Source organism: Dermacentor andersoni, chromosome 6 (genome assembly GCF_023375885.2).
Source record: "Dermacentor andersoni chromosome 6, qqDerAnde1_hic_scaffold, whole genome shotgun sequence".
Taxonomy (NCBI): Eukaryota; Metazoa; Arthropoda; class Arachnida; order Ixodida; family Ixodidae; genus Dermacentor; species Dermacentor andersoni.
The window spans coordinates 30,485,212-30,557,300 of NC_092819.1; the positions used below are offsets into that span (position 1 = coordinate 30,485,212).

General features: G+C 46.8%; 3 protein-coding genes and 1 non-coding gene across 4 annotated transcripts in view; 3 read left to right on the plus strand and 1 right to left on the minus strand.

Annotated features, from left to right (window-relative positions):
- Positions 1 to 11,765: 11,765 nt before the first annotated feature.
- On the minus strand, positions 11,766 to 11,840 carry TRNAP-CGG (transfer RNA proline (anticodon CGG)). The gene has a single exon. It is a non-coding gene; the product is annotated as a tRNA-Pro (tRNA).
- Positions 11,841 to 26,570: 14,730 nt separating this feature from the next.
- Positions 26,571 to 32,300, plus strand: LOC126521472 (cuticle protein 10.9-like). Its single transcript, XM_050170178.3, has 3 exons — positions 26,571 to 26,820; positions 28,059 to 28,091; positions 31,125 to 32,300. Exons 1-3 carry the CDS (start codon positions 26,812 to 26,814, stop codon positions 31,479 to 31,481), a joined length of 399 nt encoding a protein of 132 aa, XP_050026135.1. The 5' UTR covers positions 26,571 to 26,811; the 3' UTR covers positions 31,482 to 32,300.
- A 13,728-nt stretch (positions 32,301 to 46,028) lies between these two features.
- LOC126521474 (cuticle protein 10.9-like) lies at positions 46,029 to 51,173 on the plus strand. Its single transcript, XM_050170180.3, has 3 exons — positions 46,029 to 46,282; positions 47,848 to 47,880; positions 50,062 to 51,173. Exons 1-3 carry the CDS (start codon positions 46,274 to 46,276, stop codon positions 50,389 to 50,391), a joined length of 372 nt encoding a protein of 123 aa, XP_050026137.1. The 5' UTR covers positions 46,029 to 46,273; the 3' UTR covers positions 50,392 to 51,173.
- A 19,493-nt stretch (positions 51,174 to 70,666) lies between these two features.
- The window catches only part of LOC126521475 (cuticle protein 10.9-like), a 5,782-nt gene continuing 4,359 nt past the window's right edge, over positions 70,667 to 72,089 (plus strand). Inside the window, exon 1 of the mRNA XM_050170181.3 lies at positions 70,667 to 70,817. Coding sequence (XP_050026138.1) covers positions 70,809 to 70,817 — 9 coding nt within the window. The 5' untranslated portion in view covers positions 70,667 to 70,808. The remainder of the gene's footprint in view (positions 70,818 to 72,089) is intronic.

Genomic DNA, 72,089 nt, shown 5'->3' on the forward strand with positions numbered 1-72,089 from the left:
CGTGTCTCGCCTCTATGTAAATATTAAGCATTGTGCATGCACGCAGCAATGGAGACGAGTAAGCAGGAACAAAAAGCTCGTAGGTCCGACGAATATATTGATCGCCGCTCACTACGAGGCTTTAGGAACGAGTGGCTGTGAAATCTGCTATAGCACCACATTCCGATGCCTGCCTAAGCTGACCGAAGAGCGCGTCACGCTCTGCACAAGTGGTATTTGCAGACACTAAAAACAAAGCTGTCCCCATTCCAGTAAAACAAAGTCAAGTAATTGCCCCAAACAACTTTCGTGGCCAAGGCTTGTCATCAGGCTTGTCGTCAGGTTCAGGCTTGACGTCAAGGCATATTTCGAGCGTACGTCAGCTCTTTTGTGTACCCACTACATTGCGGCAAACGCAACACTGCCCCGCCAGTGGCGCTTGGGTGCGTATCAACATCCCGCTCGTCGTTTGCCCATCGCTCGCGCAGCTGTGGGAATCGGAGCCGCCAAAGGAAGGCGCGCGAGATCCGATCAGGGTCACTTCGCGGGCGACAATGACCCCGGGGTCGAGCTTGCAAAGGACTCGCCTTCCTCTTCTTCAGTGGTGCGTTTGCATCTCTCCTGTAATGCGGCGCCTGCTTTTAATTGCCTCGCCTCATCGCTTTTCCACCTACACTGGCGGCGCTGACCGAGTCGGCTGGACTTGTTGCAGTGAGGGGAACGGAAAGCGGCGGCCGATCTTTACTGCTCGGACAGAGCTCGCTTTAGGCTGTAGGAAGGGCTGCTCGGCAACTTCTTTTCACCTTGCGATGTGCGCGTGTGTGCACGAGCGAGAGCTTTAAAAAAGCGCACGCGGGCATAGGTGATGCGGACGCATCCTTGAGTGACGCGACTTCTGCCCTCCGGCAGGCAGGGGCAAAAGCCACGTGGATTGCGAGCTTGTTTTGGCCCCAGTTCAAAGCGGACGCAAAACGATCTGGTCACTGATAAATCGTTGACACGGGCCGATGCAGAAACGTCGTCGACTTTAATGCGACCTTTTTAGGCATGCTAATGAGGACATAACACGGTTGCGGTCCGTTGGCAATGAGAAATAAAAAGCAGGCAGGCTTGTTTTTGTCGTGAGTTGCATAACAGAGCGGGGCTATCGAGCAACCGGATCAATGGTGTTAGAGAGACATGCATCGTAGCAGGTGTTGTGTTTACCTTGCGCGCCTTTCCAGCTCGTTTGCACTGTAACAAGATTAATTTGTGCTACGACGGTGTTTCTAGTGGTCTCGTCCTGCGCAGTTTAGAAACAATGAGCTGTCTCACTGTGGACGCCAAGGCGAAGTGTGAACGGCTAGAATAATTCATATCTCCGCCTTTTCGTGGTCAGCCACACCTAAGCGATGAAGGTTCTGTATTGTAGACGTATTATGAAGCGTCTTAAGTGGTCATGATTGTCGTTCCCGTTACTCAAACATTTAGTTATTAATTTGTGGGGTTTAAGGTACCAAAACACTCAAATATTGCGTTTACCATACAACACCTCTCTTAACGAGCAGTCAAACGATGTTGTAGGTGCCAAAGTATTGCCGAGGAAAAGTTTCCGTTAGCTACAATAAAATCAAAGAAATAAAATGCCATTGTTTCACGTGAAACGAAAGACAATCCTTGTCGGCTCGTCAAATGTACGTATTGGTCACATTGGTTCTAGCAACAATGTGACGACGGAGCGCGCAATGTCTTGTCGGCGAAGATACGCAATATCGTAGGTGAGAATGCTTGTTGGAGGCTGCGTATCATCAGGAAAGGACGGGAGCGTCCTGATGAACGTCTACTGCAAGGTGCTTTGAGCGAGATGAATATAATTAGGATTGTTTCACGCATCAATCTCACACATCCGCAATCAAACACCCGCTTTTGACTGTTGCTCATTTGAATACAGTTCTCGATATCCTTAATACTTACGACCCCATTTTCTACTCATCCTAATGCAAGGTAGCTAACTTGAGATAATTTTTCGTTGAACTCCGTTCACCTTATCGTTGCATTCGACGAATGCAAAGACAAGCTATCAAAAATAAAGGAGTGCTAGAACACGAATGAGAAACAAGGAACGGTAGGTGCTCAATTAGCAGGGGAAGCTGATTGATTGATTGATTGATTGATTGATTGATTGATTGATTGATTGATTGATTGATTGATTGATTGATTGATTGATTGATTGATTGATTGATTGATTGATTGATTGATTGATTGATTGATTGATTGATTGATTGATTGATAAGTTTGACGTCCAAAAGCAACACGGACTATGGGGAACGCCGTTGTGAAAGGCTGCGGATCATTTTTGACCACTTTGGATTTGACCACCTCTGGCCCCGTTGGAAAGCGACCGAAGCAACGAGGAACCACACTCGCGACCTCGCGCTTAGCCGCGAAACGCCATACGTTCTGAGCCAGCGTGGTATTTAGGGAGAGACTACGACAACGATGAAAAAACTCGAATGGAGAGCCATGTGGGGCCGATAGCCGCCAGCCAAAAGGTGATGAAAGTTGGCTGGCTGGCACAGTATTTCACAACATGCTACACGTTATATTTAGCGCGACATATATGCTCGGATTTCTGTTCGCTGCAGGCTCGCGTACGAGTTTGTTTGTGTATAAGGAATAGCTATCCCTTGGAATGAACTTGAAATCCTACAGCCTTTAACTTATAAACATGGAATTTTAATACTTTGCTGCTGGTTCATCTTTCGAACGGCATCTGAATCCGCACTAAGACAGGCAAGGAGCTTTCACCTCCCTACAAATTACTTTCTGTGTGTCGTTCCTGCCAATTAGCATGTGTCTGCTGCTATGGTCTCCTTGGTCTAAAATTGGGCTTTACCATTACTATGTCTAGCTTACTTTTAAGCTGCACTCTCTTCCTGCTATGGCGACGCCAAACTAAATACTTGGTGCCACTGAAAGGTACTATAAATCATGGCTAAATGAGGAACAAATGTTGCATGTAGAAATGCAAGACGGAATAGAGTAGCAGAGTAAAAGAAAAACACCAACGGTGTGGGGGCCTTGGATCTTTAAACTCAAGGTCTCGTTTACTTTCACCACTCTCCTGAAGTAGCCCTCATCAACTACACTCTCGTCGGAGCGAATCCATCGTGACGACGGGCCACACTGGTTAGCCATAGGTTGGCGGTGTCGTGCCAAGCGACGCCCCCCAAACTTCTTTTCCTCAGCCGCCGGTGCACCATTGGTTACACCACGAAGGCGTCTTTGTGTTTGGCCAAAAGGAAAGAAACATGAGAACGACGGGTGATTTCTCAAACGGATGTAGGTGTGCGCATGATCTCGTGGTTTCCATAAACGGTTGCTCGCTGCTGCGCAATATCGGATTCGAAGAGCTGTTTTACGAGTATACTTATAGCCTATAGTGTCGCTTCGGCTTAAGTACGGCGTGGCGAGGTTGGCTTTTGTTTTGATCGATATACCATCTCGGTTGCCACTCGCACTTATGTCTCCGAAATTATTTACATCTTTGACATTCTCATCGAGGTTTCGGGACCTGACGTCAGCCAAGACACCGTCCACATGACTGGGTTACGCCTTTTTTTCTTATTCTTCTTTCATTGGTATGCAGCCCATCCTTCACGCTAGAGAAGCCACGTGAGTTGCACAACAATCGTTCAATTACGAAAGCATACAGCTTTCGACTCGAGCAGGAAAAAAAAAGCATAATGCACGCAATGTCGAATCGAGTGGGTGGGCGGACGCTTCCTCATTCAAGGTTGTCCTCCCCGCTGCTTTGAATACAGCACGCTGGCGGCAATGGCCCATGGGAACCCTGTCCCGCAGACGAGTTGTTCTGCAGTGTGCAATGAATGAGATATCTTCTTAATTACTCTTTATATCTTTTCATGAGCGAGAGAACCCTCGTCATCCAGCATCGTTTGGGCAGTCCTTAATTGGTTTCGTTTACGTGCTCGTTTTTTCTCAGACAATGGACGATGCCCCGTTGGCAGCGTCGTCTCGGCTTGAACAAAAGAAGATGCTGTCTTATGTTTAATTGTAATGGGCAAGCGCGTTGTTGAGGATCATGTAGGCATAATTATGTCTTAGGATCCGGCTGTCTAACAGAATGGTGGTGCCATTTGCTAAACAGCTCGTTCTACAGATCTCGGATGCATAAAGCCTCGGGCAATTTCATGACGGTATTGAGATACAACTAAAAGATTTCGAGGTTTTGCGAAACAGGACCCATGTTCACAAAAAACCTTTTACGCGAGAATTGTTCGTAAGAGCAAGCACTAGCCAGTCCTGATGCAGGATATATATTATCGAAGGCGGCCAGCCAGTGGCAAACAGTACTTACGATTGTGAAATTCAGCCCCTGAATCTTTATTTGCTCTTATTATAGGACTGCGAAAGCATTTGTTTTTTTTCTAGGAAAAATACTGCGAAGTAGTTTTCTTACCTCATGTTATCCCTGGAGGCGATGATTCCCGATGGCGGTGTCTTCGTGTGAGCCTGGCTTGTACGGCTGGTAAATCTAGTGCTTTCAGGGCGTGCGTTATCTGAGAACTCAGCACAACCTTCTCTGCGAGCATTCGTTGCCGATGCATGTTTCGTCCCGCTGAGCCGCGTTCTCGATCCTTACGATATGCAGGTTCAAATAAACGTTGTTTCCTCGTTTCGACCGACACTGCACTTGCGTCCAACGCCACATTAGCGTCCCTTACTTGTTGTTGAGTAACATCCCACTAGTGGCTACAGCTGTGAGTTACCCAACAGCAAGTTAATGGTTAGCTTTTTATAAACGCACGTGCGTGACGCAATATGCGCTGAAAATCGCAAAACCCATCGTCAGTCAACAGATGCTGCCGAGGATAACTCACTTCCTTCTGCGTTTCTGCGCTTGCATTCCCCGCTGCTGAGCGCAAGTCATTTGCCCATTCTTTACGCTGACCGAGCACCTCTTAGCCTAACGTCAGGCGGGTTGCACGCAACGTTTGGATTGGCTCCGCCGCCTAGCACAATCAATATTTGAACTGAATTGCCCGGCGTAAAGGAGACGGCGTGTGGCATTGACCCGCTACCAAACAAGGTCGCGAGCATCGTTTCAGCAGCCACTTTGTGGTTGATTCTTGCGCACTAATGCCTGGCCCTTAGCACAGATAACTCTGTGCCTTCTTCTGCTTCAGAGGAAACGGATTGTCGAGGATGTTCGAAATTATTTCAGCCGCGTCTCGGGCACGAGATGATCGCATTAGGAATGCATGAATCACAGCACCGCTTTGCAGGGTGTTGAAAGAGCCTATTGACGTATTTCGCAAACAGGAATTCATTGATCTTCATGGGTCAGGCGGCAGCAGCGGAGTTCGTGATGCGGAAATCCTCCGTACTCCCTGGGATCCTCGTGGTCTTGTGCCCTCTGCCGTTAACCTCGATACGTTACTGCCTATTCTACTTTACAAGCGCGTACCTAGCTTTCGGCTTGCCTGCAATGCTGCCAGCCTGAATGTTATATAATCACAGGCTTTGCATAACAATCATGCGGGCTTGACTCAATTATCTAAAACAATGACTTAGCGCGGAATTCCAGCGTCATTGACGAAATAAAACTGCCTTGCGGCATAAGCATTAGACGGCGTGTCGTGAGTGTTAACGTGATTGTTTACCGCTTATCAGACGTGCGTAAATATAATTTGCACTTTTGAGCAAGCAGCACTGATATTGTACGAATGTACGGAACATATTATGAACATGTTCTTCTATGTTGTGCGCTCTTTTTGCGAGAGAAGCTGAGAAAAGGACTTGAACCTAATGCAATGCGTTGCTGAAAAAAAGATATTTATAATATATAATTGGCAGCAGCGCTCATAGTTTTTTTTTTTTTTCAATATTATGACTTAAGGTAGCTCCGTACTACGATATAACACTCGTTGTCCCCCTACTCCTTACCCCGTGCAGGGTAGCCAACCGGAACTACCTCTGGTTAACCTCCCTGCCTTTCTATGCATCCTTTCTCTCTCTCTATCTCGTTATCAATGTATGTATGTATGTATGTATGTATGTATGTATGTATGTATGTATGTATGTATGTATGTATGTATGTATGTATGTTTGTATGCATGCATGCATGTATGTTTGTATGCATGCATGCATGTATGTATGTATGATGTATGTATGTATGTATGTATGTATGTATGTATGTATGTATGTATGTATGTATGTATGTATGTATGTATGTATGTATGTATGTATGTATGTTCGTGCATACGCTCGTACGTACGTACGTTCCTCGTTATGATTCAAGGGAGAGTGGAACAAATTTTTGTCTGGTTCTAATAAACTCAAGAACATGCTCACGAACATGTCGGTCACAACGCTCGTGCACTGCACACGCACGCTCACACGCAAGCGTGACACCTAATATAAAAGATTATTTTTATCAATGAGCTTATCTGTCACGGTTGCCAATCTCATAATCGCTTACCTCGTAGTCAGACAGCAACAACAACTACAAAAACAGATCACCTTGCACTCCCCGAAGCCAGTTCTAGAAAAAGTACAGGCCGGGTGCAGGGTGCACATTGCGACAGTTCGCCGCCCAAGGACTTCGGGGTGAACATGGCGGCTTGACGAGACGCCGCTGTAATCGTATCGGCAGGTACAAGAACGTGTGGCCATCCCTCTCACCCCTTTCGCTTTAATTTCAGGCGGCGTGCCTCAGTATCCTTTGATCCCGGTGCTAAGTCGAATCATTTATCACGAACATCCTCGGCGTCCTTATGCAAATGGCGGCTCCGGTGTATATAGGTCCAGGCCAGCCGCCTCGCAAAGCCGGCTCGCTCGTGCTGACGCAGTATTAATGAAGAGGGGACTACGGTGAAAGAGAACGTGCCCTCACACCGCTGGACCGTTGGCGCCGTTAATGTCCTGGCTTCGACCGTTCGCTTAATCTCGATTTCGGCTAGAGACGACGAGAACCTGAGCAAGGACAAAGGTCGTGCTGATACGACCCTGATAGAGGTTGAGACCCGAACGAAGGCAATAATAAAAAAGCGAAGTCATATCAAAATTAATTCCTCAATAAGCCAGCAGTTTTACGTTAAGTGAAGTTGCAGAAGTTGAAGTACTCTGTTTGGACCTCTTGAGCCCATCAATCATCGATCAGTTTGGCTTGATTTGTATCGAGAGGCGCTAAGACTAAATAATTGTTGCGTAAACCCCTAATTGATGCGGAAGCTATAACTGATGCGGAAACTAGCCCATACTGCAAGCCTTCTTTCCATATTTTTACATAAACTTCCACACCTACTACACACCTCCAAATAATTTCATCTTTATCACCTTGTAAGTGACCTGAACTACGTGATAACTTAGCTCGAATATGGGAAATTCGTGTTTCGAATATGAAACCTTGTTGGCTCTTATTCTTCATGCAGGAGCCCACTTTGTGACCAGCCTGCAGATTAACTCAGGCACGACGATATTAGTGTTCGAATATTGAAAAGAAAATTTAGTGGTAGCCCGTGACCCAGTGCCTTAACCTGAAGAGGCTTTCCCCGCTCCGGGCGATGACTGCACTTCATGAGAAACTTTGTCGGCAGTTCAGTGATGGCCAAGGGAACACTCCACAATCAATACTTTCCTTTACCTCATTGTCATTGAGGCCTCCGAAATGGGTGTGGTGTAGCCGGTGTTACAACCGACCAACCGACCGACCGACTGACTGCTGACAGACTGCTGACTGAGTGGCAGACAGGCAGAGACACAAGCTGATTGAATGCAAGAAGATGGATATACTCTGCGACAGAGTAAAATCGCTGTGTTACAATCAAATTCGTTAAGGTAGTTGACTGGCCATAGCCATGCAATTTACGGCAATAAATAGACAAGGCACCTGCCTCTTAGGCGGAGAAAGCAAAAGCCACGCGACACAACACTACGGTTGAAACACACTGCGTGATCGAACGAGTACAGCAAGAGGGTCGACACGTGATCTGCAATGCTGATGCCCATCACGGCAGTCGCCGAGCAATACATCGAATGCTTAAACCGAGTCGCTCAGCATTCCAGGCTATGGCGGAGAAAACGGCGCTATGCAAATGAAAGAGACACAAAGTAGTGAGCATCGTGCAGAACGGGGCATCCCGCAATGAAAAAAGAGAAAAACTACAGCGATGCAAAATCGTCCAGGTTATGCAACCACGTTGCAGTGTCCAAGCAGCAAGACTCCCTCTCGTCTGCCTTGTTATATTGCACGAGTCAGGCAAATACTACGCTTAATTTACGCCCTCTGTCACCTCTAGGGCTTCTAGCGAGTCAACATAAACTCCAACGAAGGAGAAGTTCGCAGCATCCCGATGCGCGTGGCGGCGCGCTTGTAAAGCACGCGCATGCAAATGGGCAAGGTGTAAGCGGAAGTAGACTTGACAGGGAGCGGGGCCATTAATGTTTTCCACCCCCTGTGTATGCGTGTCTGTTCCGTGCGGAAGCGATCAGCGTGATGCCGAGTGTGTTTTCTAATGGTGACTCACTGGAGCAGACAGACTGACACTTCGCGTAGGTCGCGAGGACGCATGCCTTGCGAGGACGGACGAACACCTTGCGAAGAATTTTGCGCGTCCCAGAAAAGGCCCGAGACAAAAGCCCCGCCACCTCAGCGCGACAGCGCGCGACGCCCTTCCTCGGCCGGGAAGGCTCTCCGCGGTGAACTTTTGAGAATACTTCGCCCTTGCCATACAAATGCGGTGCGGCGTATGTCTCTTCTCCGCCTCGCGCACACCCTCCACGGGGGCGTATAGTCGGGGGAGTGAGACGCGGAATGGAGCGCCGTGTCTCTTTTACGCGTTCGTGCTCGCGTTCGCTACGTGACTTTTGTACGTAACTAGTTGTTGGACGTCCAAATAAGACGGAAAGTCACAAGAAGATGGAGGCTTCATCTGACTGATAGTAACTGAACGGGGAATGCCGCGTGCCCCGATGTTTCGACAAGGGAACATGTCTTTGTGAAGGCACCAACCTTGTTGCTGCCCTGACGAAGTTTGGGAAGCAACAGGCGAAAACCTTCGTGAAAAGTCCCTTTGTCGAAACGTCGGTTCCACCGACATCTTTCGTTCTGTGAATAGTTGTTGAACTTACATCATGAGTATTACGAGCGAGCACGGCCCTCTATATAGGTGTTAACATATATTTCTGTTTAATATAAGCAGATACTGGTTTGTTGTTATCGCGAAGTTGCTCTCGCGTTCTAATTGCAGTAACTTTGCTTTTCTCTGCAAAAAGCTAATCAAGAAAAAAAAGCTGATGAAGCGCACATGTTGCGATGAATGTGCAACAAAGCTTCAGTGAAACGGGTAATTAAAGGCTATGCAATTAATGTCGACGGTTACAGCTGTATTTGCTTTAATCCTACACAACGTGTAACCTCGTGCAATGTTTATGCATCGCACAGGTCACAAGTGCAATGTCATCCATTGTTTACCTTTATTTCACTACACCGTTGACAAGCTTTGCAGAGATTTAAACACTAGTTAATGCAGATTCATGCAAAATGTGTGGCGTCTACGCAGCGATGGGGTGTAGGTAAAGAAAGCTTCGCTTTGAAAATAAATCAAGCGAAACGGAGGACTTGCTAACAAGCATAGTAGTGATTGCGTTGCGATGTGACGGCACGAAGTGTGTGGAACCGAGCACTCGGGGAAAACGATGACATTCCAACATCGTGCCATAACGCTGCTGGATATGCCCTGCAATTCGTCAACGCCTGCGTTGTGTAACCTTGCCTCGAAAGGCACTGCATAAGATTCCGCCTCGCGTGAGAGTACGAAATAAACTGCAAGCGTGTATAATGGTGTTTGTGGTGGCGGCTGCGTTGCTGATGTCTGAGGTGGTCTTAACCTTGTTGAAAGTAAAAGCACTCGGGCTGCGTTCTCGAAGCGCGAGCAAACATACTGCACCGGAAGCAGCAAGCAAGCCAGTGCTGTCGCTCATGCGCTTTTACTTTCGCTAGTCCCCGCATCAGTGAAACTTGAAACCGCTAGGGCATGGCCTTCAAGTGTCACGTGTTCGGAATAGTGTACGCACGCTGGCGTATGTAGGAGGCTGCCAGAAGGTTGAGCGCGAGCTCTGTCTTAGCTGTAGAGGAGCGAGGAGCTCCGCGCTCAACCTCGACAGTGTTGCGTGCGTGCAACCGCGTGCTGAGTGTAATTGTCGGGGGAGGAGACTCGGAGGCGACCCTTCCGCTTTGTTTATTGCGCGACTCGGGACAGACGCGCGCACCGTTTGCGAACAGCGCGCGGCGAATTAGGCGGGCGGAATAAAGAAACGAGAAAAACGCGGCTTATTAACTGCGAAAGCACGCCGAGTGTACTACGCGCTCCTTCCCGATGCCCGGGCATGATTTGTGGTCGCGCGTGGGAGATGCCACGGATGGTTTTTACTACACGCTAAGATGATCCACGTGCGCCTCCGAAAGCGCTGCCGCGGGACTCGGCGCTGTGGGAAGCGGGAGAAAGCGAGGCGAACGCTTGCAAACCGGGAGGAAAACAATGGATGCTTAGCCGAGCGCGCGCGTGCGGTCTTTGTTGTTGCTTTTTTATTTGTATTTACATCCGTCGCGTCGTGTTATGTACGCTTGCCAAACGCGCTTTGATTTGTGTGTCCCAATTAGCGGGGCTGCGAAGGAGGGTCGTCCCCCGCCGACCCGTACGCTTCTCTGTTTTTGAGCGCCGATCAAGGCGTCGTCGACCTTGGAGCCGATTTGGAAACGGCCTAGTCACGGCGCCTCGTCTGCCCTCGCACAGCGCGAATTACCTGCTAAGGCACTCGCGGAAATCAATCGGCCAAAATAACGAGAATATTTCTCACTCGAGCGCATGTGATCCTTCGGGTGAGTATGGAAAACCAGCCTTTACCTCGTTAGCTGTTACGAGCACTGATAAGGAGATAAAGATCTCACGCGGGAGAATAAATCAACAGTGAGTGAACAAAGAGAATCGTCAATCCTGACCTGATTGTCAGGGCTTGTTTCGACTACGGGGCTGGTCTGCGTCCTGACGAAGACCAGCCTCCTTGTCGAAAGTGTTGTTCCGTGCTGATACTTCCTTTATTCGCCAACTGTTGATCAAGTGAAGTCTCCATTATCCGGTGACTCATTTGTCTTATTTAAATTGTGTACAGGAATAAACACTTTACCAAGCGGGAGTGCGCGCATAATAACGTATTGGTGACATTAATAACGAGTCGGCGTTGCCTGCACTAAATCCCAGTTTGACGTAGGAGTGGCGATTACGCGATAGTGTTCTTTTTTTTATTATTATTGAACGTGGCCCTCACAGGGTGCTATCTGGCGTGGTTGTATGTAAAGAAATTAAGAATTAAATACTGGGAATTAAATTCTGGAGTATGAGGCGCGCCGTAGTACGAGGACTCCGGGTTAATTTGACCACTCGGGCATGTTTGATCTTCCCCCAATGCACGGGACAGGGAACACAGGATATCGCCCCCATCGAAATTTGGCCCCGGGGTTTTGATGCCGCGATCTCGTGCTTAGCAGCGCAACACCGTAGCCGGTAAGCCCACGCGGGGGGTCTCGTGCATGTCTGCGCAATCATGCACTTCCCGTTGCCAACACAAAATATTTCTTGACATAATAGTTCTGCGGAAACCCGCAAGGTGGAGAGAAGTAATTAATGAAGGGAAAATGAGACATCCACCCGTTCGTAGCAATTGCCACAAAGGAAACCTATACGGGTTCCTCGAAAGAAAAGCCTCGCAGTTGAAGAAAAATTTGTCCTGGTCCGGGACTCGAACCCGGGACCACCGCTTTTCCGGGGCAGCCGCTCTACCATCTGAGCTAACCAGGCGGCTACCAGATGGTAGAGCGTCCCGGACCAGGACGAATTTTGCTCAACTGCGAGGCTTTTCTTTCGAGGAACCCGTATGGGTTTCCTTTGTAGCGAATGCTACGAACGGGGTGGATGTCTCATTTTCCCTCCATTAATTACTTTTCTCCACCTTGCGGGTTTCCGCAGAACTATTATGTCAAACTCTTGCGTTTGCTTCGAGTTGCGGACAAATTCGACGTCGCCCTACCATCTGCTATATATATATATATATATATATATATATATATATATATATATATATATATATATATATATATATGCACTGCAGGGTGCCACATGACGGCGAACCATATGTCGTTGGTTTCACCCAGCCACTGCTAAGGAATTATAATCCTTGGTTCAAGTTGCGTGAAACACCCTCTATATTTTGGCCCCAAAGTGCTCTATGTTTCATTATAGCTGCATTACGCTTCCCATTTATTTTCTGAATATGTTGGTGGGTGCTTGAGTAAGTCTTTCCTCCTTTTAAGTATACGCCGGTGTATCTGTATTGCTTTACTAAGGGTTTGAATTGCTGTTGAATTGACGTCTCGTATTTACTGGTCTCTTCAATAAAGATCATAATTCCCGATTTCTCTGTGCCAAACTTAACGCCTAGATTCGTCGCTGCGTTGCCGCGCATATTTGCATATGTCTGTAAATCTCTTTAATTGTCCACTAGTAGCATTATGTTGTCCTCATAGATCAGTCCGGGGAACTTCTATTGAACCAGTTGTCCATTACGCAAGTAGGATAAATCAAATCCTAATTCACTCTTTTCCGATGGTCTTTCTATGCTCTTAACATAAACCGTGAACGACTCTGGGGACAGACCATCTTTGCTTCGGTCGTTGGCGAATTTCCACCAAATCATTACATTTTCGGCCTTCCCATACAATTTGTACTCGGTTTTCTATAAATAAGCCCCTGAGCAGCTGCACGTTATCATCACCTATTCCTTCGTGCGTGAGCATATCCTACAACAATTCCTTGTCTACGTTGTCCTATAGGCTCTGTTAATACCTAGGAATGCTATCCATAAAGGTCTATTCTGAGCTACTGTAATATGAGCGCCCGTAGCGGCAGGGAGCTGGAAGCAGGCGCGGTTTTCCAGAGGGGAAAGCGTCGAGAGCTTCTTGGGCACGTTCACGCTAGGCGTCATTTGTATAAAATCAAGCATAAGCTTCATGTTAGGGTGCATTTCTGTATACGGGGATTAGTGTGGCCAAGGAACCTCAGAAACGTGTTATTTTCCACCTTGACTAGGTCAGTGACTGGAAAATCTTCGTCATCATTTACCTGACCAGAAAAAGCACATGTAACTTAGACACATTTGTTGTGCCACTCGTTACGCAAACAAGATAGCTATACAAGAAGTGAAATTACTAAGGAATTATAGACTATAGCTAACTTTTGCAGGGAGTGGATGTCTCGACTTGACAATTACGCCAACAGCCAAGGAATCTTTGGAATTGAGGTACTCTACGTGCTTGTTCCACGTTAGATCCCTCGAAAAGAAAACACCCAGAATTTAATGTAGTGAGTAACCTCTACTTTGTAATTTCCATTAGATTGAGCTTCATCCCAGCAAAACATAATGCAGTTCACATAAATTGTGAAGAGGAGCGACTGCAATATGCTACCTTGTTGTATATCATCAGCCTGTCTTGACTGTTTAAATTATCTCGCATTATTGACGCCTGCGTACTGAGTTCTCTGCGCAAGGTGCCATTCTAGCAGTTCATGAGTCGTTCCACAGATGCAGTATTGCTTAAGCTTCAAATGAAGAATAGAATGAGTTATCGAGTTGAAAGCATTAGAAAAATATATGCCCATGGCAAACTGTATGCTACTGAACTCCTGTATTATTATTTATTTTGAGCCAGAAGTGCTCTTTCGGTAGACCCGTGTTCTTTTGAAACCGGGTTGGAATTCGCGAAGGAGTTTGTGGCGAATGAGATAAGAAGAAATCCCGGCGTACATTAGTTTTTCGATACTTTTCGATAATATTGGCACGATCGAGATCGGACGATAGTCATCAAGGACTTGTCTATCTCTATCCTCCAGCACTAGTATAACTTGAGTTTATTGCATGGCTCTTGAGAATACACCCCTGGACAGGATAATATTATGAATATATGTTACTACTCAGCAAATAATCAAATACATATATTACGAGTGCTATCTGAATTCCCCTAGAATAATTTGACTTTCCATTTTTGAGAGAGTTGATGTAAGAGAAAGCCTCAAGACAATCTCTTGGTTGAAGAAATTGCGAATTCATTGTGCAGTTATTTAACAGACAAATTTCAGCGCCGGTGTTAGTAATATACTAGCAATATCGTTGGTCGCACGGCCTCGCTCAACAAACAACCGATTGACGAATTCGCCATTTCCGTACTTGAGATGTCCTCTTGTGCGAACTTTGTATTATTCGAAAAAGTTAGGATTTAAGAGCCAGTTTCTTCCAAATCATGTCTGGTCTATGAAAACTCTCACCCCAAAATACGTTCATGTAATATTTGTCTTGGGCCGCCTTCTGCTTAGATGCTTCTGCTTAGTTTATTATGGCATGCTTTGAATTCGATAAGTACGTCAAGGCTCCTTGTTTTCGAAAAGTTTGCGTATGATTCATTTGTACGCTTTACAACTTCTGACTGTCGCCGTTATAATGTGTCAAGAAGAGTGCCCGTGACCACGCTCGAAAAACTGGACAATCACCCCTTCACAGAAGAAAAAGTTTTACGACACTGGTCCAGGCGGGTTTCGGCACTGAAAGCCTTAAATGCTCTGCTGAAGTTTTTAAGGACCTGTTAAATGTGCGACCGTCTTTGAATATTGTAGTGCGTAGCGTCGCGTGTGTAAAATTTTCTCAGTTTTTCTTCTTTCTCCTCTAATTCGCTTTACCCCTTTCCCCTGAACAGGGTAGCCAACCGGTACTTATACTGCATAACCTCCCTGTCTTTGTCTTTACTCACCTTTTGTCTCCCCTTTATAACTTGTAACATGTCGTAATTCACCCATTGCCTGCGTACCCTGCATGGCTTCCGCACCTTCTTTTATGAATACTGCTTATAAGATCTTAAAGGTATCCATAAAGCTGTAATGCACCTCATCACAGTCATTTTATTCGCAACTAGTTTCCCACGTCTGAAGCCTGATGGAGCTGCAGCACTGTTTAAGCTGTTTTGGCGTAATTATTTTAACAAAATTTTGTTCCTTTATCATTTCGTACTATCATAAGTATGCCAAAATGATCAGCAATGCCAATGGTGATGACATCTCCATAAATAAAGTGACTTTTTGTGTTTGTTGTAAAGATATTTAACAAAGATGTACATTCAGACGTGATTCTCGTTGTTTTTTATCGCATATATTTAATATGTTCCTGCCTTTTTTAGCCTTCATTTAAGCTACCACAATTACTTTGTACACTGTAAACTGATTTGGGTGTAAATCGGTTTTCAGCGTACAAGTGCGTACGACATTAACATTGGCAGTTCGCATTTGATCCTAAGGGTTTTGTTATTCGATGCCACATAATCTTTAAATAAAGTAATTTATAACGTTCACCATATTGAACACATATTATGAGCTAGTGATCCAAAAGCGAGCTTATCGAGTTCAGGCTTTCAGGTTACGTTTTCTATACAATAGATAGCACCAGCAAAACCACATACGTACCTCACATAAGAAATGCGGCAGAACCGGTAGCCATTACACAGACACTTACTCATATCTCCTGACACGATACTGAATTGTGAATACAACACTTTACACAGTCAGTTATGGAAATAAGTCGCATGCGTGGCGTGACAGGGCCACTGCCACTTTCTCGCACTTAGCATTGCTGAGTGCTGCCTTGCGGGAATAAAAAGGCCATTGTATTACTGATTACTGACGGGAGGGCTATCCGGGTACTTAAGCATATATATATATATATATATATATATATATATATATATATATATATATATATATATATATATATATATATATATATATATATATATATATATATATATAAACCTGTTGGATGGTGGGGCCAAGAAGCCAGCGGCTAATGAGGTGCAGGATGCGTTCTCTTCTTGAAGCCGTTTGCCAGTTCCTTTCTCAGGTGGGTCACGCGTAAGCCCGCAGCAAAGCCGCTGTACTCTCATCTGCCAACTAGTGCATAAAACAGAACGCCTGTGCGTTGGTACTGATGATGCTATTCGGTTTTCAACGAATTTATGTGTCTGTAATTATGTACTATAGACGTGAGCTAGCCTTCAAAACATTGTAACACTTCCACGTTAACATAAAATAGAGAAGCAACTATGGAGAGGAACCGTTGTGGATATCAGTGAATATTTATCATGCAGCTGCGTGCACTAGGGTGTTAGAGAAAGGAAAGCACAGGTTCATTCAAAAATTTGCAGGCGCTGGTTACGTTATATGTGAATAAATAGCAGGCAATCAAGTGCGAGCGTCGCAGATAGAAATCATCTTGTGCGGAAGCTGTACTTTACGAGCTACTATCTAAATACATGGGAAAAAGTGAAATCGTTTTGGTCAGCATTGAACCAACCGATTTTCGTTTTATTTTTTATTTAATAGAAAAACAATATACCGGATTCTTGGAGCACACTTTATTTAGGTCGGCAATTTCAAAATGCCTGACGGGCGCGTATTTACCATGATGCATGACGACGAGGACGACGACAGCGATAATAATGATCGTGATTATGATAATGACAATGGTATTAGTGGTAGTGGTATGAGCATCCTTGTGAAGCACGGTGGTGTCACATTACACCGCGCATGTACTTTTAACCATTCTGGCGCGAATAGACGTGTGAAAGACGTGTCTTGAGGTGTAAATATATACTCAATCTCGCCAGTATTCATTCATTCATTCATTCATTCATTCATTCATTCATTCATTCATTCATTTATTGATTTATTTATTTATTTATTTATTTATTTATTTATTTATTTATTTATTTGAATTATCTTACATGCCCGTAGGGCATTGTGTAAGGGGGTGTCAAAGTTTCAACATTGAATACACAACAAGAAGAGACAAGAAAACGACGTACAATACATGATAAATGAAATTTGAGCACATAGTCACAGCACAGACGAGATGACCAAGCAAGGCGCAAATAACAATGGATGAGGCACGTAGGTTAAGCCACAGGATAAAATAAAGCTATGGCACATGGATAAATGCGCAAACCATCAAGTGTGATATAGCACAATGTACAGCAACAAAAAAAAAATTTAAAAAAGAAAAGGAAACCAAAATGCTTAACAGTAAATCAGTAAAAAGAAAACATCAAAATAGGAACCTAGACATGCTAAACGACGGCTTCAGTGAAATGTGTAATGTGGTGCTGATGGAATGCATCAGGATTAGACAGAGAAGCGATGTTGTCAGGCAGGTTATTCTATAAACTGATGGCTCGTACAAGTGCTGATGGATTGAAAGCTAAAGTGTCCCCGTATACCTGTGTAAAACTCAAATGGTTGTGCAATATGTTGATCGTGCGGGATGAGGACATCGAGTTGAAATGAGCTTGATCTATTGAAGTGTAGTTGCTTGTGAAATAATGTTAATAGAGCGATGTCATGGCGTGCGCCTAAAGATCAGTAACTTGCAGCGCTGGCAAATGTACCGATTTATACAGGCAATATCCTTGCCCAGCTTAATTTAGTTCCTGGCGCAACAGTCTGATTACTGGCGGGATTATACAGTTTTATTTTTGCTTTGTACATGGCCCGTTACAGCGATGCGTTACATGTTAGGCCCTGTGCGCATGCACGTCCTATGCAGAAAATTGCTGCGCTGGTTACCGCTGGCAACCGTAATCAGGGCAAGCATTAGGTATAGTTTGTCGTTATTGTTAAAAAAGCTGCTTGTTTTGACGCTGCTACGAATACAGAGATGGCGCCGAGCCGTGAAAGTGGTTTCATTTAAAGTAAGCAGATAGCGCCACAGCATCAGCCCTGGTGATGCGCTGACGATGCGGAACGCTATGAAGACGTAATTGTTCACTACATCATTAATTTACTGCTCCGCTCTAGTATGGTACTATGTGATGATGGTGGCGAGAAAACGCCTGTTTAAAATATAGACGCCGAGCAGACAGCGCAGCGCTGGTGAACGATTATAAGGTCGTCCGCCCTTACAACTCGCTATGGAGGCTTCAAGGGATTGCTGATAAAACGTACAGATGAAGTGAAGCCCCGCTGTCGCATTCATATATATATATATATATAGAGAGAGAGAGACAGAGAGAAGAAAGGGGAAAGGCAGGGAGGTTAACCAGATGGGAAGATCTGGGAGAGGAGGTAAAGTGATAGCAAAGTAGAGATAAACAAAGAAAGGAGCATAGAATAGTATTCATGTAAACGCAGCTTTCGGTTATAACGCCAAAACATTCGTTGCGACAATCCACTAACCGGGGACCACGTATGGAAAGGATGGCGGGCAAACACTCAGTAGACAACGCGGCGCGGATGAGCACATTTTGAGGGGCATTCGGCCTTCTTATTGGCTAAATAGACCCGCAGCTTCCACAGTGCTGCAAGGAACTACTGTGGTGGAGTATATTGCAAAATCCACTAATCGCTTTATTGCAAAATTAACTGCACTTCGAATTGACGGCTTCACTCTATCATGGCTTCGTAATTTTCTTTCAAACCGTAAACAGTTCAGAGTCAACAATATTGCTTCGTCTCCTTCTTACGTTACTTCTGGTGTGCCTCAGGGCAGCGTTCTGGGCCCTTTACTCTTTCTAATTTACATAAATGCTTTGCCACTTAATGTTTCTTCTCGCTTACGCATTTTCGCTGACGACTGCATTATTTACAGATCAACTAACAGTACGGACGACCACCTGGCCCTTCAAGATGATCTTACCCTAATTCATAATTGGTGTAACACCTGGTTAATAGTTTTAATTGTATCAAAATGTCAGGTAATTTCTTTTAGTCGTAAGCGTGACAACTTCCATTTTTCATACAACGTCAATAATAAAGAATTCTTACATACAGTATCATATAAATATTTGGGTGTTCACCTAACCGAAAACCTCTCCTGGACAGAGCACATTGCAGCCATCTGTGCAAAAGCTTAAGGACATTAGGTTACCTACGTCGTAATCTGGGTAATTCACCTTCCAACATACGCAAATTAGCCTATCAGACATTTGTTCGTCCACAGCTCGAGTATGCATCATCCATTTGGCCCCACATCCTGCCTACTTAATCGACATGCTTGAATCAGTCCAGAACCGAGCTGCCCGTTTTATCTTAATTATCATCTTCATCTTCATCATTATAGCCACCACTCCAGCATAACGCAAATGAAACTCGATCATTCCCTCCAGCCTTTATTCTTCGCCGTAATATCGCTCTGTTATCCTTGTTTCACAAATATGTTTATAATGCCACACAATCCACACTGCATCGCCAGATCGCCTCAAACACGTCTCGCCGATTAAATAACCATAAGTTTTGCGCGCATGTACGGTACGACACATGCTTTTAACTTTTCCGCACTCCCTACGGCCATTCGTTTGTGGAACAGTCTTCCTGGTAACATTGCCTCCGAGTCAGATGAAGAGAAATTTCGTCATCTCCTACACGAGCATTTTTCATAATAGCGCTTACAAACCACTTTATCTTGTTTCTTGCACTTGGCAATGTGCTTCGAACTTGTTCCGATGTCTTTATTGCTATTGATGCATTGCTATCTCACTCTTATGAATTGGTATTTTATGCTGCGTCGCGTGTTCACTTGTATGCCCTGTATAGATAATTGCTGTTTGCGTCTTTTTCCCGAAATATCCCTTGAAGCATTGTACTCCTTGATCTATTAATTTTTCATCTATTGTACTTTCTAGTATTAGTGCCTTACGTAAAATTTTACTCGTGTTCTTTCCTTGAAGTGTACCTTTGTGGCATTGTATTGCTTCAGTTTTTCCTTTTTCATGTTTTGATCTTTCTGGTAATGTTGATGAGCCCTGCATTGGGACGCATCTTTTGTACCACACTTCAGAAGGCTGCGTACTCTATTTCTTTTCTTTTTCTTTTATGCCTATGATTTTTAACCCCCCTCAGACAATGCCCCCATGGGGCCTGTAAGGAATTTAAATAAATAAATAAATAAATACATAAATAAATAAATAAATAAACAAATAAATATCGTTTACTTATTGTACCCGCTACGGTCCATTTGACATAAAGGCATCAATAACGATACCTTTCGTACCAAATAGCGAGCAGCATAACCCATCTGACATGTACCGCTGATAGAGCCGAAATGTTTTCTGCTGAATCCACTACTCGCCCATATCCCACGTGCCTCACAAATACCGCAGTTACTTGCATGGACTGAGCTAAGCAATTTTTCAAAATTATCTAGTAGGTAACCGGCACCGACAGTTTGGATATTTCAATCATTCCACGTGTCTTATAGCTCATCATATCCTTGAAACGAGCTGACATGCAAAGACGCTCGCTTCATACACTTATGACAATGGTGATGCGCGGTGGCCAGAGTGTTTCGTCAGGGGTGGCCCCGCTAAGGGCGCAGTCACATTCGTAAGTTTTTCCCCGGCGCGCCGCGTAGGTTTTCCGGCCGCCTATCTTGCCGGTTATAGGAAATCTACGGCGCGTGAATAGAAGAGGACCACCGCATCGCCGCATCGGTCTGAGGCCGATTTTCGTCGCCGATAAAGAAAACATCGCTTGTGGCAAGCCAATCAGAAAGCGGCAATTTTCGCCTTGGTGGCTCTTGAAAGCTAAGCTTCCAGGTTCCCACAGTGAGGCGAATGTGCATAATTTTTTTGCGGGGTACACACATAGACGGAATACTCTTGCACTAACCGTGAATTTGGAAGAAACCTGCAAGAAGTGACGCTTGCGGGCTTCCGTGCATCCACAACGCATCTAGCGATAGCTGGCGGGCGGCATTGAACATTTCGTCGCGCGCCCGACGTCGTACGACCGGAACAAGCCCTACCAGTGTGAACGGGGCTTCAAGGCATTTCCGACGATCAACTCCGCGAAACACAAGGTTGCCGTAACGTTTGAGCACGTGGTGTTGTCAATAGAGCTACGAGCGCGCCGTCAAAGCCAACGCATAAGGCGAAGGCTGCCCTCAAGTCAGCAGGGCTGATATACGTAATGCTTTTGTATACTAAGATGCTTTATTTTATACGCTAGATTACCTGCAGCCGTTGCACGCACTCAGCGGCTATAGCATCACCCTGCAGTAGGAACCACATCTCTACATTCATGAATGTCAACATCGTCATAAGCTAGCTGGCCGTTCACTGCATGACAGTTGTGAACAGCCCATGGTGATTGTGGCTTAGTTGGAAAAAAAAAAGGCAAAGCAGAGGGGGGGCGTTAGAAAGAATGGAAAGAGATAACAAGTATATGAGACGTATACTAAGGTACATAGAACGAGGTGACGTTACATAATAGTGAGCGGAACACGATATACACTATCGGAATGAATGGTGGCGTACACAATGTAAGGTTACATCATTTAACACGGTCACATTTTACAAAATTAATATAAAGGTACATCTTGACATTGCCAAATACAGAAGTTAGCGAGAAGCATGTACATAATTAATAGAAACTTAATCAAAGCAACTGGTCACGAAAAAATAGCGGTTACTTCGTGACGACATTTAAGAGGGTCACGAATGTAGATAACATTATCAGGGAGTATATTCCATAGTTCAGTTGCTAGTGGTAACGCTGATGAATTGAAAGCGTTTGTGCGCCCAAAGATACGTTTGAAGCAGCTGTTATGTAAACGGCGAGACGTTCTTAACGGTTGGGAGAGAGAGAGGGCGGTTTGGTGCTGACGGTTTGTTATTTTATGAAATAAGCGCATTACAGCAACCTTTCTGAGTGATTCTAAGGAGGATACGGACAGAGAATATTTAATATTAACAACACTGGAATGACGGCTGTAGTCTTCTGCGATGAAGCGCGCCGTACGATTTTGAACACGTTCAAGAGCGTTGGTCAGGTTGGTTTGACGAGGTGACCATATTGATGACGCGTATTCAAGTTGAGGACTGACGAATGTTAGATATGCTAGTGATTTGGTCGAAGTAGGAGCGTGGTGAAGGTTTCGTTTAAGGTAGCCGAGGGTGCGTGATGCCTGTACGCCTTCCCATGCGCCTTCCCATGCGCCTTCCCATGTGCCTTCCCATATGTCTTCCCATACGTTGAGTTACGTAAGTTCAAACCGGATAAATTTCAGTCCCGGCTGCTTGGCCGGATTCCCTTCGTACCAGGCTTCGCGTCGCAGCTGCACCCTCGCTGTTACAACTATACTGCAATTTCTTTCTGGCCTCAAAACCGGAAAGGAATTAAGTTCGATTCTCTCCAGCCCTGTAGCGCTCGGCTACTGTGCATCGGCACAGTTAGAGAGCACCAGCAAGCGCTCAGTCATTACAAAGTGCGACTCGTTATTGACGAAGGGAGCGGGAGCGAGAACCGTCCAGTCGGGGGGCGTTTCGCGTCGATTCCATCGCTCGTTCCGACACGATGGCTTTCGCGTTCCGTTTCGCACAGACCCGCCGGGCCCGAGCGATACGTCGCAGCAAACGCGTGTCCATCGCCGCCGCAAGTTTAATCGAATGTGGCGATTCTTTCGGGACGATGCGACCGGGGGGCGGCTTAGCGATGATTCGGTTGCGTCGCACTTCTTTTGTCCGGGAGCCGGGCTCGTTCGTGGCCATGATGAATGCGTTTGATGGCCGTGACTCGAGAGGGGAGCGTGAGAGAGGACGGGAGGGGGTAACATCGGGCGCCGCGTTTTCGACACTCCGCGGTTGGCGGATGTCGAGGGAAACAAAGGACGGAATCCTGTCGCAACGCGGCGAGGATCACGCACGCGCCGCGAAACGCGGGAGCCGCTTTCCGCGGCGCTTGCGTGAACCGTGGCTCGTGTGACAGCTCCATCTGAACAGGTGGTGGCGAAAACGTGGCGGAAGATTCGCTCCGGTTCCCCGTAATCGCTTGGTGAGCTTCCGTTGGGTGTGAATGCTTCGAGTGGGGGGAAGAATTCTGTTAGAAGCCAGCGACCTTTAGGGCGCCTTCTTATTATATCGGCATGTCACTTCTTTTCCTTTTTCTTTCTTTTTTGCATTTTGGTTTCCTTCGCTGTCTCCGGCATGTTTCTTTCAATTCTCCTGTCGCTTCCCCCCTACAGTGCTCTTAAATTAGTTATTTCTATGCCCCCACAGATGGCCCATGCCCGTATGTTTGTCGTGCACGTCTGACGCTCACAATGGCAAGCAACTACCGCTTGTACTGTCCCAGTGTCGCTTTCGATTGTAGCGTTAGCTTGCGCATACGCGGCGATTCGTAGCTTCTTGTCTCGCTGAAATGAAGTGTGGTAAATAAATGTAGCAGTTTCTCGAATGGGGATGAACGAGATGCAGGGGCCATAAGTGAGGGTCGGTCTGCGAGTGCTTCAAGTATGCCTTAAAAATGTACAAAGTATTTTCATACATTTTTACTCAGAAAGACGTTTTTATAATCGATTCAAGGCTTTTGGAGTTGTCGAGTTGGTCTTCGTAAGGCTGCAATATTCGCTACACAGGTAGACGGTTTTCGTTTGGATAGAAGGGTGGCCGGAACGATATATGTTACTGACCGCGCGAATGTCATTGCGCTTGCTCAGAATGTGTACGGGTTGGTGCGGTCATGGTAGTTCGTCTTATCTTTTCTTTCCTTTCTTTTAGTTGTTTTTGCGAGAGGAATACTGAGAATGAATGTTGCGATGAAAACCGCGCTGTGGAACTACTGCTGCATCGCGCTATGCTGCTTGCACACGTGGCGTGCTGTTGCTTCTCGGCCTGTAATTTTGGGCTGAATAAAAGTCTTATACTACCACTACTACTACTCCTACTACTACTACTACTACTACTACTACTACTACTACTACTACATAAATACGTGAATAGACGCCACTGAACCAGTACACTTTCTTCTTTCCTGCTTGTCATTTTTTTTTTCTGTTTTGTGATCCGAACTATATTCTGAATTGCGCGCTAAATATTAAAGTGCGACCGTCAATGGAAATCGACCAAATCTGTACGCAAGCTTGTGCAGCGAGAAACGCAAGTAAAAAAAGAAAGAAAGAAAAACCTGTACGCGCTGTCGATTAGAATATCCCATAGGTGTTATCCAAAAGTTCAAAGGGTTTGCTTTCATCTTCGCAATGTTTCTGTCATAAAATTTGTTCTAGAACGTTATTTTCATAACGCCGACATAAAATTAGGCGCGAAAGTACAGCAGCCGTATCTTGTAATCATTCTTTAAATTTCTTTGCACTGTTCTTTCACCCGTCGTTGTTGGCTCGCACAAAGCCGCGTTAATGCTAATGCTAGAATTGATCAGTATACGCGATAAGGACGATGCAAAATGGAAAGAGCTGGTGTGAAAAGTCATTACAAGATACGACTCCGGCTGTAAACGTTCGTATGTTAGTACCGTGTTAGTTCACTAGTTACTCCTTTATCTTGCACGACTCGATTCAGCCCCCCCCCCCCCCTCTCCCTCTCTCTTGCTCATTGCCCTTTATTGGGCCCGTAAAGTATAATGAATGAAACGAAGTGTTTGTGCCGCACACTGAACAATTCCGTTTTTACATGCTTCCATTACCGGTTTTCTCCGTGTAAACTATTTATCTATGGTCTAAGCTACTCCAAGATTCCGGCTAATGTGCCTGTGCAAACAAATGATTCCTTACCTCCGATTGTGCATCCTCCTTAGGCAGGACGGCGATTATAGGCCATGCCGAACTTCATGCTGCCTATGTTTCCCTTTCCCAGTGACAGTTTCCCGTGTGTAATCCTTGGCGGAACGTAAAATATCATCCTTTAAAAGAATGCGCATTCAACGCGTCCTGTTCGTACGTCATATTCGTATTATGGAGCTGAAATTGGTGGGCGGGTTAAAGAAGCTTGAGAAGAAATGATGACCATGCAACGAGTGACGGAACGAAAAATGACAGACCTAAGGTTGAGAGGCAGATAGACATTGATACGGATTAGAGAGGAACCATCCTAGTCTAGTTGAGATTGAGATAAAGATGTGGAGTTTGGCAAGTTGTGTAATACGAAGAGTAGATACGGCGCCTTGATATGATGAAAAAGAAATTGCAGGCATAAAACGGTGTCGGGGCTGATGTCAAACAGGGGTAGTTTGATATTTCCATGCGAGGCCTTCCTGCGGTGAACATTAAATCGCATTATGGCGATGATGATGGCGAAAAGCTAACAGGTAGTACACATTATAGAAGCTCGCTGATGGAGTATGTTGAAATTGTCGTGATTCACGACAGTTTCAACGTCGACAAGTAGATACGCATGCAGAAGCATCGGTGAAGAAAATATAAGCGAGATTGATCTTCTTGAACTTTTCGAGAGTTTTCTGACAAACATTTTTCTACATTGCCTCGAGTAAATTAAACCGTTACCCTCCAACACTTTGATGCTGCGGGGAAAGTTCAGGGCACCACATACGCAAGCCGAAAGGCAATGCGTGTTTGCACACCTATGCAGATATTTCGAAGGTTTACCGGTCGAAAACACTTACGGGAGACGAAAAACCACGCCGATAACAAGCATCGGGTATAAATGTATCCATTCTTTAAGGAAAGCGTGGCTCCAACACGGGAGCCCGAAGTACGGACCGAACTCGTTGCTGCTTTCACTGCGAGCACGTCTTAAGTTAACTCAACTCAACTCAACTCACGTCTTAAGTGTCACGGCCGTCGCTCACGTCCTATGACGGTCGCTAGGATATCGAGAAAGAAAAAAGAAAGTAGCGTAGCGTAAACACGACTTCCAGCCATCGACGAGGTTTCCGACTAGACCCCCGACGACGACGACGTCCTGCCCCGCACAGCGTGTGCTCGCGTGTCTCTCGAGCACGGGACGTCTCCCGCCGCGCCTGTAACCGAAGCGCGCCCACCAGAAACGCGGTACCGTTCGTCGGACCGGGGCGACTTCGGACGCGCATCCGTCGGACAGCAGCCGATGAGTCGCGCACGCCGATCGCATCAGGGACGCGCGGGCGCACGCATCTCCTCTCCGGGCCCGCGCGAAAACGAGGAAACAAGCTCGTGGCAGCGGCGGGCGTCATGCGGCGGAGGCCAACTTTCTGCTTGGTTTCCTTTCCCCTGCGGCGTGGTTGGAGGGCGGAAGATGACCGCCCACTCTGCCATAACGGGTTGCCTGCCTCGGGGCAGCCCTCCTCTCGTCAACTCTCACCCTCCGCTGGGCTCACTCGCTCTCTCACTTCTCACATTCACATCCCCCCCCCGACCCCCCCACCCTTCTACAGCCCGTTCGCCTTCCTGCCTTCATGACGCCGGCATCAAGCCCGATTGAAGTATGCAGATGCGCTAGGATCCCTGAAAACTAGAGGCGAGTCGAGAGAGAGGGTTCGAGCGTGGACTGTTCTTCAGCTGCGCCGTCTCGCTTTGGACGGACTACTCTCCTACTACCCGGACTCGTCGCAGAGACTAGCTGGTGGCATCTTGTTGTTTTCGTTTGGCGCCCAGAGGTAATGGAGAGTGAGCGCGGAAGAAAGGGGTCTGGCTGCTTCTTTTCTTTTTTCTCGCGCGTATAGAAAGATGAAGCGAAGGCACGCGAGAAAGGGGGTGTGGGGTCTAGGGTTAGGAGCTCTTCCACCTTCGCGCGATTGTACGCGCTCGTGGTACACGCTCGTGTACGAAGCGTGGTCCCTAAGGCTGGGGTGTTGCGCAATGTAGGACAGAGGCTGCTGATTGGCGGCGCCAGGAATGCCGATGGCCGGGTGTAGCGCTATAAAAACGGAGATGAGCCTCGCTGACGAGTCATCCGCAACAACTTGCCCCTAGTGCTACCGATCCTTCACCGAGTGCCCGACTCTAGCAGCCATGCACAAGGTGAGTGTTTCGGGCCGGAAACCACAGGCGCCGCCGAGACACGATCCGTTGGATTTGAACCGCCAACCGCCAGGTTGCCCCGTGGTTTGGACCTTCTTCAAACCGCACTCCATGGGATTACGCGTCCGCAGCTTCCCCCGCGCTCCATCGTCATCGACGCGCACTGGTCATGCGCCGTCATCGATCTTTATTTCTCGTTTTCTCTGAGCCGATATTCACGGCTGAGCTATGCGTTCCCATCCCTGATCCTCATCAATTTCATTTAGGAAATGTTTGCATATGTTCCAGCCTTCTCGCTGCTCCTTCAGTGTTTCGAAAGCTTCGCTGCTTTAGAATCGCCTTTAGGTCCTGTCTTCAGAGCACGTTATTCAGTTTCTATTGCCCCTCCTTAATGAGTCACGGCCACCGCGTTGACGGATCAGCTTGCATCCGATAATCAATTTCACGGCCTTCGTGCAGGCCGCAATTAGACTTGTCATGTATCGATTCGCCAATGAGTTGTTTCACAGGCGTATTGATATTGCTTTCGCTCGCATAAATATGTTCATTTTGATTTGATCGCCTATCTTTATTGACTTGTTTATAACGTATGTCGCCAGTGTGGTTACCGAGGTAAACGACGCAATTAAATACCTAAGGACTTTACAACGCTTCGCGGTAGCATTACTACGAGCCAAGGACCTCCATGAAGTTACATGCATTGGCTTTTAAGCTCAGTGGTTACCTTTTTTTGTAAATAGTGCCTACCCGTCGGCGTGGTCTGCACGTGATAGTTTTGTAGTAGGGAAATGCAGGCATCATAGTTATTGCATCCCACTTATTTGCTTTTGGTGCGTACGATAAATCGCACGAGGAAAACCCAAGTTCCACTAGGAATCACAGTATCTACAACTTTTAGGAGTCAAGCTACTAGCCACCCACCTTGTCATCAATGAGTTCAAACGTCACCTATACATGTGATGTGGAGTGAGTCCAGGCTATCTAGGAAGTGAGCAGAGTTAATGCTTTCCACTGATACTGGCCACAGACAGTTAGCTCAATGAAAGAAAGCCAGGGAACTGCTGCGAACTAAACCCTGCCTTCTCCATGTGCGTTTGTCCACCCCAATTCATAAGAGATAATAAACTAATATCTGTTCATGACGTAATAATTGGACATTTACACAATAATTGACGTAGTAATTTCACACTGACCAAAACTGTTTGTTTAATGCTCTATGCACTTGCTTTCTTTTTCAGTTTGTTATCCTCCTGGCCTTCATCTGCGTTGCCGTAAGTTGACTCCCACTTTTCCGTCTGTGCCCCTAATTGCGGTTCTACTGTGTCTCCTAATTTCTTTCGATATGAAGTTAAGCTCATAATTGTTTCTGGACTTGTTCGGAGTCTAGTGGACTACAATTAAAATTTAGTACAGCGACTGAGCACCGTGCTAGCACTACACGAGCACAGAACTGCGCAAGAAACGTGAGATACACACACAATTGTTGTTTTCTTGTTTCTGGAACTGTTCCCACTACAAGATGCAACACGAACTAACCCAGAGTTGCACCTTTTTGCCATGCTAGATCATATTTGAAGGTAATAATGAAGACAATGAAGGAAATTATGACAAAAGGTTGTAATGAAGGCAATATAAATGTAATCAATAATCATTCTAAGCAAATACGTAGTGAGGTTGGTTAGAGTACGCAATAGAGTTATGTACATAAAGAACCTCTTATATCGAAGGTTCTTGGCGGATTACGTCTTGCGTAGTGCCTTCATTATCTTAAGACCAAAAAAAAAATAAGAAGAAGGAAAGCAACCCCCGAAGTGAAGAAATTTGAGCCCGCTCTCTTCACCAAGTCTCTCTCCCCCTCTCTCTCTCCTCGTAAAAGGAAAACGAGTTACACATTTGCAAGCTTGTCAGAAATACTTAACTGAAAATGACGTACCTTGGCAGTACACGCATGTGCAGACAAGCATATGGCGTTTCTTAGAGGGCCAACACATACTTCCTATTTACACCTATGCCGGTAGATCAATCAGCGCCGAATTACCCAACTAATTTATCGCCGGCAAATAAAAAAATGTTAGGACCGGGCATGAGGTACAACATGCTCGATGTGAGCACAGTTAACATGCTTTCGGTCAAAATTATTCCGGAGCCCCCAATATGGCAAGACTAATAATGATATCGTGGTTTCGGCACGCAGAACTCGGAACTTTAAGTATTTTAATTAATTAACGTAACCCCAGGTCATGTGGTCATTAGGAGTAAGCAGAGCCTACTAACGAAGCACGTTGTTCCTATGGACAGGTAATGTTTGCATGGGGGAGTAGAGAGAGAGAGAAGAATACAGGGAAAGGCAGGGAGGTTAACCAGAGGTAGTTCCGGTTGGCTATCCTGCACGTGGGGAAGGGTTAAGGGGGATAAAAAGAGGAAGAGAGTAGAAGGGGCAGATAGAGAGAAAGAGAGACGAGCACGAACAAAGCGCGTACACTATAGAGCGGTAGGGGCGGCGTTCTTGAAGTCTATCGCGAAGCCCCGTAGACCGCAGGGGAGTCGATTACTTAGTGGGATAACGGAGGGGAAGGAAAGAAGGCAGGTGTTCTCGTAACCAGGTGAAGCCGGTTCCGCGCAGTGAGCTGCTCATTTGCGTATCGCGGACATACCAGCGGAATGTGCTCTACGGCCTTTGACCGGTGGCCAGACGCAAGGGTTGGGGCCACCTCGAAACCCGTCTCCCAGACTAATGAACCTGATAAGTGCACGGTACTGAGGGTCTAACAAGAAAGGCGCACGAAGAGTAGATGCGTCTTTGCACCGTTACTTCCTTTGCCTGCGAATCTTGCACATCGATCAATCAATTTTATTATTATTAGACATTATTACAATTACAAAGGAAATGTAGTACAGAAGGAGGTCCCAAATTAAAAAGACTGTCAGAGGGACCTCCTGTTATAACGCGTATAAACAATGTAGAATATACGATCAGCAACGAAGGCAAGAACGGCGGGAAAATACAAATCACCATATTCGAAGTAATTAATCAAACATCCAGCAGTTGAAGATTGCACAGAAATGAGCAAGAATAATTCTATATTGAAATACGCATGAAAGCACGAACATTACTGTAATTGAATAGGAATATAATGATTATATAAGGTCAACAGTGTGGAATCCAGCAATGCAACAAAATTAAATTAGAAACGGCTAATAATTAACACAAACCGAGAAAAACAATAAAACATATATATATATATATAAGTTTTAGAAGCCGTCAGCAACAGTGTAGTGAAGGGCATGATTTGATATTTGATGGCAGTAAATTCCAAAACGAAATTGCAGAAAAGATCGCTGTCATTTTACCGTAGTTAGCGTTGACTTGATGGTATGCGTCCGTTAATACAGATATGAACTAAATATCCGTTATTTTTTTTTTCTAAATTCCGAAGAAAGAGAAAATGGCAATAAATGCACGCCAGTCACTGGATTACAAACAAAGGTGCTGAAAAAAAAACATAACCATGGCACTCTGTGAAGATGGAATGGCAGCGAACGCTGACAACAGTCAAAGCTCTGAAACGAAAGCATAGTGCTTTCTCTGCCATTCCAGTTTCACAGAGTGGAATGGTTATCATTTTTTACATTGCGAGTCTGGCGTCGTTGCTCGTTCGGAGGTGCCCGGGCTCGCAATTGTAGTCTTCGTTCAGTATTGCGGGAACGTTGTTCGTTTCGCGCCGGCGCCGTTTACATTCTCGTTGCTGTTCCCTTCGGCGCTCCTCGTACGCATCTTGTTCTTCGGGTGTACGAACTGTACGTGTGCGTCCCATCTATAACGCAGCTGTTTCTAGCGCCGATACCTCTCCTGCTTGTATGCTGCGATAACCTTGACGTCACGCAATTGTTCTCGGGGAGCGTTCTAATCTGTTCCGCATTTTCACATCTGCGCCGCCGCACTGCACCCGAATAGGTTTGTTATAAATCGCTTAGTCCGTTACTTTTGCCGGAGGCCGAAAAAACTACGGAAGATTAGTCCTTACAACTTTCGCTGTAAAAAAAAAAACTGCTTCGGAATTGAGGAAATCATGCTTTTTCGCTGCCGCATCTAGGTGTACTAGGTTTATCATGGGCGTTCGCAAATAAAACCGCTATTTCCGAGTGCCCGCTTGCGCAATGTCCTTTTGTAACGCTTCCCAAATCACAAAAAGCAAGACATTTATTATAAGCCCCAGCGTATACCTTAACCGAGTCGCCAGCAGCAGATCATCGACGTTTTCAAGGTTGCCGCTGACCGCTCTCTTCCCTTCGAAACTTCGCAGGCCGCGCAGAGGGGTGGCTTCAACCCGGCGCAGGAGAACTACCCGCCGATCCCGTACTCCTTCAACTATGCGAGCCAGGACGCCGAAGGCTCGCACACGCGTGAAGAGAGCGGCGACGGCTCCGGACGGGTCACGGGCCGCTACACCATGACGCTGGCCGACGGCCGCACCCGCACCGTCAGCTACACGGCCGACGAGAACGGATACCGCGCCGAGATCGTCACCAACGAGCTGGGCACCGAGTCCAAGAACCCCGCCGACGTCGTGATCCAGTCGAGCGCGCCGACCGGAGTCGAGGCCGCGCTCGCCGCCGAGGGCAGCCGCCCGCGCGCTCCCGCCGGGCCCAGGGCGGGCTGAGCTGCCCCCCCTTGAAGCAGGCTTCGCCCCGGAACACCTCCGCTTCCTGCGTGTGACTCCGCGTTACGGCTACGGAAAGACCCGCGCCAGGCGAGCGCGTTAGGCGCGTTCCAGGCGCTCTGCCGGGCGTTGTAAATTTTTCTTCCTTCTTCTCGGTCGCCCTCTCCCTCTCTCTAGGTCTATCCTCCCACGCTGTCCCGTCCGTTGTTCGTGTGTCACCTCGACGCCTTTCCTCTGGGTGCCTCGTGTTGATCGTGTTTGTCGGGTTGGGTACGCTGTGTCGTTCTTTGTCCGCGTCGCTTTTTACCGCCATACCGCGAGTGAGAAAAACCCTTTTTTTCTTAAACGCACCGTAAGCATAGCTCTGGGTTTCGGTTGACACTTCCTTCCTAGCGACGCTCAAGGACTTTCTAATGCGGTGTGGGTGACTTGCTTGCCTTGCTATGGAAGCGGGTCGCCTGCAGTCGCTTGTCTCAGTTGTCACGTCTCCCGAGCGTGCGCTACTGTTGTCGGGCGGGCATCCCGATTGGCAGCCTCCCTTCGCAGTCGCTCATATACCTTCCGGTCGCTTCTCCTTGCCCCCTTCATTAGCCTGTGCCAAGGTGCGTGGTATCAAGCATGCCCTTCCTCCGCGTCGCTCATACAAGTGTTTGTCCCTCACGTCTCGTTTCACCACGTCATTGCCGCCCACACGAGGCCGTCGTCCTATTCCTGTGTCTTTCACTGCAATGGATAAAAAAAAATAGTTTCATATCTTGAATTGGGTTGCCTCTTTTGTTGTACATGTTGAGCACAATAAAGAGTGGTATTCATGTTCCACTTTCTTGGTCTATTACTGTTCTCGATGGCGACAGCTTCTTACTAAGGACACCGGCGCAACAACAAATCCACTGTGGAAGCTAGCGAAAAGAGCTATTGGAGCTAAGAAATTGTTGTTATTAGCTGTCTGCGCAACGCTGTTCTAAAATATGCAGCGTGTGAGCCTGAGTACTTTCAAGGCAGTGACTGAACTTCTGAACCAGAATAAGAATATCAAAAAGCCCATCTTCCTCGAAAAAGTCCGCACTGAAATTTTATAGGGGCTATTCGACAGATATTTTTTAAACTTATTGTCGCTTCTTCTCCTTCTTGCGAACCGATGAACTGTAAGTGTTGCTGACTAAGGCCTCGTTTCCAATCATCAGCGAGTTTTCAACGCTGAGAGATCCGGCGGTTGGCGTAACGAAACATGGCAACAATTCTGTAAGATAAAAAAAATGCTTTTAATGAAATTACGTTACCGTAGGCGACTTGATAATTAAGCTTTCCCGGCAGTTACTGCTTTTCAGCTAGTAAAAAAATTCAGAAATCATTATTGCAGCAAATTTGAAGATGCTCCTGATAAATTTCTTCAAAAGGGAAAGCTTCAGCTCTACACAAACTCCAGTGTCCTATAATTCAAGTGCACTAGCAAGGCAGATGTGCCTGTCTAAAGAATCAGAACAAGATTTGTTGCGTAATTAGTATTTTTATTAGTACGCTAGATTATTTTTCAGACGTTCACGAAAATTAATAGCTGAAAAAATTGCAGTATCGAAATTCACGACTGTAAATCCGTAGCAAGACCTGATCGATATTATAATTTTGCAATAGATCATAGACAAAAGGTATAAAACAGGCAAGTAATGTTTGAAAGAGAGCGATTCAAAGTTGCTTGGGATAGCTGTCTAGGTGACGAAAATTTTGCAAAAGTTCTAATCAGAAGTTATTGAGGTCAAAGCCTTAAGTGGCTCATACCCCCGATGGCCTTGAAGAAAACGTGGCGTCTGGTCTAAATGTACAAAAACTATCAACATGAGCAATGGCTAATCTGTTTCCTAACGCAGAGGCTACAAACACTCAGCAAAGTGAAGCGTGCTGCATACATTCATTGGTATCACGCATACAAGGCACAGAAACACGGCACCTCGTTGAGGGGTACAAAAAAAAAAAAAGAAACCCACGGGACCTTCTCAAGGGCTCATACCCCTGTAAGGCTGAGGCTACAAGCCTGGCGGTGGTGATGGTGCTGCAGCAAGCAGTGTATATACGGCCGGCCTTTATTCCGCCTGAGCTTCCTGTGCATTGAGATCAGGGGTGTGTCACCTAGTGTCGAATATCCGCGTGTCTCGCATGAGGGCAACCAGCAATCGGTGCCCTCTCTTCCCGATTGCCGCGGGCCCTCCTGGAAAAACGACGTCTTCAAAGGTCCTGTTCGAAAGACCACTCCTTTGCAGGATGTCGACCATCGCTTTTCTTTCTGTGTCGAACTGCAGGTACAGCCAAATGAAGCGTTCGATATCATCGTTATCACCACAGAAGGCACAGAGACGTCACCATGGTTGCTTAATGGCTATGTTGTTGGACTGCTAAGCACGAGGTAGCGGGATCGCATCCCGGCCATGGCGGCCGCATTTCGATGAGGGCGAAATGCGAAAACACCCGTGTAATTAGATTTAAGTGCAGGTTAAAGAACCCCAGGTGGTCCGAATTTTCGGAGTCCCCCACCACGGCGCGCCTCGTAATCATAATGTGGTTTTGGCACGTAAAACCCCAGAATTTAATTCTTTAAAGGCGTAGAGCGGGGAAGCGCATCGTCCAGTCTTGAATAACCAAGCCGGTGTGTACGAAGTCAGTTCTGGTGCGGTACAACAGCGTTGCTTCTTCGCGAGTAAGACACACACCATGCCTGTGTGAGGCTACAAGCGCTCAGCAAAGTGAAGCGAACAGTGCATAGGTTCATTGAAATCACTCATACAACACATAAAACAGCATGAGTTTCTATCCCCTGCTGAGTGAATGCAACGTAAAGTTGAAGAGGAACGTCGTTGGCGCGAGTCTGACCCCGCTGTATACGACCGCGCGAAAGCATCCAAAACGAGCAGAAGAAGCCCAACTGGGAAAGCAGCAACGCGGCGATGCGAGACGGCGCATTAGCAAGTGTGCTGCAGGCTTTCGCCTTAACGGGTTACGGGAGTGTAACATGCTGCCAAATTTTTTGTATTATATATCGCTGTATACTATATAAATTTTACGCGCTTTGAACACTTTACTTGACGCAATTAACATCAATATAGCTGAGGAGAAGTGAAGAATAAGAAGCGATGAAGGGTGACACGATGTCAAAATGTCACCCTCAGGTGCAACGAAACTTGCACCTACGGATGTTACAAAGTGAAGTTTTCTGTCATAATTTGGGAGTGTCCGTAGTCACGGCTTCTTTCTGCATTTCTTTTTTACGGCTGCTCTCATAGCTAGCCGTGGTCTCGACAGTGACCCTATGCGCAGGAAGGGCGCGTTTGTTCGTCTGTTGACGCTCGATGGCTTCGTCCGCCAGCCCCGGTACCGGCTGCAGAGGGAGCTGATATTGAGTCAATGCGCGACATTAGAACTGTACCTGCAACCATTTGCAGCGCGATCGCGTACCATGCCGATGAACATACGGGTGCTGGTCGCCCTTTCTTGAGGCCATATGAACTATATGCAACTTCCTATTTACCCTTTCCGTATTTAGTATCGAAATAAAGACATTTAGTGGTTTTGTAATATGTTGGTGGCGGAGGTCATGTTGCTACAGGCGGGGTTAGCCTTGAAGACTTGGCTGGAAATTGCTCCGCTGAGCGTCTTTTCCTGCGCAAAACATGCCCCGATTAGATAGACATGCCCCGGTCCATTAGTTCTGTGTTTCGCATACATGTGAGAAGAATGCGGGACACTTCCACTGCCGTTCTTTTAACAGCGGTGCGCTGAACAGGCAAGCGAACAGGCAAGCAAGAAAAGAAAGCTGTCGAATAGGGGTGTGTAGTGATTTACCGTAAAAATATAGCCTCAACTAATGCGTGATGTGCGATCGTGCTGTGATATGAACGTGCCTCTTTCATTTCATGTCGTTTAATCTGAGTTTTTATTCATCCTCGCTCTCATACGACGCCGTAACTTTAATGCGCTGCCATTTCGGATGCACGCTTGTCTTAGGCTAAGAACTTTTTGGCTAAGAAAATGCGTGCGAACAGCGCAGCTTAGTGAATTCCACCCCTAATCTTTAGTAAGGCAGAACCCATGTCTGCATTCGCAAGTGTACTGATTGTATCCACTTAGCATAGCATATTCTATTAGAGCTTGCGGTAATATGTGCGTGCATGTGTTTGTGTGTGCGCGTCCGTTGTTGCGCGAGTGCGTATGTGTAGGATAAACAGAATTTTGAAATTGAAATGCAACAGGCTTCACTGGACACGGTTGAAGGCTTTTTCTCAGCGCTCCTAAACATTGTGATCTTTGAATAAAGTTTGTTTGTTTGTTTGTTTGTTTGTTTGTTTGTTTGTTTGTTTGTTTGTTTGTTTGTTTGTTTGTTTGTTTGATTGATTCAGAAAAATCACTAATAACCTTTTTTTTAGCGGTAAGTTCAGAAAGTTAGTTTCGTCATTTATTTTCAAAGAAAAACTTTATTGCAAAAATAGCTGCATCATGGCATCATGGACTATTCACCTTGCAATATTTTTCCATATAGCCACCGCCCACATTGAAGCATTTGTCGTAGCGTGCAATCAGTTTGAAGAAACCACTCTAATAAAGCTCGGTGCCCTGCGATGCAAAGAATTGTCGCACAGCCTGCTCCGCCTGAGCATTGTTTTGGAAGTACGGCCCCGAGAGTGCGGCTTTCAATGCAAGGAACAGGTGCCCATTCATACCGGATAACAGCACGCCCTTTCGTTGGCGACTACATTGTCAACACGCGTCTCTCTGGCATCGTAATGTGTTCTCGAATGACCTCGGGCACGCCGCCTCATGCACTCTCCCTTCTTCGGCGCTCGGCGCATGCGTCATTCCTCTTCAACTCACGCTCCGGGCGTGGATTGGTATGGGCACCGTTTGTTTGTTTCACCTGGTGTACCATCTTCTCCTTCAAAGAAAAAAAAAGGACGAAACTTATTTTCAAAACGTCCCTCTAACTAAATACATTACGGCGCACATTGCAATTTACGAATTGTAGCCGGTGATGTTGCAGTGTATATCCACATGGAGCGACTTCTCTGGATCGCATGACTTTCGAGAAATGCGCCGTGAAACCAGTGCTAAAACAATGGGCTGTTGTTCTGCGTATACGTTTAACAAACCGCCATTTTATGCATTAGAGAAAAAAAAATAACTGGTACGCCCATGTATTTCATTGCGCACATTTGGAATTAATATCCCGAAACTGGTATCATCCTGAAAATTCGCTCCAAATGGACACATGTGAACTCACCGACTGAAATTCGTAAATCGAAACGTGTGCCATAAAGTAACTAGTTAAAAAGGTAATTATTTATATTTTTGTTATTTCATCGATAAAATGATTCCATTTTTCGTGCAAGTAATGTCCACCTCTTTGAGTAAACTAACTCATATGGTATCTAGCTGCCTTAGGTGATATTCAAGATTCTATATACCCGCCGTGGTTGCGCAGTGGCTGTGGTGTTGGGCTGCTGAGCACGAGCTCGAGGGATCGAATCCCGGCCACGGCGGCCACATTGCGATGGGGGCGAAATGCGAGAACACCCGTGTGCTTAGATTTAAGTGCACATTAAAGAACCCCACGTGGTCGAAATTTCCGGAGTCCTCCACTACGGCGTGCCTCATAATCAGAAAGTGGTTTTGGCACGTAAAACCCCATAATTTTTTTAAGATTCTATATGGCCTTAAAGAAGCACCCGATGTATGTATGTATGTATGTGTGTGTATGTATGTATGTATGTATGTATGTATGTATGTATGTATGTATGTATGTATGTATGTATGTATGTATGTATGTATGTATGTATGTGGAAATAGCTTTCGCGTTGAACATCAGGGTTACATGATTAGCGAACGCATAGAAAGCATGGAGGCATATTCTTTAAAAGGAAGCTTTGGTTTCGAACTCTTTACCGTGACTCAACAGCGACATTCTTGCGGTCCTTCCGGCGCTCACGCCCGGAGAGCATATTTGCATACTGAACGGAGCGAAAACCAAAAGGCAGCTCCCGGCCGAACCAACAAAGACGAAAATGCGAACGAAAAAGAGAAAGAGAGAAAAAGAAAAGGAGAATGCCAGACTAGAGCGGCACACCGAACGACACCCACACGCCTCGACGTACTGCGAGATTACGACACATTGCATATTTGGGGGAGGGGGGGAGAGAGAGAGAGAAATAAGAAAGACGCACATCCAGTCCATTAAAGAAAAGTATAAAAAGGCAACTCTGGGCCTTTAAGTGCCGAAACCAAGATCTTATTATGACGCACGCCGCAGTGGGGGACTCCGGATTAATTTTGACCGCCTGGAATTCTTTACAGTGCAACTTAATTCAAGCACGCGACAGTTTTATGCATTTCGCCTGCCCTCCGAAATTCCTTCCCCGCCGCATCTGCCCGTTCACTCAGTGATACAAGCAGAAGACGCGTGCGGCGTCGTTCGATATGTTGAATACCAAATGGATTATTTCTGTTTCAAATAAAGATACGCGATTGGAGAATTCAATATATTTCTTACCGATACTCAGTTGTACGCCATTATCCGTGGTTAAAACAGTACAATATAGCCAGCTGCACTTTTCTGTAAGAGAGCCTGCGTGTATTCGCTTAACAAGATGTTTCAGGTGACCGTTGCACACAGGCCAGAAACAGCAGTATCTCACCGCTATTTGCTCCTTAACAAGATGTCCACATAAACAGACCACCAAGCCCCCCACCAGAAAAAAAAAGAATTTCTCGAGTCAGCCATGCTCGTGCTCATTTCTCTAAAATCCTCTGTAGGTTGTCTTCCCACTTTCATGAGCTGAAAAATTATTAGATATTCAAAGTCTGAGAAAGGTCACTTTCAAATATTCTTGTTCAATCTATGGGATCCGAACTATTCACTATTCGAATACTACCACGTGCATGAAAGCTGGTGATGTGCATTGGGTCCGTTGGGACTATGGGCTAGCTGTAAGTGAACGTGTTCCAAGATTTTATCTCTCTCACTTTCTTTTACTATATTCTTTCCTTCTTTTTGTTGATGCATTCTAAAGTGCTTGTGAATGTGTTCTTATTTGCCCGACACAGTGTGCCTATTCTGCTGCGGCAAGGTGATCCATACTTAAACCCAGTCAGATTTCATTTGTGTTGTTTTTATTTTATTGCTTTTGTTATTTTGCTCTTTGTTGTACGGATAATCGAAAAGCCTCGTAGGTCAACTTTCGACTCTGCTCAAATGAGCAGAGTCGCATGACCATGGCCCATATACTTCCGCGTAGTGGTACGAGGAGGTTTGTATAGCTCTTCTTTAGCACAGTTTTCTTTCTTCAAAGCAGGGGGGGGGGGGGGCGAAGGTGCAGTAATAACAACTTTCGGATAACTTGTCGTTGTTTCGAGACCTGCTGTCACATTAAAACGAATACGGAATCGTCATATTTAGCAACTTTCAATTCTGCATCATTGCTAATGATGTGGCAGTTTCTTCACAAATCATCCTTCACAAGCATGCCTGAAGATTTGGACGATTGCTGTAGAAGGTTACACTTCAAGCGTCTCATCAACAGTATTACTTTAACCGTCATTACGGTGAAAAGAAATTTCCTTGGGACAATATTGTACTACGTCGTTCAAAGGCTTTCTCGGCTTTCCTCTATATAAAATATATCTATCTTCTTCGCCACAATTGAGTTGGCGGCGATGGTGAGGAATATAGAAGACTGCTGAAGCCCGTGAGAGCAATAACAAGGACTTTTCGCTCGTAAATGGCATGTAACTTAAGGCTGGAAGCTTTACTTTTATAACGTCTAAAGTAAATAAGGAGAGCAAGTTTACAAGGTCATCGGCAGAATTTAACATAAAATTGTGAACAGTTCACGCGTAACAATGAACAGCAGTGTTACAAGAGGCTGATGTGAATTGCTTAAACATCTAATAAAGGAAAACAGTAAATTCCGCACATTCTAAATTAAATACAAATCAATCCATAATCGTCCTGTCATCACCATCCTCTGCTCATTGGGTAAATTATTGTTTGTGGGAAAGCCAGTGACAATACTTGCAAAAATTTCCAATTTCATCTTAATAATTGACACATGCTCCATAGTTAGTATTCGCGGACTTTGTGTTTATTCTGTATATGTACAGTTTTCAAAAGATAATACGAATCCACTCCGCGAATGATAAGACGTGTAACGTGGCCTTTTTCGTGGAGACCCTGTTGCAGGCAGGGCGCTTCAAGTACGCTACGTACGAGGACTGGCGTTTCGGAGGCGGGAAAGGGAGGGGGTTGGAAGAAGCTTAAATCCACCCAGTACTCGGGACCGGCAGGGCTCAGCACCCCCTTTTTCCCAACCTTCGACTTGCTTTATCCTTACGCAGGACAGACCCCATATCCACGCCAACTGTCTGATCAAATTCATACTGTAGGTTGCGCATGAAAAACGCGGGCTAATGGATGGACTAGACGACACGAGCGCGATGTGGCCTTTACTTTGGGCTAGTTTTGTTAAGCCCTTACCTTCATCCCTGCTTTTCACGCGCAGCACAAATTATGAATATGATCGGGCACCAACTCGCCCAGCTTTTAATTTTTTCAACTTTGTCATCGCTGCACAATGGGTTACCTTATTAATGGCCTGCTTTCCTATAGAAGCCTGTCCCGTGCCCACCATAAAAATGCACGAAATCATCCCACGTCACGAAGGGGCGGCTTCATTGCTTCCCCGCGAGACTCTGCGCAAGACAGAGGGCACCCCGGTCTACCCTACCCTCCCCCACTCTCTTTCAGCCTCCGCAAATGTTTAGAGCACTACCCCCTACCCCACCCCCACCCTTTGCGTCTTTTTCCGGGTTTGGCGTTGTTGCCGTGCGGCTGGTTGTTGTTGAGTCGGTTGCTTTCTCGGCGGATATATTTGTAGATATATATATCTGCAAAAGTTGTACGTGCGCCGAATGAAAGTAGCAGTGAACGGGCTGATTTAACCCTTGTATGCTGGCTAAGCTGGGCGCCTCTTTCCAGCGTAAGAAAAAAAAGAATGAGAAACTTGTTACATATCACCTGAACATAAGATGTCGGCTCAAATATAACTCTAAAGGATACCAGTCCGTTAATGAAATTGCGATTTGTATTTGATTGATTATTTGATTTACTTTATTTTCCTACATTTAGCCATTCCGTATACGTGCCACTATGGGTGCGCATGTTCTGCAAGGGAAGGCGCAAAATCTAATGATATGATGGAAATTCACCAAGGACATAAGTGAGGCTGTACTGTTTCTCCATTGTTGTTCACGCTTTATGTTAAGGGCATAGAAGGACGACAGGAACACCATGAATCGGGGCTTGAGTTATCCTACATGCGTAATGGGCAAATGGTGCAACAGAAGATCCCCGGACTGATGCATGCGGAGTACAATACCCGCCACGGTTGCTTAATGGCTATGGCATTGCGTTGCTGCGCGAGGTCGCCGGATCAAATCCCGGCCAAGGGCGGCCGCATTTATATGGGGGCGAAATGCAAGAATGTCCGTGTGTTTAGTTTTAGGCACACGTTAAAGAAGCCCAGGTGCTCAAAATTAATCCGGAGTGCCGAAGTGCTGCCTGCCTGATGATAATATAGTGGTTTTGGCAAGTAAAGCCCTCTAATACAATTAAATTCAATTTAGATGACACAGTACTACTAGCGGACAATGTAAGGAAGTTACAGACACTTGCGTATACATGTGACAGCGCAGCGACAAATCTACGCCCTACGTTTAGCACTGAGAAATCGGGAAATACGAGTATGATGTTTAATGAAGAGGCGAGTAATTACGTGGTGTTACTTCAACAGCAAGTCATACCCTTGGTCAAGCAATATAAATACCTCGGCGTAGACATAAACAAAAGAAAATAGTTAAGCACCCACCAAGATATTCTGAATATAAATGGGAAGCGTAATGCAGCTATAATGAAACATAGAGCCATTTGGGGCCACAATATACATGAGGTGATGAGTGGAACATGGAAAGGAGTAATGCTACCAGTGTTAACGTTCGCAAATGCCCTTCTGTGCTTAGGATAAGATATCTTCTTGAAGTTGGAAGTTAATCAAAGATCAGTAGGCCGGTTGACTTTAGGAGCCCACGGAAAAACCACAAATGCGGCAGTGCAGGGTGACAAGTTAGGGCCTTTTTTTAAAGCCAGAGGAACGCAGACCAAAATAAATGGGCGGCTAAAATGGACAAGTACTTGTACCTGAAAAACGTGGACACAGAATGGAGAAAGAGGTCATGAAAGCTGGCAACCAAGTACAGCTTAATTAAAACTGAAAATAGGCAACCAGTGATCATTAGAAACAAAGTGAGATAAACAGGGACAGCAAATTTTATGCAAAGAATGGAAACAAAAAAGACCATGGAGATTTACACAAACGGGAAGAAATAATTTAGAAGGGAAGATCTATACAATGACACAATGGGCAGCACCTTGCTACTTGAGGCTCGAGCTGGTTACCTAAGGACAAAAACATAGCGGTGCAAATATTCGCAACAAGATGAGGCGTCTATATGCTGCAGCAAAAATTCTGCGACCACTAAGCACATCCTAATGGAATGCGAAGGAATCTACCCAGTGAGACCCGTAGGGAATGCACAGCTTCGAGGAGCGCTTGTATTTAATGTGGACGGAAGCATCAAGCGGTCAGCAGTCGAGATATCAAGAGGCGTGTAGTATATTAGTAGAAAAAAAATCACGGATGATTACGATACTCTCTAATCAGAAATCTGAGCGCAGTTCGGTGCGTGCCTTCATTTCGCGATATATTGGCTGGCGCGGGCAATGTGTCTCATGCGGCACGTTGCAAACGGGGCAAAGTGTGGCGCAACTTCCTCGCTAATCGGGACATCGCGAGAGGCACCGCGTAGATGACTCGGGGGCACGATGCACAGAAGTCGCCGCAGACAAACCTCCGCTCATGCAGTGCTTTGTTCCCATATGTGGTACCGGTGGACGCACTCGCCGCGTGCCATCTGTGAACAGACGGATACCATCATCGTAGCCATCATCGTCGCAAAGCGGCACAACCCTTTTCTTCTCACTCGTTTACCATACCCTCCTGCTACACTTTCTGCTTCATGCTTTCACTGCAGCCACCTTCTCCGCTTTCCTCCTCGCGCTCTCTTCACTTTTGATCCCCCGCTGCGATCCGCGTTCGCTCTTTCATCCTTTGCTCTGCTCGTTCGCTCGGTTACGCCAATGACGTCGGCGCCGAGATACGCCGGCGCTCAACGCAGGAATGGGTACTGAAGAGCTGCTCTCTAAAAGCAGGGAAGAGAAAATAAATGGGAAGTGTAATGCAGCTATAATGAAACATAGGGCCCTGTGTGGCCACAATAAGTACGACAAGATCCGCTGCAGGCATAGGTAGCCGTACAATTTAAGTAGAGAAGATTTGGGTGAAAATAAAGATTAAAAAAGGTGCACACAAAAGTCACAGGCCTGCGCAGCACATGCAGCACAGTCACAGCGTAAGCTGGAGGAGCGGTTCCATGGGAGCTCCAGTTTCAGCAGCTCGCACTAGAGGGTCTTCGCGGCGAAGTTTATTCGCGTCGTTTTCACGAGAACGACTTGAACTGTGCGTCCCGCGTCGACGGCGAGATGCGGCTTGTGCTGCTCCTTGCACAGCGGTCTGCTGAGCCAGACGTTGCCTCGTTGCAGCCGTGCGCGTAGCTCTACGATTCGCTTCTTCAGCAGTGTTTCGTACCTTGCGAGGAGGTGCCACAACGTGTGCCCAAAAATTAAACACAGATATCCAGAATACGCATCACATCCCTCTCGACCCGTGGCACGATACGATGCTGTTGATGATGATGATGATGATGATGATGATGATGATGATGATGATGATGATGGTGGTGGTGGTGGTGGTGGTGGTGGTGGTGGTGGTTTATCACCTAGCCTGCTTGGGTTAACCAGCTCCATCTGCATGCAGCATGCAGCTGCTACTTGTAACGGCTACAGGGCGGGACAGCTGGTCGAACAGAACGCAACTGCCATACAAAGTTTGCACGTATCGACGCTACACGGCGCCCATGTCACACTGCGTGACAAATGGCACGATACAATGCTAATGGTGATGATGCTGATTTATTGGCAATCCATTTGAAACGGGACGGTGAGAAACAGTCACCCAGCCTGCTTCATTTATTCAGGGAAGCTATACGTTCTTTTTTTCCTTCTAACATTGTATACATCTCCTTAAGCTTCTTTTTCTTCCTCAAATCTTCTTTATCTACCTTGTATACCGCTGTCTATGAAACTGCTACATAATATTCAACTACAATGCAAAATGTGCACATATTGGTGCTGCGCGGCGCGCATGACACATCGCGTGCCTCCTCGCACGCTAGGGCGCGTGTGTAGGGCATTTTCCCGCCGCAAGCTAGCAAGCACTGGCGTGGCTCAAACGAATAAGTTAGAAAAGCAATAGAAAAATAAACCTCATGCGCAAACTCGCATAAACAAAGTCTGAAAAGGAAACTCGATGACGCCACCAAATTTGAGAGGACATGAACCAGGTTAACCTGCAAGAAGGCTCGTAATAAGAAAGGTTATCTGTTCACTGTGTCACAAAAAGTATTTACATAGAGTTACTATCGATCTTATTCCCGCCGCCATTTTATCGATCAGTATACATGAGGTTACCAGGACATGATGTACTTGCAAGAGTGCCCAAAATGCCACTTCCCCCTTAAACAAAAGTCTTTTTTTTTTTTTAACGAATTACACACTGAAGCCTTGCCAGTTTGCCAGTTGAAACTGTCGCCTTTTGGGCTTGCCTGAAACACTGTTTTATTCATTGTAGAGATGCCATTTTATTTTGGGATATCCTCCATAGAAATTTGCAAAAATATTTTGATCTAAATTCTCGCAGTATCCGACATCTTGTTTTTCTGTGTGATGATGTACCATTCGATATGTTTTTACTGATAGGCCTGCATAACCTATGGAAAACTCGAATACTAGACCGAAATGCAGAAAGAATAATTTCCTCAAAATCGCATTTCACTCAAATGATTACGTACTTAAAGGACACTTACTATCAAGAAGAATGTCAGCCGGATTGGTATTAACTTTCGATTAGATGTTTAACTTCTCTTTTCCAGTTTTTGTTTTGATGGAGGAAGTTTCTTTGTGTGACGTTCTCTTTGTATGCACTCTTAGTGGACCTGTGGTTAGTTATGACCATCTAGTGCTCATATTATTGTAAATAATTGCTGTACATACATAATTTCATTCAATGTAATAAATACCATGTTTGAAAAAATGAAAAGCGTTGGCGTGGCTATGTGGTAGAGTAGCTGACTACCGCGCAGCGGGCCCGTGTTCGATCCCGGTGGATACTGGGCTTTTTATTTCTTTTTTTTTTTCTTATTCCCGGCGATAGCTGCGACGGACGCTAGCGGCGGCGGCGGAGGCCATTGCAATAAGCTTATAACTCGATGAGGATAGCTATCGGGGCTTGTTGGTACGGCATATCCTATTTTGGTTGTAGCGCAAACTACAACCAAAATAAGAGGTCATAACAGCTTACGCTGTAAAAATGCTAGAATGAAAAACATATGTATCGCATACCTGACCAGATCGAGCAGGGTAGGTGAGAATTTGTCACCACCCTGTTTCAAAGGGCATGCCAATAAAGAATTCTGTAGAGCCTGGCCTTGCAAACTTTCGCGGGTAAGAATGTTTGTTTTAGATGTGTTCGCCAAAACCGGCAAGCTGTACCGTAAAAAGCCCAGGAACAGTGCTATGTACAGCTGCAGCGCGGACCGTACCGACGTGCCCCAGGTGCATGCCGCTACGAGATATTCATGCCGGTGAGCTACAGGGAAGCTTATAGCCGAAGTTGCCGTGGCACAGATGAAAATATTCCCCGCGATAAATAAAAGGAAAGGGAATGAACGCGGTGTAAGCGGCACACAAGGATAAACTGTGCCCGAGGGGATCGGATTTCCGATAGTGTAAATATTGCCCTTCTGCCTATAGCTAGGGTTGCATCCTTGACCATGCTCCAACATGATGAGTTACCCGCCCCAGGCTGCGCACTGGAGCAGAAGAAGACGCCGCTCTGGTTAGCACTCCGCGTCCATCCTCAACCTCCTCTCCCTTCCGCCGTGGCGGCGCGGCTGAAATCAGGTAAGCACCGCGCGATCGCGTCGGAAGCAAGAAGCAAACGCTGAACTGAGCGGAGGTTGTTTGAGGGGGGGAGGGGGGGGTTGCATCGGGGGAACGGTCAATGATGGAGCGCCCCTCGGCTAGCCTTGTCGGCTACTCGCCAGCAATACGTCGAAGCAGCCGCTGGCTGTTGCGACGGCCGCAGAAGAAGAAACGCGTTTATAGTGGATGGTGGCGGTGTGTCGCTTCGCTCGCCGCCGAAAGGAGGATGAGTTGCGGCAGCGGCGGAGAAAGGGCTTTTCCGCGGAGAAAGGTGAAGCGAGCGCAGCGGGCGCGAGGGAGGAAGCGAGGGGTGGTGGTTTGTTGGTGGGGGGGGGAACACCTAAGGTTAGCGGCTCTCTGCACGCGGTCGTGTAACGTCTGTGCTGGCTTGCGCGCTCGGTCTAAGGCCGGCGACGGAGGTGCTGCGCGATGTAGGACAGCGGAAGCTGATTGGCGGTGGAAAGGGCGATGGCTGGCCGGCTGAGAGTGCTATAAGAACGGAGATGAGCCGGGCTGGGAGACCCATCCGCGACTCGCGTCCCCAGCAGTAGTAGTGCCCGCCAACAAGTGCTCCGGACAACTTCACCAACTAACCGCCATCATGCAAAAGGTGAGTGCATGCTGGGCAAAGCACCACTACACCCGTGCCGGCTTCAGACGCGGTTCCATGGATTTCCCGCCCCGTGCGCCACGTGATTTCACTTTTCTGCGTGACCGGCCGCATGTACTTGGAATTGCGGGCCAACTTTTCTTGCCAGCCCAATCCTCCTCTCCCACGCAATCTCCTCACGTGTCCATTGTCACAAGCCGCGCATGAGAAGCTGCCGGTCAATTAAGCCCTTTGTCATGAAGCTCGCTTACGGTTGTATTCGCTTCTAATTGTCTCTGACCCCCCACGCCTCTTTTGACCTACGTGTTTTAATAACTCTTTCCGAACACTTCGGTTCAAATGTCAATACAGTAATGTCTCAGAAGTTCTTTTTTTTTTCTTGGCCCGATTCAGCTTCCCACTCCCGCCATCGAAAAATTTAAAGCACTGTAGTTTATTCTGTGATACATCCTCTATTTTCTCAGTCAGTCGGTTCAACTTAATTTTACCATAGCCATAGTCCCAATGTTTAAACCTACGCTATTACAGTCGAAGTATGATGATATTGAGTTCGTTGGGCTCCAGTTTATCGTCTCTATATTATCCGGGCATATCTTTTTTTTCTGCAGTCGGGAAGTTCTCACGTTGTTTCTTACATTTCATTTGCAACGAGCTGGTTCTATCGTCGACATGTGCACCGCCTACCCTTTGTATAGATACTGCAGTACTACATTTAACTACTGTCGAACTCTTCATGTGAATGCTTTGGCTTCATATATTTTCTTTCGATAGAAATTTGCACGGTAGGGCTGTCGGCATCTCACTTTCTTGTTATTATATTAGCCGCTCAGAACTTTCCTATTGCCGCGAACCGCTTTCGTGATTTATACGTATGCTCATTACAAGTTATGCGAGCATTATTAGATGCACCTAAATGTTGACGTAAACCTCGATGTTCTTTGAAGAAACACTACAGTGGATTACGAAGTTATTTGTTTTAGTTAATTACGCTTTCGTAGTAGTCAAATCGTGAAAGGAGGGTTGTCGAACCAGCAAAGGAAGCAAAAACGATCGACGGGTGGCCAAGCGGCTCCGAAGTTCCCCAATCGTGACGTCATAGATTTTAGCAGAGTCTATTCGGGTCTAGACAACTGCTTATCGGCATAAAAAAATACTACAATGTATTCCAAAGGAACAATACAGTGAACGTAGAATGTTTCGAGAACTTTTGATGCGCTAAAACGCCCACGTACGAGAAAATACTTTGAACTCGGTGACGTAACACTGACGTGCCGGCGCGGAGGTATAGGCGCGAAACTCAAGGTGCTGAATTTCGGGCTTCGTTTTGTCCTGCAGTAGTCGAGCTTTCTCCGTCAGACGCACAAATACAGGTCCTAAGCTGAGTAATTTACGTGTACAAACTAACTTAGTGTCTGTTTGATACTTTTAGCTTTAAGCTTTATTTGGCGTTAATTCTTTTGTGTGTGTCCGTTTAACGCTCTAGCGATATTCTTGTGCGAAAATTTGTGAATGGGTGTTTCTAATGTTCCTTCCATTTCTTTTTTCTTTTCTCTTTTTTTTTTCAGCTCGTTATCCTTCTGGCCTGCATCTGCGTTGCCGTAAGTTCTCTCTCAATGTCCTTCGTGATGCGCGTATGCCAGAAAGCAATGAGATTCAATGAGACTGAAATACGCTATAAAGCATCACTAAACAAAATAATTAGAGTCTGCAAGAATATGCCAAGTCTGTAAGCCTAAGAGCTTAGAGTATGCGGCGGTACAGTTCGAGACACATAAGCTGAAGCCGGTCATAGTATTCTCGGCAAGGCTGCGGCACTTCGCTGCAACTCTTCAATTCTCGAAATCTGAAGCACGCTGCGAGAGACACACCACCGCGGGTCGTTATAGAGAGGCTTTCACTCAGTGCGAATTGCGATTTCTTTATTAATATAGAAGTGAAACAGCAAACAGAGGTTACCTAGGTAACAGATGAACCGGTTTTATCTAAATGTGTTGCCTTAAACAGAGAAACTGAACTTCTACGGTATTTTGGGGAGCAGATGAACGATTTAAGGCTTCAACTGCTCTCTAAAAATTTGCTGCAATTTCGTGAATTCTCAGAATATTGAACCAACAGGTTTAGAACTCCACGTCGAAAAGAGGCATTGCAATTCTGTAAGCTTTACCAGTTAGATCACTTGAAGCGCGCAACTATGATATTTTACTCCACAGCTCACATGGAAACGCTACATTGCTTGCACATGTTTTTCAAAAGCCCAGCTCAAGAACTGGTGGCATGTTTCATTGCAGTGCATAATGTGGCCATGTTGTGCGTTTTGTACACCCTGACTGGTGTATCGTACAGTGTTCTGATGTATGTTATCATCGCAGAGTTATTGAGTTGCAAGCTGATGCTTCACATTTATGAAATGTTCTGACTTTCAGCATTTTTTTTTAACTTCGAGGGTTTCAAGAAATAATCTGCTCCCAACTGTGTGTAGACCCCAACTCGTAAATTCAAGCAAGCTCACGAAAACCAGTTCATTAGAAGCCACGATATACAATTTCCCTTCTTCCATACGCTTAAATACGATCTGTTGCGGTCCCTCTTTCGACGTCAAATTTAATGTATGTCCCTTTTGGACTTTAAACTTTGTTCGATCCCGCTTGAGAACGGAGAGCCCGCTTGACAATCGATGTATAAACTCAATAAATAGTATTTCCAGATAAAGATGTGTAAAAGGAACATAGACAGAAACGATGGTCACCTAGAACGACGCAACGTATAAGCAGTATCATGGACTTCAATAATGGCGCGAAGCTGTTCGAAAGCAACCAGCTTTACTTGGCTTTCCTGCGCCACAATTAGTGAAACATTACTAGTCAGTGCAGCAATGTCCTATTTAACTATGCCGAGGAATATCTCATTTCAATACTCGACAGTACATTGGCTTCAAACGACGCGTGAGAACCTAATATGAAGACAGGAAAGCCAAGGACTTACGTCAGCAGTAAATCTGGGAAGTTGCGCGCTTTCTAGCAGCGACAGTCACAGGTATGCCATACCAGTGAGCGCCGCGGCATTAATATGGAACAGTGTGAATATGCAATAGTCATGAAACCGGCTGCAGCATTTGTTACGGTACTAACCAGTGGACTTTCTCGGTTACGGCACGTAAGACGGCGCCGCCTTGGGCAAGCAATCTTGACCGAAGAACCTCAAGAAATAAGTTGCAAGCAACGCAAAGCTTGTAACTGCATAATGAAGCTGTAGGTCATTACACAAAGCAAACGCATTTCTCTGTCGGCCTTCATCACCAAATTGTTTCATAATAAGCAGGACCTCATACAGGCTTAATCGTATACTGAGTTCAGTATACTGTATTCAGGAACAAGCTACTTGGTTGTTTACGTAGCAACGTGGTTGTCTTGTCATCTGCTGAACATTTTCAGGACTCTGGCCAAAACCTATGTCCACACGAGTGGCACTGAAGGTGCCGCTGCATTGTTTTAGGGCTTTCAGGCCACGCGGCAGGATCTACATTCTGCCTCATATCATCCTTTCCCATATTCTTTTCCTTTCTGCTCACCCTTCTTACCTTTTCCCACGGTACAAGGCAGCCAACCGAGCACTTGCTCTGGCTAACACTCGCTCTGCCATTCCCGTACTGCATGCTCTATCTATTCTAGACAAGGTGAAACGCGGATTCGGTTCGATGCGAGCGCGGCGTGAACGAACCCTGTAGGGGGCTCAAAGTTCGCCTCAAGCTCTTCGCCTCAAACTTCCTCCTCTGAACGCAGGCCGCACAGCGGGGCTTCGCGCCGGTGGAGAACTACCCGCCGATCCCGTACTCCTTCAACTACGCTAACCAGGACGCCGAGGGCACGCACACGCACGAAGAGAGCGGCGATGGCAGCGGACGAGTGCAGGGCCGCTACACCCTCTCGCTGGCCGACGGCCGCACTCGTACCGTGACCTACACGGCCGACGAGAACGGCTACCGCGCCGAGGTCGTCACCAACGAGCAGGGCACTGAGTCCAAGAACCCCGCCGACGTCGTGATTCAGTCGAGCGCCCTGCCGGGACCCGAGGCCGCCATCGCCAACGAGCCCAACCGCCTCAGGGGCTAGGTTGCCTTGAGCAAGCTTCCCCACTGACCACCTCCGCTTCCTGTGTGTGACTCCGTGTATAACGGCTACGGAAAAAAATATATATATACCCGACGCCCGTGTTATGGCTCGCACGCGGTGTGCCGAGCGGGCGTTGTAAATTTTTCTTCCTCCTTCCCTGTCGACCCCCTCCCGCTGTGTCTCGTTGTTTCTGTGCTTTGTTCGTGTATTTTTTTTTTTTTTTTGTGGTCGTCTATGTGTATCTGTTGCGTCGGGTAGGTGTTCGTAATGTCCTTGTTGGTCCCTCTGTATCATGTCGTCTTCTTTTGTACAACTCGATATCACCTCGTTGAGATTAAAGTTGCCGCTGCCTCAAGTGACACCACAGGGTAATCGTCTTCTGTGATGGGTGCCTTGCTGTTTCGATTTATCTTTATTTTTTTTTTATATCGCCTTCGCTATGGAAGCTGGTCGGTGCAGCCGCTGGTCTACGGCTTCTCGTCTGGGAAGTGTGTTTACCCTTCCAAGCGAGATCTCTTGCAGCATCTATCTTCCGTTCCTAGTTCAGAACCTCTTCATCAACTCGCCGGTTTGGCGCACTCAATGCTCCACACGCGGGTCGCTCATGAGTGTTTGTCCCGACTTGCCGAGTCACCTTGTCATCGCCACCCACTAAGTGCCTCGCTCCAACTACGCGCCGCTGCTATGGAAAAACAACAGCTTTCCGTTGTTGTGAACCTTGGTTGTATTTTCTTGTTTTTTGTTTTGACGTGTGCTCAATAAACAATGTCATTCGTACATGAGATATGGTTTCTTCAATCGGAAATTGAATGGTTGATTATTACACAACTAGCGATGCCTCTTCTCAGAGAAATTGTGGAAGATGACGACTCGAGTCTTCTAATAAAAAAACGACAGTGAGGACAGGACTGTTAGCTACGACGTGATTTGGTCGGACTATTCCATATCGATGAAAAGAAGCCGCATGATGATAAAATAAAGTGAAATATCATAAAATTAAAGGAATGCAACATTCATATGGCATAATGTACACCGAATGGTCACTGGCCATTTGTGTTTATGTATACCATGGCTGCGGATTTCTTATATTGTTTTTTTTTTTTCGCAAGTGCTTTCTGACCCTTCACACATCATTTCAGTGCGGCATGAGCTACACGCACGATTCAGAGTTATTAAACAGTGATTTCGTATTCGCGGTATAATGAGCGGATGGCCACAAAGCGAAACCATGCTCGTCGCTGAAAGTGTTGTCAAGCATTCTTCCATAGCTGCTTTCCTATCAGTGACAGCATGTCTGCGTAATGTTGGAACCATTCACGTGCGAATAGCTATCGTTTTGTCTCCATCGCGAATTCCTCTACGTTACCCCCTTTTCTGTTATATTCATTTGTTCATCTGTCAGTTCTGTTACGCCATAACTGCCGTTAACCTCCTCATTTTTAAGTTCACCCTCGGCCTATCATCACCTGGTGAAGAAAAAAAAAACATTCTGCGCCACCGCCACTACTGAGACGTGCAGACAAAGCACCGCGCCTCTGAGGGCCACAATATACAGTTCCGTGATGGAAGTGCTGTCCACTGAGCTCCCTCGCAAGACCACCACCTGAAAATTTGTGCGATGTTTTGTGCGTCACGCAGACTGTCAGAGTGGCGCAGCCTTTGCATGTATATCGGAAACACCGTAGCGGATGAAGGCGACAGTGTGCATTGAATAGAAGTTGGTCAAGAGAAGATGGCAGTCTGTTCTGCGACAACCTGCTGCACTTCGCAGCTGGGTGCGCAGTTGAAATTTGTTTTTTTTTTTATGTTACTGTCCTAACGCTCACTCGCTTAGGTGGATCCTCTAGATAAATGCCACCGCTAACCCAACTGGGTGGAAGTACGATTGGATAGGAGAGATGGGAGAATAGGCGAGGTTATGTATACCCAGAGTGAATTCCTACAGGAGAGTGGTGAGGATAGCTTGCCTACACGTCTAACATGTTATTCTAGCAGGAAAGAAGGAAAAATAGTTGAAGTGCTGCTTCTACAAGATCGGCATCTGTGAAACAAGGTAGGCTCCGAGGGAGTAGTGTAACTACGCATGCAAACAAACAAATTATTCCAGCGGACATTTCGTTTCCCACGGGCCCATGGAAACAAGTGCGATTCATTCACAATCAAACACACTACAGGCATAATTATGTGCATTGTTGATGGAGCGGCGATAGGAAGGGGCCCAATAAGAAATTCTCAGGGTATTGTTTTCCTCTAGGGGGTTATAAATGTGCGCTGCGAGAGCTCGGCGTCTTAAATATTTGTTTTTCAGTTGCAGTAGTTAATGACCTCGCACAGCGAGGTATCTCGTTTACACTGAGAGTTTGCATGCACATATATCATCGTGACTGTGTGGGTCGCGAGAGGCTGTCAAACGATTGCCTCATATTTTAAACAACGACATAGTTGCCTAAGCCAATGGAATAAATTTTGAGGCATTGTCACTTGATAATGTTTTCTCTGATTATTTAAATTTCATAGATTGATTAAGAGCAAAGCAATTGTTTTGCAAATCATAGCTCAAAACATAAACGTCATTTAAATTGTTGTATGCGCAATGAAGCAGTGACAAAAAAGATCTCAGACAAGCTAACGTTAGCGCAATTCTCTCCTTAGGCCAATTCTCTCCTTAGCCCAATACTCTCCGTAGATCCAGAAACGAAAAAAAAAACTTTACCTTACAAAGTTAGGACCTGCAGGGTAACTGGAATGATCGAGTTACTCTGCTTGTAATTCAGCGAATTCGAAAAACATATAGCCACTTCGCACCGATATTATCTTTATTATATCTATTGTAATTATCAGTTTTCAAACTTTTTTTGCTGTATTACAAAAAGAAACGCAGTAGCTGAGGTATTTTACTTCAATCTCTTCATAGTAACCTAATTATGACAGAACAGAAAAAAAAACAGGATGCAAATATTAGCTCAGTCTCGAACACTCGGCTAGATAATATTGTTCGTTAGCTGGTTAACTGTAAGCAAATAAATTATTCTCTATAAGTAAACCTTAGGTCCAGTAGTAAATGTGAGAACTATGATATACAGATTGCGTCGCGATACGCATGCTTTTGGTGTACCTGTTCTTTTGGTGTACCTGTTTTGGTGTACCTTTTGGTGTACCTTAAATCAATATGTCACTCTACGTTAAGTAATTCTGCAACAAGCATATATAATTTACAAGTAATAGAAACGCAAATGAATTTCGTGGATTTGTTGTAATATTAAAGCGCTGGTCGACAAAGCGATGGTCGACAACTTACAAGAAAGCGGTCTCACGCACAGGACCTTTGAAGACGTTGTTTTCCCCGAAGGGCCCGCGGCATTCAGGAAGAGAGCGCAACGACTGCTGATAGCCTTCCTGCGAGACACGGGGCTCATCGACACCTGGTGACACACCCCTGATCTCAACTCGAAGGAGGATCAGGCGGAACAATTGCTGGCTATGTATGCCAGGCTAACCCCGCCTGCTTCAACATCACCACCACCACCACCACCACTAAACCGCTTTTCGGTACCTATAACTCCGCATGGTACTGCTTTGGCTGCCATGCGATCGTATTTATATATTTCGCAAGCAATTTTTCACCCCTCGTTTTGGGATGTAGCGCACAGTTTCAAGAAATCTAGGATATGTTGCAATGACAAATCTCTTTATTAGAAAGCAATATATATATATATATGACTAGGAGAGCGCGTGACGTCGCGGAGATAACCTTCACAAACCATTTTACCGTGAAGCCTCCGCTTTTCCTGCGCCTCCACAAGACGTGACCTCTGATTTTCGGCTGCGCTGGGCCGAGTATGTTCGGTGGCCGGAAAGTTTCAATCGACGCGTACTTGTTTGGGTGTTTTGCCAGTCGCTCTGTGCATATTTTCGCCCCATATGCTTCCGCAACTTGAGTCGTTTCTTGTAACGTTGAGCAGTTATACTCTGCGTTGGAACGCGCGAGTGCAGCATTCACACAGTGTCTTTTCGACACCCGTTGTCTTTTTGCAAGAACGCGGCTAGAGTGCGATGATCGGGGGCTCTATAGTGATGTATTGCTATAGTAATGCTTTCAGCTATATTAATGCACTACGGTAATGCTTTCTTTCGCCGCAATTTAACCCCGTGACGCTCCCTCCTAGCTTCTCCGGAGCCTAAAGGCACCAGGAGCGAATTAAGCGACGAAGGCAGTACAGTATTCCCAGAAACTTGGAGCGCCCCAACAGAAACACTCTATTCTGAACGGCTCTATTCTGAATTTTGAACGGCCCCTACGACGCTCCCCGCCTTGCACCTGTCCGTGTCTATCACTTGGTACGCCGTTGTCTATGTTGCACTACATCCTCCCTCGAGCTTAATGAACCAATTATAGCCTGACAAGAAGACTTATCAAGCTGCCCGTTGCGTGCTGCGGTTGAGCTCGCTATCTCCGCATCAGGATCGATGCCAGCTGATAAGCCTTTGTTCATCGATCGTTAAAAAATGGCAAATATTATCTTTTCTTTCCATAGTAATGCTCTTTTTCAGACGTTAACATTTTGCTAAAGCTTCTCAAGCGAAGAAAACGAGCGGGTCGAGCTTTTCCCCTCATCGCTTCTACATTTCCAGAAGTCAACTTCGGCGAACACTTACTTTTTGTCTCTGAATCGGCGGGAATGCGGCAGTTAAGCTTCTCCTCATAACTCGCAATAATGTGGAGCAGCCAACTTCGACGAATACTTTCTTTTGTATGAAGCGAACTAAACACGGCAGTTGGGCTTCTCCCCATGAGGCTTCTTGGTGTTAAAAAGCGAACTTTCACGAACCCCTGTTTTTGTGAAGCGAAGGGAACGCGAGAATGCGACTTCTCCCCGCAAGGCACACTAATGTGGACAAGGCAGTTTTGAAGGACACTTTTTAGCGAGCGATGCACGCGCATACCCGCGTACGTGCACTTGTACAAATCATCAAGCGCGTTGTAAGTACTATATACCATCGCCTGTATACAGGCAGGCCGCTTAGGAGGAGTATCCAGCCCTTACGGCCTATATTAAAATAAAACGTGAAATGCAGAAATCCTTCTCATTGCGCCACCATTTACCGATTTGGCTCAAGCGAGCTGCATTGAAAAGAAAATCTGAAATTCTACTCACTGCTGGGAGAAGGTTTCTTTCTTTATGTACTGAACTTTAAAAACTACCAAAAATTGAAATATTAGGAAACAGGCGCAATAAATTGACATCTCCGTAACTTTGTCATAAAAACAGATATCCCGATGCGGCAAGCCTCGAGCTTTTATTTCGACAAATTAGACTTCATAAAGCAACCAAACATAACTCATTGATTTATATATCGCGAATGCTTGATATCTGCCTAAGGTTTGAAATAGCAACATTCAGAAATAATCGGCATGCCCAAGAATACCGTATAATACACAAATTCTACACACTATAGGCATTCTAATTAATAAATTGCGATATCTGTTGTTGTTGTTTTTTTTTGCGTATTTCCACACCTGTTTCATCAGCCTCTTGAAACCAATTGACTCTCGGCAATTTTCGAAGGCATGGAGAACTAAGCTTGCAAGTCCACATACTACTCTTGAGCAACTGTGATGCGTTACCTTTGGTGCTTTCTTATCATTCGATAGACGGCAAATCGTCGATTGATAAGTAGTTCCGAGTGTTCGTGTTTCTGGGGTGAACCCACGCATGAAATTTCTCGTCCTCTTTGATTTCTCCATCGCGCACCACTCCGTGTCCCCAAAATTGACTGAAGCGTTGTGGGGTCATATCATTCGATGATTATCCACAGAATTTGCTTGATTATAAACTCTGCCACACTGACCAGTGCATGTTGCAGACAGCGACTCGTCGTATGGTGCGCCCTCCCAACGCCTGTGCTAGATAGCAGGCCTCTGCACTCTGCTTTATGCCGTCATGCTACTTAGACTTTTCATTGCCGAGCCCGGCGTGACGAAAGGAGTGACGTCAAAATCACCGCGCTTTACGCGGGAGCGTGCCCATTTGATTCTATGGCAGTCGAGTATGATAGCAAGACGTCATGGATCGAAGTGCACCGGCCTTGTGCTATAGGACCTGTTGGCCCGCCGCGTCGCTGGTCTCACTACGTCAGTGGAGGCGTCGAGGACATACATCCATATATCGCCAAAGGCAGTTTCAACTTGTGTAATGTTATCGCACAAAAACATTTTTCAGGACGCATGTTATATGCGGGTGTCAGAATCGATCCACTATGCCGTTCACTATTCTACTCCAGTATCGCACTATGTTACGAACTCAATTAAAAACTTTGCGAGGAAATATATGCACTGGTATCTAGATCGGTCGCCCCGTGTTTTTACACTTCCTTCAAGATCCACAAGCCGTCGTTTCGTGACGAAGTTCGGAACGCGTCGATATTTCAGTGGAATGCCAGAGGACTGAAGTCACACATGTCGGACTTTCGACAGTTTGTGTTCACGAATAAGTTCCCAGTCATCGTCATCTGCGAGCCCCCATCAGATAACATCAGACTGTCCGGGTATGAATGTTTCATATCCGCCACCCACGGAGAATGTAGCAAGATCACCATATTCATACGACGTGATCTTACGTATGTCCATCATCCAGTGTCATCTGACCAAGAAAACCAATACGTATGTCTGACAGTGAAGAAAAGCAAGCCCACTTTCACATTAATTGGAGCCTACATATCGCCCTCAAGTCTGTTGGACTGCAAGCGGTTACGGCGAATCACGACAGCGACTTCGCAGCCTTTGGTGATTACTGGAGATTTTAATGCCCACCACCATATCTGGGGAAGTTCTAAGATAAACACGAGAGGCAGAAGATCAGTGTCATTTGCCTCCGAACAAGAACTGTACTTGTTAAATGATGGAAGCCCCACCTTTCTGCGTGGAACTGCCTACTGTGGCTACCTGGACCTCACCTTTGTTTCACGCTCCTTCACAAGAAATGTATGGTGGTTTCGGGATATTGAAACACGGGGAAGTGACCACCTACCCACTTATCTTAGGGCTGAAGGTTTGACGGACTCCAGGTTAGCCGGCGTCACACAATGTATCGACTGGCCAATGTTCAAGTCAATTGTCGAAGACGGCTGTCGTGATGACTTGTCCTCTAGCCTAGAAGACATCATAAAGGGTGCCCTAGAGGCTGCGAAACATTCGCTTCTGAGAACGTATACACGCACCGAATACGACATTGAGCTAGAGAAGCTTCGTGCAATTCGTCGCTGTTCAGAGCGAAGACACAGGCGCACGAAGTCTGTACATGACTTGAGGTTGGCCAGAAGCACTCAAAAGAAAATTCAGCGTCGCATGTACAAACTTGCATCGCAAAGATGGAAGTAATTCTGCGAATCTTTAGATCCACGAAAACCTTTGTCTCACATATGGAGAACTGTTCGTGGTCTCCGTGGAACCCCTCAGCAGCGCCACCCTTTTAAGTCTCTGGCCCTTCACCAACAATGCCGCGAAATTGTGGAACTTGCCCATCACTTAAGAGAAAAAGGCCATGATATCTCTTTTCAGTGGATACCAGGTCATTGCGGTATCATTGGAAATGATGACGCCGATAAGGCAGCTCGGACGTCAAACTGCAGGAGGACTGCTGGCGAAACAAGTTTCGCTGGAACATCGACGCTCCACCACTCACCGATTTCACGCGACCCTCGCATGGATAGTCCTTTCTCCATGGACGAGCTCGAAGCTGCACTGGCCTTGTGCAAGCGTTCATCTTCACCAGGACCCGATGGTATAACCTACCGTGCCCTGTGTAATCTTGGCGAAGAGGCTCGGAAAGTGCTCCTGCTCTTGTTCAACAGCTGCTGGCAGACAGGTATGGTTCCCCAGGAATGGAAGACCAGTCGCCTAATTCCACTGCTCAAGCCTGGCAAGTCGCCTGTAGACATTGCACCATACCGACCAACTGCGCTTGCCAGTTGCATCGGAAAACTAATAGAGGGGATGGTTCTAGCACGGCTATAATAGTACCTCGAACATTACCAGGTATATCCAGATGCGGTGGCCGGTTTGAGGCATGGCCGTTCTTCCACAGACAACGTTATCGACTTGGTGACGTGCGCCGAGCACCAGAAGTCCTGCAAACGATTATCTGCTGCCCTGTTTTTGGATGTTAAAGGAGCGTACGACAACGTAACGCACGAAGCGATCTTCAACGCCTTAGAGGCAGTAGGACTTGGCGGCAAAGTCTATTTCTGGATAAGTAGCTATCTACATAAGAAATCATTTTTCGTACTTGCCGAGGATGACCCGACCTCCAAGCATTACAGTAACCTTGGGGTGCCGCAGGGCGGAGTACTCAGCCCAACGCTCTTCAGTCTAACACTCATTGGACTCGCCGACATCCTGCCAGGCACCGTTAGGCTCTCCATCTATGCCGACGACATTTGCATTGGGACGTCGGCTGTGACGCGACTGCACCTTCGCGCGCGGCTTCAGAAGTCAGCCACTTTAACATCATCCTACCTTCGAGAACAAGGACTTCATATATCATACGAAAAGTGCGAAGTGGTGGCATTTACCAGGAAATCAATGTCTGCTGGCAGCGGCAACCAGCGGAGCCCTGGACTAGGGGCAGACGGCCATTGCCAAGAAGATGGACGACACCATCTGGCTCCGCGAAATTCACAAAATTTCCTAGAGCTCAATAAACGTTTTCCTCCTCCTCCTCCTCCTCCATACGTGATATCCGTCGACAGACAACTGATCTCGTGTAGCACGAGTCACAAATTTTTGGGGGTGATCATTGACAAAAATCTCTCCTGGACCCCTCATGTGAATTATGTGAAAAAACGCCTGGCAGGAATTTGCCATATGTTTAAGGTCCTTGCAGGAAAGACCTGGGGAGTGCCAATACAATCTATGCTGCAACTATACAGGGTCCTCTTTATTGTATTGCTGCGGTACAGCCTACCGGTCATGTCCAACACCTGCGGAACTAACCTGAATATAATCCAAAGGATCCAAGCCCAAGCCCTCAAGATATGTCTTGGTCTACCGTGGAGTGAGTCAACGACTGAAGTTATTGCAGTCGCTCGATTCCACTATCAGAACGCACATTAGCATTGAAACAATGCGTGTGCACATAAGACACTTCGTCCGGACCCCTACCCACCACCTAGCAAGTCTCCCAGAAGATAGGCCACACAGGACATTCAGTGCGACTGTCTTCGCGCACCGTGCCTCTTTCAGGTCAGCTTACACACCTGCGACAAGGCCTTCCATTCCTCCATGGTGTATGCGCCGTACTCAAGTGAACATTACAATCCCAGGACTTCGGAAAAAGTTGGACTTGTCATCATCGCTCACGCAACTAACTTTACTTCTCTTGTACGAGAAATGCAGCGACTGCACACACGTCTACACTGATGGATCAACTACATCAACCAGTTCCGGTGGCGCTGTAGTTATACCAACAATGAGAATAACCAAGCAGTTCAAGACTTCCCATGTCATTTCGTTTACAGCTGCAGAGCTCGCGGCTCTCCGCGACGTGCTTCAACTGATAAATGCTGGAAGTCCTAGAAAATGGGCAGTCTTCTGCGATTCACGGCCGGCCTTGCAATGTGTGCAGTCGTCTCTCCGACATGGAACTCACGATCAGCTCACGTGCGAAATCGTGGAACTTGTCCATCACTTAAGAGAAAAAGGCCATGATATCTCTTTTCAGTGGATACCAGGTCACTGCGGTATCATTGGAAATGATGGCGCCGCTAAGGCAGCTCGGACGTCAAACCAAGAAGACCACTGCTTCCCCATTCCTCTCTCAAGGACCGACGCCGCGAGACAACTTGGCATTCTATCACGCACGATCTCCTTAGCAGAGTGGAATACCGTACGTACAAGGCGCACAAGACTGCACAGACTAAACCAGTCACCAACTCAGACCTCCAGCCGGTCTGCACCGACGTGAAGCGCCTCTTCTGTGTCGGTTATGGCTTGGAGTTGCTTTCACGAATGCCTACTTAGCACTAATTGGAATGGCTGATAGTGCTGCATGTGATGTTTGCGGATGCGAGGAAAACATTGACCACTCATTGTGCCATTGTCCTCAATTTCAAGCACAAAGGCAATCTTTGTCAAACACATTGAAGAAATTAGATGATCGTCCTCTGAGTGAACAGACAGTACTAGAGCGCCATCCCGACCGATCATCGGCTCAGGAGACAGCGAAGGCACTTTTGTGTTTTTTCACAACTTCTGGTTTGCGCTAGTGGCTTTAACTCAAGTGCTGTCCGTACACGTATCTACACCTTCTCTCTCCCTTCTCTCTCTTCCCCTCCTCCCATCCCCCAGCGTAGGGTAGCCAACCAGACTATTGACTGGTTAACATCCCTGCCTTCCTGTATTCCTCTCTTTTCAAGATGGCGCGTCTCATAACGCAGAATTTTGAAGCCGTGAGGTGATCTAGACAACACCTTATTATATCTCGATAATGTCAATATCAGCTCGTAGAACTCGGGGCTAGTTACCGAATCTCTAAAAGGGCCTACAGAAGCAGTTAACAACTTCCCTTAATAATGTTCCAGTGGATACATGGCCACTAGAACGACCCAGGGAATGTAGCAGCTGATGATGCAACACGACAAGTGCATAAGGACGTTGTAACATCAGGACTTCCTCGATCACAAGACGAGTTGCGTCATAATTTAGGACAGACTTCAGACCGTAGTGGAAGAGAAACATGGTTTGGTCAAAATTCGGGGAGACGACGACGAAGTGTCCTGTGTGGAACGCTGTCTTTTTGTCTCTGAGAATTTGAAGCTACTTTGTGGGAGACGCCACTCCCTTAACTACGGCGATGGACGTGGAGTCGCCTGGAGAGGTTCCTGGTACTTGTACGTCAACAGCGACCGCACCGAGAAAGCGGTCTAGTCGCCCGAGTGACACCTACAGCGAGGACACTGTGATCTACTCAGGAACCAGTGATGAAACCTCGGATGACAGCGACTTCGTGCCCGTAGCGAAGCACAAAGCAAAGAGAAGACTCGTCAGGACGTCTCCTTCCTCAAGTAAGGCAACTGTGATCCCGACGCGAAAGCCATCAGACCTCACCATTTTATATATGCCTGTGGCTGCTAGCGACAATCTAAACCGGATCAACCGTCAAGCCACATCTGTATCGCTCGAGGCACTTGTTCCGGGTCAGATCAAAGATATAAGGATCAACGCCCGTAAGAACATCCTCGCTATAGATGTCACAAACCGCAGCGCGCTAGACATTCTGAGCAACGTTAAGGTGCTGGATAGCATCAACGTACGCTGCTATAAACAAGACCATCACGACTCTACGGCCGGTGTTGTGTATGACGTAGATAATTCCATAAGCGATGGTGACCTGCATATACTCATCAAGCCGGCGACAGAGGGAATTGCCATATTGCAAGCCCGTCGCCTGGGAAACTCGAAGTGTGTCAAGTTAACTTTCAAAGGAGACAGCCTACCGTCCCACGTCAAGGTCGGTCACTTCCGACACGTTGTACGGCCTTTTGTGCCAAAGCCGCTTCAGTGCAGGAAATGTCAAAGGATAGGGCACGTTAGTGCGGTTTGCACAAACGCTGCCGTGTGCTCACGGTGCTCTGGGTCGCACAGCTCCGACGCCTGTCGTGCAGAAAACCAAAAGTGCGCCAATTGTCAGGGCTCTCACGATGCAACTTCGAAGAATTGCCCACATGTGAAAAATGAGGCGAAAGTCTTGAGGCAAATGGTCAGGGATGGTTCCTCGCACAGGGAGGCTGCCGCTAAGGTGCGACGTCGACGCTCACGTCGTCGGAGATCTAGGAAACCCACTGCTATTGCTAAGGATGCACCGCGTCCACTGACAGTCCAGAAACTTACGCATACAACTAGCAATAGCAGCAATGAGATTCCTCAGCAGAAAGTCTCCAATATCATTGCCTCAAGCGAGGAGTGGCCGCCATTGCCACGGCTAGATCCACCAGCGGAGCGACAAGATGTAGCACGCTCGCCGAATCATGCTTCACCTTCTGGCAGCAACCAAGACAACGACAAACAAGTTGTCACCATGATAAGGGCCCTTATGAACACGCTACGAGCACTACTGACCGCCATACACACTCCGGCGGCTCGAGGCGCACTTCAAATACTGGATGCCCTGTATCCGGTACTGTCCGGTCTTGAGAAGCACCATGGCTGCTCCTCTACATTCGTTCCTTAGAGAAGTCAAGGAAGCGTCTATCTTCCAATGGAATGTCAGAGGCATTAAATCGCGCATTTCGGACTTTCGTCCGTTTGTTTTTAAGAACAAATTTCCAATAATCGTCCTTTGTGAACCAAACGTTGAGAGCGCCATCCGCCTATCAGGATATGAAGCTTTCATGTCTGCCACCTGTACCGACCGCAGCAAAGTCATCGTTTATATCAGATGTGATTTCACATATGTTTTACACCCAGTGGCACCTGATGACGACAATCAGTATGTGTGTTTGACTATAAAATGCAAGAACGTCGCACTCACGCTCATAGGTGCCTACATTTCACCTTCGAGTCGATTTGACAGCGCAAGGCTAAGTACAATTTTAACAGCGACACCTGGACCATGGGTTATTACCGGCGACTTCAATGCGCATCATCCGCTATGGGGAAGCTTAAAGATGGACTGTCGAGGAAGACGTGTACTATCCTTCGCGTCGGATCATGAGCTCTGCTGCCTAAATGATGGCAGTCCCACCTTTCTGCGGGGATTGACATACAGCAGCTGCCTGGACTTGACTTTTGTTTCAAGATGCCTCAGTGCCAGTGTAAAATGGTTCACGGACAACGAAACGCATGGTAGTGACCACGTCCCAACATATGTTAAAATCGACGGCATACGCAAGTCACACTCTACTACAGTTCTTCATCATATCGACTGGCCTAAATACACGTTGCTCATGGAGAAGAATAGCCAAGAGATCCAGAATTGTCTGCCTGGCAACATCGAGAAGCTAATTAACGCCGCTGCTCAAGAAGCCACAAGATCTTTTAGGCCTATTCCTAAATTTTCTGAATTCGAAGCAGAATTGGAGCGGCTTCGAGCAATCCGCCGTCGCGCGGAAAGAAGGTACAGGCGCACCAAGTCCATCTACGACCTAAGGGAGGCGAGACGCATACAGAAGAAGATCCAGCGTCGGATCAACTCCCTGCAGTCTCTAAGATGGAAAACCTTCTGTGATACCCTTGATCCGCATAAACCCCTCTCACATATTTGGAGAACAGTGCGTGGTCTTCGAACATCACCGCAACAACGCCACCCCTTCAAATGCCTGGCTCTCTATCAAGGTCGCAGAGAGATCGACGTAGCGGAGGACTTCTGTTTCAAGGTTGCTGGTCTACCGCCATCGTTCGCTACACGTGATCCCCGTGATGTTCCAATCTCGCGAGATTCTCGTATGGACAATTTGTTTTCCATCGAGGAGTTGCAGGCGGCGTTGGCAGCGTGCAGACGTTCCTCATCGCCTGGGCCTGACGGGGTGACATACACAGCTCTTGGAAACCTCGGTCACACAGCCCGGCATGCACTTCTAGACGTGTACAATAATTCATGGCGTGAAGGAGAAGTTCCAGCTGCATGGAAGTCTAGCCGCCTTGTGCCTTTGCTCAAGCCAGGTAAATCACCCCTAGACGTGGCGTCTTATCGTCCCATTGCTCTGGCCAGTTGTCTGGGAAAGGTGATGGAGAGGATGGTGCTGACGCGTCTAGAGTGGTATCTAGAACATTACAAGTTATATCCTGACGCTATGGCAGGCTTTCGACGCGGATGCTCTTCTATAGACAACGTCATAGATCTTGTCTCGTCTGTTCAGCACGAAAAAAGCCTCAGGAGACTGTCAGCGGCGATGTTCCTGGATGTTAAAGGCGCATATGACAACGTAACCCATCAAGCCATCCTGGACGCCTTGGGTGATGTCGGCCTCGGCGGCCTTGTATTTCGGTGGATATCCAGCTTCTTGAAGGACAGGTCATTCTTTGTGCAAACAGAGGACGGTGCGTCATCACAACGCAACACCTACCGAGGCGTACCACAAGGCGGAGTCTTGAGCCCAACTCTATTTAACCTGGTGCTCATCGATCTGGTTCATACCCTTCCGGAATCCGTCCATGTGTCGATCTATGCAGACGATATATGCATTTGGTCATCAGGAGCGACGCGTCCTCAGGTGCGCGCCAGACTTCAAAAAGCGGCCACACTAACATCAGGTTATCTTCGAGCACGAGGTCTGGAGCTGTCCTGCGAGAAGTGCTCTATAGTCGCTTTCACGCGTAAAGCAATGAAACCGTACGTTATCAGAATTAATGGACAGCCAATTGCCTACGAGAAGACGCACCGCTTTCTAGGAGTGATAATCGATCGAGACCTTTCCTGGAGTACTCATATCTCCTACCTAAAAAGGAAATTAGTCATGATAACCCACGTGCTCAGATTTCTTGCGGGAAAGTCATGGGGTGCGTCTGTGAGTGCGATGCTCCAACTCTATAACGCACTGTTCCTTGGTCTCCTGCGCTATAGCTTACCTGTACTGGGTGGGACCGGCAAGACCAACCTCCGTGCCCTCCAATCTGTACAAGCTCAAGCTCTGCGAATTTGCCTTGGTCTTCCCAGATGTGCGTCCACGGCAGCAACAATAGCCATCGCGCATGACCACCCCATCAACACGTATCTTCAAGTCGACACCTTAAGGATGCATATCAGGCACTTCGCCCGACTTCCATCGCATCATCTCGCCTCCCTTCCTGCCGCTCGACCTCGTTCAGCGTTTAGCAAGATTATTGCCGCCAACCATGGAACTTTACCGTCGAACTTCACGCCTGCAGCACGACCATCTCAACCGCTGTGGTGCCTCCATCCACTCCAGGCTCTTCTTGTTATTCCCGGTATCAAAAGGAAAACGGAGATGTCAACTTTCGCCCTCAAACAAACCGTGCTTTCAGTGCTACATGAACAGCACAGAGGACGCATCCACGTTTACACAGATGGTTCTGTATCCTCTAATAGTTCAGCTGGAGCAGTGGTGATTCCCGCAGAGTGCGTCACACTCAAGTTCAAGACATCTCACATTACATCATCGACGGCTGCAGAACTCGCAGCTATCCGTGCTGCTCTGGAGTTTATTGTTCACAAATCATCACATTCATGGTCCATCTTATGTGACTCAAAGGCAGCTCTTCAGTGTCTCATGTCCCCTTTCAACCATGGACCAAATGAGCAACTAGTCGCAGACATCCGACTACTCCACCATCACGCAATCAACAAGGGACACAACATCATCTACCAGTGGATACCGGGTCACTGTGGAATTTCAGGAAATGACAGTGCGGATGACGCTGCCCGGTCGGCTCATGATGGTGCCCAGATTACACCCATACCGCTGTCAAGAACAGATGCAGCCACAAGTCTTCGCCCCCTCGCCCGCGAGCTTACACAGAATCTGTGGAGCACCAGTGAATTCACGAACGCACGTCTCCACAAATTGGATCCACGTCTGCAACTCCGCCTACCACCAGGGTTGCCACGAGCGGAAGCAACACTTCTGTGCCGCCTGTGGCTCGGCGTGGCATTCACAAACTCCTATTCATTCCGCATTGGAATGGCCGACAGCCCTACTTGTGACACCTGCGGCTGCGAGGAGACGATTGAACACCTCCTTTGTGACTGTCCCCGTTACGCAGTGCGAAGAAAAGTGCTCGTGACCGCTCTCGCAAAACTGGACAATCGCCCCTTTACTGAGGAAAAAGCTCTAGGACACTGGTCCAGACGGGCTTCGGCACTCAAGGCCTTAAGGGCTTTGTTGAAGTTTTTAAGGACATGTGAATTGTGCGACCGCCTCTGAACGTTGTAGCGCGTAGTTTCGCGTTACTGTGTCAATTTTCCTTTTTTTTATTTTTTTTCCTCTTCTTCTTCTTTCTCCTTTTATTCCCTTTACTCCTTTCCCCAGCACAGGGTAGCCAGCCGGTACCTACACTGGCTAACCTCCCTGTCTTTCCTCTCCTTTGTCTCCTCCTCCTTGGTCAAAATTCAACATCATCACTATTATTTACCATTGGCCCTTGCCTTGAATTTCATATTCCACGCACGTTAAATACCAGATCTCTTGAAACACCAGTTTACCACTTAAGGCTTGGTACCGTGCTTAGAAAACCGTTCTCGCATAAACTTTGTCCGCTGATAGTCTGGAATGTATTTGTGGCCACGCGGATGAAGACACATGTCATACATTGCTACAATGCCCACGACATGATACTGAAAAAATTAAAATTAAATTATGGGGTTTTACGTGCCAAAACCACTTTCTGATTATGAGGCACGCCGTAGTGGAGGACTCCGGAAATTTCGACCACCTGGGGTTCTTTAACGTGCACCTAAATCTAAGTACACGGGTGTTTTCGCATTTCGCCCCCATCGAAATGCGGCCGCCGTGGCCGGGATTCGATCCCGCGACCTCGTGCTCAGCAGCCCAACACCATAGCCACTGAGCAACCACGGCGGGTATGATACTGAAAGACACCATTTGATATGCATTCTAATGGCAATAGACCGCAGGCCTTTAAGCCTCAAAAGGATCCCAGGCCCACGTCCAGCAGACATATTACAAAGGCGAGAGCTAGTGACCCTGAAATTTCTCTAAGGAAGTAATACTATCGTAAATTATTGATTACAGCTTGTATTCCTTTCTGTGCCCAAATCTATTTGAATTTCTCTGACCTGACCTCGTGCTTTCTGCATTTAGAGCATCTATGAGAGCTGACTACATGTTGTAGTGTGTCTTCAGAGAGATTTTGTATTGATTTATATTTGTTGTACTTATTTGAGATGACCCTACGTTCTGATGCACTGTATGCGACCTGTTATATTAAATTTATTTTCTACATTTACGTGAGATGACCTCATGTAAGTATTTTATGTGATTTCTGGTGTGAAACGGTTGGCCGCGTTTACGCCACTGGACTGTCAGACACTTTTCTTTTTGTTCTTCTTAGCTTTCTTTAATTCAGTGACGGCTTGTTATTCCATATTTATTATATATTTATTTTATGTGAAAATGAGCAGCCGGCGCCGTCTAAAGGCGCCAACATCTCTTAAATATTGTGTATACTTAAAAAAAGTAATTTACACGCATGAGCCGTCGTAGTCTCACCTATAATCATCGGCCATCATCGCGATACTGCCATTGTCACAGTCATCCAGTTGACATTGTTCTCGTCATCACCTTTGTATGGTGCGTGTCTTTCTTCCCGTATCTCCCTATTCGTTCCTACATCCTCTCACCCCACCCCAGCGCAGGGTAGCAAACCGGACAAGCGTCTGGTCAACCTCCCTGCCTTTCCTCTCCTCGTTGTCGTCGTAGTAGTTATCGTTGGAAAATGCCATGCTCAGTCCTCCGAACAGCTTTCCTTTCATTACCCCTCTAATATGTTCATTTAGTCCTTTCATAGTGAACTCGCCAAGGTATGAACCTTATGAATGAAGAGAGTAAGGTTATTGATGTGCACTCTTAAACAAAATTACAACCTTTGGGTCGTATCTTGTCATACAACAATAATAGTCATTTGTCTTGTCCGCGTTTCCTTTCTTTAACGCTGCGAGCCCGGTACTTCCAAGTCACGAACGACATGCACGTTATCCGCATGACCGAGCATACTCGACAGGAAAGTAGCGGGCGCAGCGTTTTTCAAGAAAGGATACGCAAGTAAGGTTATCGTTGTGTGGCAAAATACGACCCAAAGGGTGTGCATTTGGTTCAGAGTGTATTTCAGCACTCTACAGTTTAAATAAAAGAGGAACTTGGTACTAACGAGCTAATTTAGCTCAGTGACTACGGACTTGCACCGCTGAGCACTAGGCGGTGCGCCCGACACCTGCTGCGACGGCTTCATTCCTATGGGGGCTGGTGCCGAAAACACTCGTGTACCATTTGATGGTTCGGAGTCCCCCCACTAAGGCATGCCTCCTAATCAGATCGTGGTTTAGGCCCGTTACAATACAAGAATATAAGACTTGTTAGCCATGTTAGCGTGGATCATAGCGTCGTCAGGCCTCTCCGATCGGCTGTCATAAAATAATTATTGCGGTAATGAAATTAGCCGTAAGCGAGCGAAACCGTGGTTCAAAGTCAGCGCAACAGTCATGTGAGAAAAAAAGAAGAGCCATGAAAATTCTCGGGTGGCTAAGGGCAATGACTGGCTTCGAAACGGACTCGGAGACTAAGCCATCCCAAGAGTCCGACAGGCAGTCGACAAGTTGCCTGTTCGCCTTCCGTCAGTCTTTGCGTATTGTTCGCATTCACGCTTCATCTTTTGCAAACCTAGGCTTGTTAGAGGTGACGTCACAGGAAATGGAAGACCGTGACATGGAACGGGGGCATTCTATTGAGCTTATGCGCGAAGGTCCACTGTGTGAACTGTAAGTGGATCAAGTTAACCAAACCATTCTTGGATAACTATGTTTCGAAGAATGCCATGCAGGACGTGAGCACCTTAACACAATGTCCAAAGAAAGAAAGTGTCTCTACAGGTGGCGCATTTCATATAAAAGACTTTACAACTTGTTGGTAGACTTACGTAGTGAATCCTCGAAGCTACGGCATATTGGTTTTCGCCTCTGTCCGCTGAATGTGAATCGCTAATGTGTCCGCGCCTAACGCGAGCAACAATGGTAGGGCGCTGCGTGTCACAAAAGAAGATATAGTTCGTTATATTACCATTATTACTTGCACAGTGCCCTGTGAGATCTTGTAACACGCAGAGTGAGAAAGTGCAAAGACAGAAGGCAGGGATCTTGACCAGAAAAGCGTCTTGCTAACAAATGGTCAGACATCTACATAGCACACGTGACTGGGACAACCGGAAACGTCCCCATTTATCAATGTTACGCAGAACTCGAAAAAAGGAATAGTTCCAGGATGATATGAAGAAATTCAAGCCAGCTGCCTGATTTTTACACGGCACCGCCCGCTTGTTTAGAATCCCTAACGCGATATCACGCGGCTGCAGGCGCTCATTTCTTGGCTCTCTGCAGTCCTTCCAACACTAGGTAATTACGGGAGCGTAACCAAGAAATTAGCATAGACATACGGATGAAACACGTGACAACAAATGAACACAACTCGTAAAGCGAAAGGGAGGAAACTCTGACTGTCTGTAATTATCTGCTTTAAGCAATGTTTTTTCGCTTCCATGTTGCATAAGCACATGGTCTTCTCATCTGAAGACAGGCGCCGCTAATGAGTGGGCACATCACACGTATGTGTAATTTCTGTGTCTTGCTTACGTCATACCTTTCAGACATGCCTTCATTAGAGTCGTCACACTTTTTCTTCGTCGTCTCTCGAAAAGAGCAGCTACTCGCAGGTGCGCGCGATCTTAATCAGGATAATTCATCACATCTTTCTAGGAAGCACGAGAGGCTTCACAACGTTTCCAAGTACACGAGGGAGCATGGACTAGTGAAGCCGGAAAGCGACTAGCACTTGAGTAGATGATTGATTCAGCATCCCGCTCAAGTACAATCTATGTCCCATTGTGTTTCACCCAGGACTTCTCGGCCGTGGACAAGGACAGGCGTAAATGTGCCCGAGGCCGGAGATTCCCGTCAACGCCGGCGGATAGCCGGCGGATAATGTGAAAATCACGGCCGTGCATCCCCACGGTCTCCCATGCGTGATCCCTCTCCGCTCCAACGGGTTGCGGGTATACCGGTGGGACTCACGTTCGTCAACGCCTCCAGCGATGACCCTCGCCCCCGCCGATTTTGCCCGCTCCCTCCCGCGCGACCAGCGGCGGCCGTGGCCAGCTGCGCCGGAACGAAGCATGTGCCGTGATCACTCGAAACACGAGTACACCGAAGGGAAGAGGGGGAGGGCTCGCCGTCGTTTGAATCTGGAGCATTCCTCGGCTAAAGCCGCGGCGTGCGTGCGTGCATGCATGCCGCATGCCGTTCCCGTAGTATCCTCGCCACTGGTCCGCACAGCCACTTTCTCTCTCGCGTGGTGGTGGCCGGACCTCGTCGTTTTCGCCCCGTCGAGAAAACGAGAGTGAAATGGAGAAAGGGCACTCGAGCGGTGAAAGGTGAAGCGAAATCACCGCCCGGCCGAGAGGAGGAAGGGCGGCCAGGGTTAGAGGCCCTCCACACACGATTGTCCGCAAGCGCGCCTGCGCTCGTGTGCACGGTCTAACGCTGGCGACGCCGAGGCGTTGCGCAATGTAGGTCGGCTGCACCTGATTGGCGGCGGAAAAGCGCGCCGATGCCCGGGCGTAGCTCTATAAAAACGGAGATGAGTCGCGGACGGAACTCATCCTCCGACACTTGCCCGAAGTGCCCAACCGGTCATCACCGAGTGCGAGTTCCGACCGACGCCTGACCCATAACACCATGCACAAGGTGAGTTCGCAATGGGCCCAAAGGGACGGCCGTGCTGGAGGCGGAGGCGGTGGCACGCTCCCTGGATTTGTGCCCCGTCTTCGGACTCCGTGGTTCGGGCCCGCTTCTCAGTCCGCGCATAAGGGATTACGGCAGCTGACCCTCTGTCGCATTCTGCGAATGCGTCGAAGCGTGCTAGCTCTGTTGATTTAGCCCGTTCGTTCCTTCGATGGTGTTGAATTAATTTCACATTTGTTCCTTTCATCCGTCGGCGTTCAATGCTTCCCACGTACACGTCTGACAAGCGCATTTATTACCTACATCATGGATGCAGTATATCGTGGGGCGTGCCTGTTTAGGTTTCGGACTCCTAAAGTACTGTCCTCTCTAAGTCTTTTAAGATCTTTCTAGTAAAGTTGCGGATTCACCTGACATCAGCTTCTTTACGGTCAAATTACCATTTGCAAATTATTTTTAGTTTATGGTGTGCGGTATTTGGAGTAATTTTTATATCAATAGATGATGTAAGAATATCTGGCGCGAAAGAACGTGCGAGAAAGCTAGCCTATAGAAACGTCTGCCGTCATCTTGCCGTTCGCAATAAATGATGTGTCTTGCATAGTTTTCGCATCACACATATGCGCTAATACGTGCCCAAGGCATCTGCACGATTGCTTGAGCAGCACATAGCTAAGGTACGGCGTATGACGGTTATGCATTTGTCCCAGAAACAGCTTACCCTGTTTGTGCAGTGGCAGTTCTGAAAATATCAACGATAGGCGTGAGAACTCCACAACACGTCGCGCAAAACTTCCATTCGGCAGTCGTGACTTGCTAAACATAGGCTTTTTTTTTTTAGGCTAAGTAGGTAGGCATATAGATTTCTGACGGCTCATGGTAATGAGTACCTCAATGTTGCATTCTCAAGAGGAAGGTCGCTTCACAGCCAACATAGTGAGAGGTTCAGAACTCCACACATTAAGAAAAAGGTTTGGGCGTAACAGTTGCGCGCATGGCTCTGCAAGGCCAGTCGAGCTTGCAGCTGGCACCATCCTACTTCCCCTCCTTCTCTTCTTCTGTCACTGAAGCTCCTGTAACGTTTGATGTTCGTGAATGAAACCTTATAGCGAAGCATGATGATCAATGGCCAGAAAAGGCACGATGTTTAGAAGCTAAAACTGCTGTCGCACTCGTCAGAAACTGGAGGCAGTGCGCATTACGGCCTTTAAGAATAAAGCATAGCTAATTTCACCCTTCCTTCCATATGCACAAGCTACGTCAAGTGTTATCACT

Excerpts from the sequence above, each read along its gene's own strand:
- LOC126521474 (XM_050170180.3), top strand. Across the intron at positions 47,881-50,061 it reads TGGCCTGCATCTGCGTTGCC|GCCGCACAGCGGGGCTTCGC; the intron begins GTAAGTTCTCTC and ends CTCTGAACGCAG.
- LOC126521472 (XM_050170178.3), top strand. Across the intron at positions 28,092-31,124 it reads TGGCCTTCATCTGCGTTGCC|GCCGCGCAGAGGGGTGGCTT; the intron begins GTAAGTTGACTC and ends GAAACTTCGCAG.